This window comes from Hevea brasiliensis, chromosome 9 (genome assembly GCF_030052815.1).
Source record: "Hevea brasiliensis isolate MT/VB/25A 57/8 chromosome 9, ASM3005281v1, whole genome shotgun sequence".
NCBI classification, from domain to species: Eukaryota; Viridiplantae; Streptophyta; class Magnoliopsida; order Malpighiales; family Euphorbiaceae; genus Hevea; species Hevea brasiliensis.
The window spans coordinates 11073463-11143955 of NC_079501.1; the positions used below are offsets into that span (position 1 = coordinate 11073463).

The window sequence follows — 70493 nt, forward strand, 5'->3', positions numbered from 1 at the left end:
CCAAACAAAGGAAACAAAAGCTTCACAGTGGAAACTCAGGAATCCGAGTTTTAAATACCTGTATGAAATAATTGATTAGAGAATAAGCCGATCAACAGCAACGAGCTAAGCGAAGAGGCGGGACTTGTCCTTCTGGTCCGTTCCGTAGCACCAAGTTGAACAGTGACGGTAAAGCTCAAATCTGAAATCCGGTGTGGGTAGGATTTTTTGGGCTCGTTAACCTTTCCCGACACGTAAAAAAATAATAACAATAAAAAAATATAATTAAAAATTTAAAGCAGGCAAAAAAGCCTTTTAAACCCTAAAATTACTTTTAAAATTAAATAAATTATTATCAATTTAATTAATTTATTAAAATTCTTATAAATAAAAAATTTACTTTTACAAGCCTTTACATAGGGTTTATTTAACATTATTATTAAAAATATTATAAAAAATTATTTTTTCTAAATTTATTAATTAAAAAGTATTAAAAAATAATTAAAAAATAAATTTAATCAGTTTTAGTCATAAAAAAATTAAAATAACAAAATTTTCAAACTGTTTTTCACAAGAATATTTAAAATTATACTTTTATTTAGAAAAACAATTTCAGGCTCTGAAATTTAATGTCAAATAGGACTTTAATATTATATGTGAGTTAAATATGCTTAATATTATTAGGTCATGCAGTACTTGAAACTTTTCTTATACAATCAGCACAGAACATGTAAAAATGTATTAAATTTAATACTAAATATGTTGAATAGTAATAATAGTTTACAATTTTTAATTATTTATCTTTTATTAACAAAGCTAAATCATAGAGGAAATGAGAGAGCAGAGAGTTTAACTCTTATATTATATAATAAAAATAAATATCAATTAAACGTCTGTCCATGCATATGTCACATGGTAGAGATTATGTTTTTTTATCAAAATTTTTAAACATTTTGACTCAAGAGTAATTTTTAGGAGAATTAAATGGATTAATTAAATTAATAAGAGTTTATTTGATTATAATAATAATAATTGTTATGGGCTTAAATGAATTAATAAGAGTTTATTAACTTTAAAAATAATTATTAGAAGCTCAAATAAATCATCTAAATTGATAAGAGTTTTTTTAATTTTACGTGTAATTGACAGGGCTTAAAAATTTTTTTTAGCCTTTAAATTAAAATGATTTCATTTTTAAAATTAAATTATTTAATATAAATTTTACTTTATGAAAAAATTTCATTATTCTCTTATAAATTTAACTTTATAAAAATAAATTTAACAATGTCCAATATAAATATTGAATTCCAAAGTCATTATTCTCATTTTCATTTAAAATTAACTTTATAAGAATTATATTAATTAAAAAGTAAATAATAACAACTGAAATTAATAATTAATTATTTCAAAAATATTTTAATTGCTATTTACAGCTGGTTGTGGATAGGGGTGTGCAGTTTTTTTTTTAACGAAAAAAAAACCGACCGATTTTTTTCAATCATTCGGTTTTTTATTTTTAAAATTAATTTTTTTTTTTTTTTTTTTTTTTTTTTTTTTTAATCGGTTTTTTCGGTTTTTTTTTTCAAAAAAAAAAAAAAAAATAAAAAAATATTATATATATATATATAAAAAAAAAAAAAAAAAAAAAATAAAAAAAAAAAAAAAAAAAAAAAAAAAAAAAAAAAAAAAATTTTTTTTTTTTTTTTTTTTTTTTTTTTTTTTTTTTTTTTTTTTTTTATTTTTTATTTTATTAAAAAAAAAAAAATTTTAAATTTTTTTTTTTTTTTTTTTTTAAAATTACCGAAAAAAAACCGATTTTTTTTCGGTTCGGTTTCTCGTTTTTCTCTTATTCATCAATTTTTATTTTTTTTTTTTTATTTTTCTATTTTTTTGTTTTTTTTTTTTTTCGGGTTTTTTTTCGGAACCGACCACCCGACACCTAGTTGTGGATCGATGGTTTTAAAAATAGAAAAGAACAAACAGTGCTCTCCTAGTCCTAGTATTGTTACCGAGGTATTCCTTGTTTCTGTATGTTTAGGTACACGTATTGTCTCATTATGTCTGCCCCTGAATCTTATATTTATTATGAAAATTAATGTCCCTATACTTTACGATAAATGCATTTTACTCATCAAACATTAAAATTTTTTTTTCTTATAATTTGAAAATAATCAGATTTCATAATTTGCTCTGCCATTGTATACAAGTTAAATTTATAATCATTAGCAAGTAATATACATTATGGATTTGTCAAGGTGTTTCCAACCACAAACTTAGTCATAATCGGTGGAAGAATGTTTTATTTGTCCTAATTACCTCGCATGAAAATGAAAATTCCCAAGAAGCATACATAGACCATTTCACCACATCATTTACTAGGAGGGCTCATATCATTTCAATTCTTTTTTTTTTTTTAATTTATATAAATTTTTATCAATGTCTCTCTTCCTAAGGTTTCTGTGTCTTTTCTTTCTTGAGTTTTGATCATTTTGGGTGGCAAATGGGAAATTGTCTCAGGAGACATGCTCACGACCCCAACCAACCGATTGATGACATTCCTCAGCGTCCCAGTGCAGGTTTGTCTTCTTCTACGTGAATCAAAAATTAAATTAATTCTTTCCGTGTTTAAGTTCGTTTCACGTTTGGTTTTCCATTACAGGAGTTGATGGAATCCAATATTCTCGTGGCAAGAAGAATTCTATGTCACTTCAGAGAAACACTTCTTCAAATACTCTGAAAGGTACATGCTTGTATTTCTCCTTTTCATTTCAGGAAGTACTATATTTCCATTGTTGGTTCAATTAATATAAGCTACTGCCTACTTGTATTTCTAGTTGTAACAAATCAATGCAAAAATGAAGCATGCCATCACCCACTCCAGGAGAGGAATACGCCAGTTTCCGCATCAAGTTCACACAAAGGTTAGAGTTATCTAGTGGAGATTTCTTCTCATTTAAATGGGAAGCTGTAAGGATTTGTATTCAAATTAAATTCCATCCACTAGCTGAACGGCGACTTTATAATTTTTGCGTTTCTTGGTGCAGAAAGGCACAGTCAGGCTGGAAAGGATGGTACCCTGGTCAGCCCAAAAGATTGGTCGGTTTCAACGGTGAATAAGAAAGGCGAAGTTTTTTATTCCCATAAGCTGAACTGTTTTTGCTATAGTGTCTTGAAGTCTGCAACCCAAAAATTCAGTGCAAAGAATTTAATCGGCCAGGGAGGGTTTGGTGATGTTTACAAGGGATATATCAACCTATGCACCATGGACGCTGCTAAACCAAGTGATGGTGGTATTGCAGTTGCAGTCAAGAGACTCAGAAGCAATAGAACACAAGGCCACAGTGAATGGGAGGTCTGGATTTCTTGCCTCTCTCGCTATTCCTTCCCCTTTCGTCCCTCTTTCTGTTCCTGAGAATTATTTTCTGTATGCAGAATGAAATGAAATTTTTGAGCTTATTGAACCATCCAAACATAGTGAAATTAATAGGGCACTGCTGCGAGGGTGAGCATAGAATGTTGGTATACGAGTACATGACTAGAGGAAGCTTGGAGGCTCATCTTTTAAGAAGTAAAACACAGGACTGCAAATTATGTTCTTGCTACTTGTATTTGCAAATACGAACCCAGTTGAGGCAAAAATGTAGCAGTGAATTTTTTTTTTGTTGAAACAGAGAATGATACGGAGCTTAACTGGAAGAGACGAATCAATATAGCTCTGGGGGTTGCCAGAGGTCTAGAATATCTTCACACTCGGGGGAAACCAGTCATACATCGTGATCTCAAAGCCTCCAATGTGCTTCTTGGCAAGGTCAGTCGTTAGCCCTTGCTTCTATTCTATGATCCATTTGCAGAGTTCGACAAATATCCTGATTCTCCAGTAATTCAGTGTTCAAGTACCTATCTGGCAGTGCATATATCCTTATCATTTGACATAAAACCTTACAAATTAATAAATAAACAAATAATTAAAAATAAATAAAAAAAAGGATGGTTAAGTTTGTTCATTTTGTACTATAATGCACATAAAGGGTAACATTGCAGGACTTCAATGCCAAGCTCTCAGACTTTGGCCTGGCTAAGTTTGGACCACAAGATGATGAGACCCACATTATTACCAGAGTAGTTGGCACCAGAGGCTACTTCGCTCCTGAATATTTCGCAACGGGTAATAAATTTATATCATGCTCTTGTACTTGAAGCTCTCCTGGAGGCTGAGGCTAATAACATTTCTATAATTTTCAATTGCAGGGCATTTGACCCTAAAAACTGATGTATTCAGCTTCGGAGTTGTACTACTAGAGATATTATCAGGCTGCGAAGCAATCAAGAAACATTCAGATGGGGTGGCGACGGATCTTGCACAGTGGAGTAAACCACATCTTAGCAACAAGGTGGAACTACACCGTGTTGTTGACAAGAAACTCGGGAGCATACCAATGGAAGAAGCTCAGGATTTTGCCGAAGTAATTCTTCGATGCCTCGGTTCCAACCCTAGGACCCGACCAACAATGACTGAGGTTGTAGCTGATTTGGAGAAACTACAACAAAGAATGGATTGCTACAATTCAACCCAGTTGCGTTATCTACATACAAGAAAATGAATCTTTCAATAACTTCCTTGAAGGCTTCAACAACGATATCACATCCTGTAAGTAAATTTGTGAATTTTCTTTTTTTTGCCACAGGAGATTAACTCACTCTGCAGTCTGCATAAATTCTTCCTGCTCTTCTTCTGCTTCACATGTTTAGCAGAAGTAGAATTTCCAGATGGCAAACATTCAAACAGTCCCCCAAAAAATGCATTTTGTTCAGTGGATTTTATCTGCTCTCTGTAAAAGGGGGTGCCATGAACATTCAATAGTTTTCCAAAGTAAACAAATTGTCATCTGGAATTAACTGGGTGAAAGAATTAAGAATGCATGTATCTAGCAAAAAAGCTATTGACACTGGATATATAATTACATAACTGAAGTGCAGATTACCCCGAAAATAAAGCTACAACTTCAGCAATACAGGTGATGATAATCTGTTTTAGTTGGAATCAAAATTGCTGCGAGATACACGCCCAAATTAGATTTTACAACAAGAGAATTTGCAAGTGTATGTGGAGAATGTAAAATACACAGACATGGTCTACTCAGCGTACTCGTGGAGATGGCCGGTGGGATGCCAATGGGGATGCACTTGGTGTTAGATTAAGAGGAGAATGATGATGTCTCATTGGCGACTTCCGGGAGGGTATCTGAACAGTCTGAAGTTCTGATTGGGAATGTTTGGCTACAGTTTTTGGGGAATCAATTTGCTCCAATGCTGCTAACACCTCCGACATTCGAGGCCTAACTTTGGCTTCAGTGCTCAGACACTGTAAGGCGAGGTTAGCAGCCATACAGGCTCCTTTCTGGGAATACTGCCCACCCAACTTGGTGTCCATTATCCGGAATAATTTTCTCCTGTCACCAAGATAGGGTTTTGCCCACTCTACCAGATTCTGCTCCACACCAACCTTTGTTTTATCGACAGCACATCTTCCAGACAGTAGTTCAAGCAATACAACCCCAAAGCTGTATACATCACTCTTGGCTGTCAACCTACCTATAAAACAATGGAAGCATTGTTACATTATAGTTGGGGAAGTTCCATGGCCAAGATTGAGAGATGAAGATGGTGAATCAAATTAGAATATGAACCCTAAATTTTTAGATGTGTTGATAGAAGAAAAAAACTATATTGTAATAGGCTTCTAATATTGACAAGTCCATTGTAACAACACAAGTGACTTGATAATAGGATAATTCAATTTTTAAAATGTTAATATAACAGAAAAGGCTTGGTCCCATGAAGCTAAGAAAACTGGCAAGACACCAGCTTGGTCATCAGAGATGAGATTGGCCACATAAGTTTGTACAAAAAAACTAACAAAATAAACCAGATACCGATATCTCATCACAAGTGCAATGCAACATGATCAATTGGCATAAATAAATTATTTCCTTGTTTATGGCAGCACTTAGGACAAGTACTTGACAGACCTGTAGCAACATATTCAGGTGCTGCATAGCCATGAGTACCCATGACTTGAGTTGAAACATGAGTTCTATCACCAGTGGGGCCTGCCTTGGCCAAACCAAAATCAGAAAGTTTTGCATTGAATTCCTGCATGCACAAATCCCGGATTAACACCAGAAATTTATTAGATCGAATATCATTTTTATGGGAAAAAAAAGTCCATCATTCATCACCCTTAAAGTAAATAAATTCCATCCCCCTCTTTATTCAGCATACCGCATCCAGTAGGATATTAGAAGCCTTAAAATCACGGTATATGACTTGGGATTTTGCATCATGAAGGAAAGATAGCCCTCTGGCAGCACCTATGGCCACCTTCATTCGCACTGCCCATGATAGCGGCTGTGGTCCTCCTACAAACGAAAAAAAGGGAACAAAATTATTCAAAGTTCACCAGTTATGCACAAGCAGTTTCATGATTTCCAGTTACTTCATTTGCAAGCCTGCTTATAACCACATGAGAAGCCATAAATAAAAACCCATGAATTATACATTCTATTCATCTTGAAACACTTGTTTTAGGAAACAATAGACTTGGAGCTTTGGGACAAAATTAAAGATACCAAACAATTAATAGAAATCAACATCACAACAAAATTTGAACAAAACAATAATCTTTCACTCTTAGGACTTTTACGAAGTCCCTCCAAAATTCTGCATTTGACACTTTAGTATCTATTGTTTAAAATCACCAAGATAATTAACATTCATCTAAGACACAAATAAGGATATTTGGAAATAAAAATGATTGAGACTCGAGAAAAGATGTCCTCCTGGCAGCTTTGAAAATTATAGGCCTTGATTCATCCTTTTGCTAACAAAGTAACTACTCCCTAGGCACAATTGGCTACTTCTTCTATCTAAGAACACATTAGACAACCGAAAAAGAAGCACAACAACAGTAGATATAAGATAAAAATGGTGGGAAGAGCAAAAGAATAAGTTTTGTAATGAAGAATGAGCACTCTTATATCTTAAAGAGGCTGTCACAGTAAAGTGTGGCATCATCACCAAAATGCAAAAGACCTATCTACATAGAAAAGAAGCAAGGATGTGACCAACATTATATTTATTGAGAAAGGAAAGCATACAAAGCCAAATTTGTTGCTATTAAACGATAAAAAAGGCAGCATAGGAAGGACATTGAATTTCTCTGATTTATATAAGGATTTTAAATCTCCTAGAATTATGAATGTAGCATTGGATAAAGCATTGACCAAAATGATTGTCAAATCATATCATTCGAATGCATTACTTACTTCTGAAAAGATGATTCTCTAAGCTCCCTTTTGGCATAAACTCGTAGACCAAAAGCCGGTTCTCACCCTCCAAGCAGTAACCAACCAGTTTGACCAGATTTGGGTGATGAAGTTGGCCAAGATAATTAACTTCGGTCTGAAACCAGCAAGCTCTCAGTAAATAAGCAAAGATCAATTTTGCACAAATATATAACACTAACTTTCACAGAGGAAGAAACATACCAACCACTCCTTGTGACCCTGGAAACCTTCAGGTTTAAGCTTCTTGACAGCTACAACCATTCCAGATCCAGGCTTTGCAGGAGTCATTGTGTTTTCATCAATCCATCCTTTGAAAACACAACCAAAACCACCTTCACCCAGAAGACTGTCAGGACGAAAGTTTCTGGTGGCATTCTTTAGTTCATTGAATGAGAAGGCCTTTAAATTTGGGGATGACAATATTTCACCTTCAGTCCTTGGAGTAGGAAGGCATTCAGAATTGCTCCTTCCACTGTAAGATGGGATGGTTAGAGTAGATGGAACTGAAGAACGGCTGGTTTTGCTGGAAATTCTTGAGGCTCCTGATGCAAGCAAGAGAAAAAATAAATGCGGAATTTCAGTATTGACAAAAGTAGTAACCCAAATTCTGCAGCCTTTCAAAAGACCACCGTTATCAAGGTCAGGCATGAGATACACAAAAATAATATTTGAATATCAACATTTGCATTCCATCCACCAAATGATTACAAGTTAACCAAACAAGCTCTTACAATTTAAGCTCGTAGTTCTCACTACGGAGATTGATTTCTACTTGGTTAATTGAAATGCAAATTATAAAAAATAGGAACATGGGAGTAAGCATATTATCAAAACCTAATCAATCTCGTAATAACAGAGCGTATAGATCTACCACCAAACGCAAACTTTAAGAATCAATTAATCTAAGGACAGTTCCTACCATCAACCTTTGAAAAATAACTCAAATACATAATCGACTTCAAAGAAAAAATACCAAGTAAAGAAGCTATATTTAGTAAAAACTAAAAGAGAGCGTTATCATGTAAACAAGTTCACTAGAGTTTTGCTAAAGTAAAAAATTGAATGCAATAAGATATCTAAGCTCAGCCGCCCCCCTCCTTCCAAAACAAAAAAAGGAAAAAAACTAGCTCACAATTCAGCAACAGTAAAGGCATTAAAAACTTTACATCTCAAGAAATAACAAAGGAACCCATCAAAATTCGATAAAATCCCATTTAAAAGAATCATGGAAGAGGCAAAGATAGCACGGCTTAAAGTCAAAATTGAAGCAATAATTACCAGAAGGAGTATGTGAGCTTTGCGTAGTATCTACTTTAGCTGCAGAAGAATGTATACAGTTTCCCATTTTGGCTCACCTCTTCAACCCACAAAAACGCAATGTTTTATCTTTCTTCCAATATCCTGTACGTTTCTCTAACGATTAAGAAGTAACCATACCATTAGCTTGAGCTTCCAATCCAAAGACGAAAAGGAAAACAAAACAGGTAAATGACCCGTGGGTATTCCTGTAGAGAGTCTGGTTTGATAGAAAACAAAGGAGGGAGGAAAAGACAGAAGCAGGAAAGAAGGAAGAAAGAAGGAAGAAGTTGGAAGAAACCGAGTCTTATGACGCCGTGAGGGAAGGACAGAGGAAAGAAGAGAGAGATAGAGAGATCACAGTGGAGAAAGGTTCCTTTCTGGAGTTTTGTATTGCTGTGTAAAGAGAGAGAGAGAGAGTGTGTGTATGTAGACACGACCAACGCGTGGGGACTTTGCCTCGCACAACGACGTGAACCAGCTCTGCCATTTTTTGGTTTTCTTTTTTTTTTTTTTTGGTTTGCTCCAGTGAATTCACATGAATGCCCCCATTTTATTCTGCTTAAAAATATCATAATGCCATAATTACCTAATTATCCTTTTCTTTTTTCAGCTTTTTATTTTTTTAATTAATTGCTTCAAATAAATATTAATTATGACGCTACTATTCTAATATTATTTATTTATAATAAAAAATAAATTTTAAAATTCAGTGTAAAAATACCCCAGTGTAATCCATTTTACAGTCTATCTCTTCGAACAAGTTTAAATAAAAATTATTTTCATTTAACGTGTATTTCTCAAGTACGTTTGGTATGATGTATACATAAAATGAAAGAAGAAATTTTTATTTGATTTTGCTTTTAACTAAGTGTTATAAAATGAAAATATAGTTAGTACATTTCTTTCATCAAAATGTGGGTGCACGTGACGTAAGTTGAGAAAACAATACTCAGAAGCACAACCCATGTTTGGCTCGTGCTCCTTTTTCCATTGGATTTGCTTTGCTTCCCTTCCAATTTACTCTTATTTCAGAATTTTTAGTTATAATATTAAATATATGATATTTTAATAAAATTATAAAAGTATAGAAAATAATTTATTCTTTTAAAAATATGAAGCATCTTTTATAAAAAAAAAATTAATTTTCCTTTTTTATCATGAAAAATATTTTTTTAACTTTTTTTAAATATTTTAAATACTAAAAAATATAAATAATATTTTTTCAAAAAAAAATATTTTTTCAAGGAGTTTATGTTATTTTTGTATTCTTGTACGAACAAAAACTAAATATTATTAGTTGATTGATAATAGCATAATTAAATAATCATTATAATTTTATTATTATTATGATCCAATTAATCTCTAAAACCTTTTATTTCACATTATTCATGTACAATAATTATCATTTTATGATTCAATATTTAAAATTTACCTTCATAAGATAGCCTAATTAATTATAAAATAAATTTATTCCACATTAATTACTAAAATTTTAATTTTAAATTATGTCTTTTTTTAAGAAGTTAAATTCTACTTCTCTCAAAATCTTTTTTTTTTTTTTCTAGCGTTTGCGTATAGAAATACAATTTTATTTGTTGTCTTAACGGGGATAATTTGGGAATTGAAAAAGGCAACGTCATAGATCGTAAGCAACATGCGTCAAATGGGTCCCACTCCAATTTGTTTTGCAGATAAGTCCTCCCGTTCGTTACTAGGAAAACACACCCACATGATTAGTCTCTTTTTTTTTTCTTTTTTGAACATGACATAACAGTTGATTAGTTGAGAAGGCATCTATTGCCTTTTAATTTTCTTATGAATAAATCAATCCACATTCCTAGAATATTTGATGATTCCCTTGACTCAAATTTTCTCCATTCACATTCGACCTAACAATGCATCCATTTGCAGAATATATATAGTTGTTCTGCATTAACATTAATTATATTTATGTACTCAAGTTTTTTTTTTCTATTTTTCCTTATTTAAAATTAATAATTCAAATTCTAATTTTCTTTTATCAAAAATAGTGTTAAAAAAATACCCTTCAAGCTCTTACTATGATTCTTTATTGAATTGATATCTTATTTATTATTATAAGAATTATACTAAAATTATAATAAATATTTTGTAAGCAGAGTAATAATAATAATAATAATATTTAAATAAGTGATTATGGTCTGGGATTATGAATATAATAAAGTGTGAACAAATTCTGTCAACGAATGTTGAAGGAATGTTAAGTTTACGGCTGACATGACAGTCGTGAGTGTGAGAGCATTCAAATGAAGAGAGCTTAGAGGTGGACCTTATAATATTTGTTGAGTGTCTGTATCCCTTTGATTTTACTCTTTTCTTAATAATTTCAGTAAGAAAAATACTAAGGTGGATTGACGGCATTGTAAAATGGCAGCAATAACCTTTTTAACTTACATAAATGCTTAAATATTTACTTGCATAAAAAAATATTTAAATTTAAACAGAATATTTAAAATTTTTAAGGTCAAGATGAGACCTCTGTAATCGAGAAGGCTGAAAATTTGGCAAAAAGGTAAAACACTTTTTGTATTACCCCATTATTTTCTCCATTTTACTGACTGAATACATCTTTGAAAGATGAGGTTCGCCCAACAACAAATGCTTAATTTCAATGGACCTCTTAATTTAGATGAATAAAATAATTATAATTGATTTTTGTTAAATTTCCAATTAATATAATTTTTGAACAAATTAACTCTGCAAATTAATGATGTTAGATCACATAATTTTCAATGTTATTTAAATTAAATTTAGATATTATTACTATTGAATTAGTTTTTCAATTTACAATTTATAATTTCTTTTTTAATTAATTTTAAAATGTTAGTTTTAAAAATATAAATTATATATAAAAAAAATAAATTAATTAAAAATATATATAAAAAATACCAAAAACAATTATTCTAGTGACGTTTTGATGTTCACACGTTGTGATAATTAACGGCTAAAGAAAATAGGTGGCTCTTGGGTCTCTTTCAGAGATGACGAGTTGACTAATTGAGGTCCTCTTTCACGGCAAGAAACTTTTGTTAAGCCCACCTTTATTCTTTCCGATGGATTTAAGAAATTGCTACGAGATTTCCCATTTGAATCATTCTTAATATACTTGATTTATGACTGATTCAAAAATAATTTTAATTTCGATTTATTTTAATTTTTAAGATGATTAAGTGATTGAAATGTATAATTTCAAACTCTCAGACATCTCTATATTATAAGTTATCATTAAGAGTGGACACGGTCAAAGCTATGTTTTAAGGGTAGAAATTGCCACTGGTGGCCCAAGTCCATTTCCCACCATTTTCATACGGAAAAGGAATAAATAAACACTTACGTCAACAGCATGTAGACAACATTTTGTGGTTGGCATCAATTCCACTACTCCTACAATGTCTAGAGATTCAAAACCTGTAAATAGCCAAAGAGCCTCATCAAAAGTTAGTAAATAAAAAGTTAATAATTAAAATTAATATAAAAAAAACTATCGATAGCATTATATTTGTAATTTTAGATCATTATTATTGATAATTAATTTTTTTTTTATCAAATATCATGTTTATTAATACTTCAATTAAGGGTTCTCTGCCTCTTCTAAATATAAGTTACATTTTATAAAGAAATATGTTATATTAATATGACAAACATTATAAAGAAGGGCATTTTTGTAAAACAATTAAAGATAAAAAGAAGTACAAATATATATGTTGCATGCAAAGCCAAGTAATTAAGCCATGCGAACACAGTACACAACTCATGCAAGCCTCAAACCTACAAAAATATTAAACTGCAGAAAGGGACTTTTGGGAATTTCGTATAGGAAGTCGTCGTCTTGATTAAAAAAAAAAAAAAAATTCCTTTCTTTTATTGGCTTTCAAGGGCTGCAGGCTATTCTTTAGCCGACAATGGTCCTTTCTGTTTCTTTTTCTTATCATTTTAGTTATTTTCTTAATTAATAAATATAATTTTATCAAATTCGTTGATGTGTTTCCTTTTATATTTATTTGATGGAGTTTAGGACTTTATAAGAATTTTGTTTTTGTCTTATTTGTCTTCCTTGTCCCTTTAGTTACTCTCTTAGTTAATAAAAAATAGTTTTATCAGATTCATAGATTTATTTCTTTTTATCTTTGTAGTTTAGTACTTTATATGAATTTTGTTTTTGTCTTATTGTGGGATGTTTCAATTTCTTTATAATTTATTTAAAAAAAAAATACTTCAATTTATTTGATATATAAAATGATTTTCAATCAATATATCTATTAAGATTATTAAATATTTTTATCTCGAGTTATTTTATAAAAGGTTGATTTTCATGCAATCATAAATATTAAATTTTGCTTCTATATAATCATGCAAATTACTTTTATTCTACTTGAATATTATCCGATTTTTATCCGTCTATTATATCTACAAAAAGTAGATGAAAAAATCTATATAATATATTTGTATTTTATAAGAAGTTTACTTAAGATTGTGTCTCTTATATATATATATATATATATTCATTTATCAAAGTTTAGATCAAAGAGTATGTTTATGTTATTCGATTTTTAGGTTTTATATTATCTATACTCTAATTATATTAATAAAATTACGTTATCTTAAAAAAATAAAAAAAGGGACTTTTAAGATGAGATGAGGGATTTCTTCTCTCATGTCAACGTGTTGTGATTTTCTGGCTTTTCAGGAATTTGGGATCGATATTAGATGAGGGTGGGACTATGGCTTATTAATCTGTTATGCAAAAAACGCATCGTTTTATTATTTATTTATTTATTTTACTTCCATTAGGGTTTTCTTGTTCCTCCTAAGTTAAAATTGAATGGTTTTGTTTTGGGCCTTTTTCCTGTGGGCTTCAGTAAGTTGCATTATCCTGCCCAGTCAAAACGCACCGTTTTGTTTATACAAATATAAAGGTTTTTCTTGCATTTTTTTTCCTCACCATTTTATTTTTTCTTTCCTACATGGCACGCTATGTTAGGCCACTCCTTCCATCAAGGCACCTTTCACGCCGCTTATAATTCACGCGCCTAACTTCTGTGACAAAGTCCTCAATATAAAAGTCTTCTAGAAATCTAACGTCACTAATAAAATTAAGGAAATTCAATAAAAATTAAAAATTTACAGATTTAAATGTGTATTTTTTCAAGGAAAAAAAAAAAAAGACTCCTTGAGAACTTGCAAATTGTTATTTTATTAAAATTAAAATATATTTTATTTCTCTTCAAAAAAAAATGTATATTTTATTTTTTAATATTTATTTTTAAATAATAAAAATAATTTTATCATATGGATAGTAAAATAAATTAAAAATAAAATATTAAAAATTAAAATATCCAAAAGACAGAACTTCTGAAAGTGAAAGATTCAATATAGTTTTAAGAGAAATTATATTATAAAAAAGTTGATATAAAATAATAAGTTAATAATAAATTGATATTTAAATAATTATAATTATGAAAATTTTATAAAATTTTGAATAATTGTAATTTTAAGGAATTTATTTGTATATATTTATTTTTTTATTAATTCGTTATTCTATATAAATTATTTTTTATAAAATTACTGATATATTATATAATTTATCCGGTTTGGAGATTAAAAAAAAGCCCGGAAGAAGTTTTGGCGTTTCAACAGCCAATTAGAAACGAGAGGTAAAGTCAATGATCCAATAAGAAACGTCCACGTGGAAAACCACGTTACTTCGCGCTTGAACCATTTTTTCCCTCCCCATAACAAGAAGAAAATCGTAGCTTCGCCGTTAAAATTTCAAAACACTACTACTTTCCAAGTTCCCATTTCTTCGTTTTCTGCTCTCTGCTCTTTCTCCTTTCAAAATTCAATCCATTGCTTTTTCTGTTTTTGTTGTTTCCGTAATTTAAAAAAAAAAAATTTTTGAGAAAAGCCCGCCAAAAATTTGCTATCGGCCATTCCGGCGGCTAAATGGCAGCTCACGGCGCCGGGCTCCGGCGAGTGTTAGTGCTGGCCTTTTGCGTTGCCGGAATCTGGTCGGCTTACATTTACCAAGGCGTTCTCCAAGAAACGCTGTATGTACCTCGCTCTCTCTCTCTCTTCGTGATCTGAATATCTTTTTCGATGATGCTTTTTTTAAGCTATTGGTTTCGGTTTGATTACATATTTTGGAAATAAAGCTGCATTTGTGAATGTATGGATCTGATTAGATTTTAGGCTAGAATTTGAACTCGGAGGAAAAATTTAGGGTATGTAAAATGAGCATTGTAGGTTTATTTTAGGAGTTAGGGCTCAGGATTGAAATTCATAGTTTATTAGCCCTCTAATTTTAGGATTTCCGTTTTGCATTTTGATGGCAAATGGGCACTTGGTTTTCAATTTTAATCGAGTACGTGGAGAGATGAATCTTGCAATTGAAATGAAGACCATGAACATCATAGGCATTTGATTCCACTCCAAACTCCGTTGCCTTTGAGTAATCACTTTTCTTTAAACTAGTGTACTTTGTGACGTTGGACATTGCTTTAATGGATGGCCATTTTTCTCTTTAGATCAACAAAGCGATTTGGTCCGGACGGGAAGAGATTTGAACATCTGGCATTCCTAAATCTGGCACAAAATGTGGTCTGCTTAGTCTGGTCTTATATAAGTGAGTTTGTTTTTACCTTCTCTTAGATATTTTTTACTTTCTCTTCGATAATTTTTACTGTAGGTAAAATATATGCGTATGTATGTGTGTGTGTGCAATTTATGGTAAAATTACATTTTATTATACAGTGATAAAGATTTGGTCCAGAGGCAGTGCTGGTGGCGCTCCCTGGTCGACATACTGGAGCGCAGGCATTACAAATACAATTGGCCCTGCCATGGGGATAGAAGCATTAAAGTATATTAGTTACCCTGCCCAGGCATGTTGAACTTTTCTCCGTACATCATGAATATTATTTGTTGTCACCTGTGTTATTAAGTACAACAATGAAGAGTAAGTTCATAATGATATTATCTTAAAAATGCTGTACTGTTTGTGCTGAGTTGCATTACTGAGTGTATAGCTTTGATAACTATGGCTTAGATCATTCTCTTCCAATCCCACTGTTTTAGTCCATTTCATTTTATAGGTTATGCAACTCATTTGTCATAAATGTATTTAGTTCCAGGTAGCTTCTGGCAATGTTTCTTACTGATTTCATCATTGTTATTGTTCAGCTATTGATAGTAATGATGTTATTGGTGCTTGCAGGTCCTGGCAAAATCCTCAAAAATGATTCCAGGTATAATTTATATGATTTTGTAGTTTCTTACTTATCTAAAAGAATTTTACTTTCTATTGTGCATGATTGATTAATCTTCTGAATCTTTGTCCACATTGACGTTAAATCAGTAATCGTTTTTGCATATTATGTGGCGTTTAATGCCTTTTCAATATTATGAGATAGACAAATTCTTAGCCCTTAATTGTTTTTGTTGGACTATATTTTGCTGGTGGCACCGTGGAAGTGCTTTCTGATGCTAGAAGTTTCTTTATAATATTCTAGTGGTGTTGCTTTGATATTTTTGCCTGCTGCTTCTCTTCATGACTTTTTTTTTTTTTTTTTTTTTGGGGGGGGGGAGTGGGGGCGGGGGCGGGGGCGGTGATATCTCCTTAGTCCTTACATGGTGATTCTCTTTTCCAGATGTAGTTTATTGAATGCAACATCTTTATAGCCCTAGAAATGTCTAAATCCAAAATGCTTCATTCAGTCTATGGCCTTAGATGTATGGTTATTATTATTGTTTTGGACTCCAATGCTTAATTAAGACAATGCCCTTTTAGCTGCTAGTTTGAAATTTGTCATTGTCATAGTGTCATTTCCCTCTTTTTTATTTTTTACTTTACTCAATTTTTTTTTTGTACGAGAATAAATATAGGGAAATACTTGCAGAGAAATTGTAAGGAAATTATTGCTGGTTGTCCATTATTAACTGTTTGGAGTGTGTTGCATGTCTTAGAGAACCTGTGCAGGTTATGGTATTTTGTCATAGTGGACTTTGTGCCTTTTTACTGCAAAAAGACAAATGGAATGACCAATCAAATGGAAATTTGGTGATGGTTAATGTGGAGATATCATTAGAGGAATTTTGTCATGTTAAATGTTTCATAGTTAAGAAATAATAGTGCAAAAAGTCCATAACAATTAGAAATTTGAGTTTGTTATGATGGCTGGTAAACTTAATAATGACGAAGTCAGAAGATCTAAACATGTGGGGTAATGGTAGATTTGTTGCAGGGAGGTGTGTGCACTCATTTTAAATATACGGGAATTGCTAGATTAAGCATCTGTCTATTCTAATGGATTTTGTTAATAACTAATGGACTGTTTTACCTTCTGCAGTCATGTTGATGGGCACTTTAGTTTATGGTATCAGATACACCTTTCCGGAGTATGTATGTACTTTCCTTGTTGCCGGAGGGGTATCTACTTTTGCACTATTGAAGGTCAGGAATGCATTTAGAGAATTTATCTGAAAACTAATTTTGAATCAATGAAATTTCAGTACTGATTTTTGGTTTTATATCTCCATGCTGACTGATTTCAGACTAGCTCAAAGACCATCAGCAAGCTGGCACATCCAAATGCACCCCTTGGATATGGCCTTTGCTTTTTGAACCTTGCATTTGATGGATTTACAAATGCAACTCAGGATTCACTGACTGCAAGGTCTGACCACTTGAAATTTTTTTTTCCTGTTTGCATTTATTTCTGTTTTAATTCAAAGCTGACTGTATGACATCATGATGTCATAGCATTTTTCTCTTCTTGGTTTTATGGTGAATGGTATATTCAGTTTTTTTTTAATTATTATTGTTATTATTATTATTATTATCATTATTATTATTATTATTTTGTCAGAGACCAATGCACTTCTACTCTCTTCAATCTGCATCTTCATTTCTCATTCATATCAGTTTTGTCTTTTTCAGGTATCCAAAGACAACTGCCTGGGATATAATGCTGGGAATGAATTTATGGGGTACCATATATAACATGCTCTACATGTTTGGGTGGCCACAGGGCATTGGATTTGATGCAGTTCAATTCTGTAAACAGCACCCTGAGGCAGCTTGGGACATTTTTCTCTATTGCCTCTGTGGTGCAGTGGGGCAGAATTTTATATTTTTAACCATAAGCCGGTTTGGCTCTCTTGCTAACACCACAATCACCACAACCCGCAAATTTGTCAGCATTGTGGTGTCTTCATTGTTAAGTGGCAATCCCTTGTCAACAAAACAATGGGGCTGTATAGTCATGGTCTTCTCTGGGTTGTCATACCAAATTTATCTCAAGTGGAAGAAATTGCAGAAACTGCAGAAGAAGAGAAAGGCTACATGAAGAGGAATGATTTCAAATTTAGAAAACAGCTAGGAATTGGTAAATGTATGAGAAATAGATCCTATATTGAAATAGCAAGCTCCAAATTGGTAAACATATCCTTTCCATCATCTGCGTGATGCATGGATGGTTTACAAAATTTGTAAATGGATTTTTGGTTTCTAGTTTTCCTCCAATTGTCTTCGGTCATGGTGTTAATAAGCTTGGAGGCTTCAATGAATTCGTACGCATGTAAGTTGTGAAAGCACTCTATTATCTCTGTGAAACATCAAGCGTTTGATAATATGTACTACACGATGAGGCAGTCTCACAATCACATGGACGACTCACGTGTAAGCTAAGATCCCTGAGAGAGGTCGGACCTAATAATTTTCACCCTCTGTTGTTTACTTAGCTGGGCACCACACCAATACAGTTAGGATATCTAATCTAATCAATTGCCACCTTGCCTATCAATTAAGTTATTGTGGTCTAGTTGGTGATGAAACAATGATGCCAAGTATCTGGCATATGAAGGTGATTATTATAGTTTCATTGAAGAGTAGCCCTTGTCTTTAATTAATGGCGACAAGTAGTTTCCTTCATTCATTATAAGAATGAATTCTATAATATAACAGTGATTTGTGAGCCAAAGACAACATTCTTTCATCCCATTCAATAATTTTTTTAATATTTCTCACGACTTAACAAGCCCTATGGGTTAAGTTGGGATAGTGGAATAATCGGAAGCTTCATTTGCAGCATATCTTGAAATCAAATTGTCTTGCATTTGAATTTAGATGGTCAAAAATAGTAAATTATAACTTCTCTCGAGAAAGTTATGTCCAATGAGTGCACTTTATTTTGTATGAGGTTCCCTCTCCTTCTTTTACCCTTAACTTTTGCTTTGGTCATTATTAAGCCTGTCCACCACTAGGAATCTAGTAATACGAGTCCACCATCCTAAGTAACAGAGAATTCCCAGGACCCTTCTCCCCCACAACATTGGCCGCAGAAGTTGGCAAACTCTGAAAGAGGGAGCAAAGAGATTTGGATGGTTTCTTGGATGCCACATCAAGACAAAGTAGTAGTTTTCCCCTTCTGTTGGTAAGTACATTTCTAACTCATTTTGTTTTCATACAATTTTTTTACAGCTAAAGAAGCAGAATTCTGGTTCTTGAAAGCAAGGAGACATAAGGGAAGAAAATGCAGCAATCTGGTCACAATGGGTTTCCTGATTCCCATCCCAACCATCCTTGGTGTCATTTTCTTTTCATTTTCCGTCTTGTTTCCAAGAACCACAAAGCAAGTATGAACGATGAATTTCATTTTCAAGCTTTTGTCTCTGCATCTCCACTGTTGAACTTCTGCTGCAGAATTCTCATGCTTTGTTTGGTAATATAAATATACATGAGGTTAATGCAGGAGCTACAATAGATAAATAAAGTATAACACACCAAATCCAAAACGCATTTCATTCCAATCACATGAACTTTTATTACATTAGAAATCTGAAAAGGAAAAGGGTAGTAGAAACTTATTCTATATCCTATGCACGCTCAAAAACAACAAAAAGGAATCCAATCAGCTGGTTAATCAATCTTTTCTTTTTTCCTCTGTTTCTTTAATTATATATAGGCGAGTTGCCAATTTATAATTACACTTAGGTTCTGTACAGATGATGAATCAAAGGCCAAAAACTGGATCGGAAGATGAAACACCCGAAACCAAATCAAGAAAAACAAAAGAATGACACACATTAACAAGCACACTGGTTTTAAATGTGAGTATTAGGGCCTAACTCTTCTAGTAAGGGAAAAGAAAAATGAACTCAGATCACGTTGTTAGATGTGTCTGAGATGCTAGAATGCACCGTTGCATTCTACACAAGGAGTCTTCGAATGCAGAAATATTATGCCTCCTAATAAAACTTTGGGCCATGATGGCTGCAATCCTAGGAAACTGATCTTAAAAAAGAAGAAGAAGAAGAAGAAGAAGAAGAAGAAGAAGAAAAACAAGAAGAACTCAACAAATAAAGGGCTGGACCTTTTTCTGTATGTGAGATGGTTCAGAGAGGTTTGTTATAGACTTTGTAAGAGGGCTCTTCTGCAAGGCGGTGGTTGAGAAGGATTGGTGCTTGGATTGGGACAAGGAGACTCCACTCCAAGAGTTTTTAGTAGGAAGTTCCTTTCCTGAAAAAAGGCCAAAAGAGAGAGAGAGAGGTTAGTCAGGCATCAAAGTTTCAGAAATTTTATGTACATGTAAGTTTGTATGTATATAAGATGCTAGCACAGGGACGCCAATGCTAGCAACTTATGAAAGACAACTATAATTGCAGTTGGCCTTTAGCATCATGTGATCAGTATTTTGATTGTAGAACTGAAAAATGCGAGACAGTGTATCGAGAAGGGCAGCACATGCAGATACCTTAACATGATTTGAAACAGGATATTTTTATCCTTTAACAAATTTTGTTCAATCTAAATTCACTGGCCGGAGGAACTAAGAGTAAACAATCATGTAACCTTTAGTATCCATCATTAACAATTTGATAGGCAAACCATAGAACCATACTTGATTTCTGAGAAGGTTTACATAAAGTTAGACAAATCTAGTGAATGGTGATAGCAGTTATGACAAATGAGAACTAATTCTTATATTGTTTTGCTGGTTATTCACATAGAAAACCTTGAGCAGTTTAGTGAAGTTTTGGGTTTTTTTGATCTACTTCTTATAAGCCATGCTATACACTTACGCTATGCGGACAAGTGTTTGTTTAATTGCTTGGTTAATCAAAAGAATTGGATGATTGGGCCGACAGAAAGGTAAAATTGAATGTAAGATCCAAAAAAATGAGTTAATGGCCACAAATAGACCCACGTTATGTAATAATCTAAAAATTGCGTCAGGTATGATTGTTCTTTGTCTCCTACTTGTTCTCTATGGAATACTGAAATTTGGATTGTATGATTATTTGGATTCTTAAGTTGAATATTTGCATATATAGATATTAAGCATAATTCTCAGCTTCTTTCGTCCTTGACTCTGATAACATTTCTAGCCACTTTGATTTATGTTAACCTTCGCAAGTTTACAGGGGATGACAGATGTAGACATGGAACACAAATTTACCCTGTAACTTATTAGACTTTGACTTCAGGCTTAAAATTAAATTAGGTGACTCCAGGAGTGGAATGGATCACCATATACATATTTTAGGTTAGTAATGTCTAGGATAAAGTTCCTAGATTGCAATGTAACTAGAATTTAATTATTTTAGACTGAAATGGTCGTAAGAGCAGCAGCTAATGCTGTTATGTTTCATCTACACAATCAAACATTACCTGCAGACATGTGGTCCTACTAACACAATTCCTAGTGGCTTAATTACAACTAATTTCAAAGTCATGATGATGGCTTGATTATCAGTATAAAAAGCCCATCTAATGGTTGACAGATAGCATACTTAACTGTTATTTCATTGTCCCATATGCTGCATCATCTATACCACTCATCAATGGAGAAAATTCAGAAGTTTGACAATAGAGTTGATTTTTAACGTTCTTATCTACTTCTTAGTGAGACAATTATTAAGCTCATAAAGGCCTGATAATACACCAGCAACAACTGCTGCTGATGACTTGACAATCAATGGTTCACTTCCTGGTACTGTAATCACTACAGTCATGAGTCATGACCCAGGTATGAGCAAGCAGTAGCACTTCTATCATCTATGATTATCTGCTGCTGGTACACTTATAGTTAATAAGCTCAGCACTACTATTTATCTCAATGATCTGGAAAGTCCAGAAATCCTACTAGTGTGAATTAAGTACTTTACTACTATTTGTTGCTAATACCACCACTGCTACTATTACTATTACTAGTCTACTACTGCCACCACTAATAGTAACAAGGTGAAAGTTCACAAGCCTTGTTAACTATGGCCAATTTTAATCTGGTAAGATCAATGGTTTGAGTTAACTTACACTTTCTGAAAATTTTGGGCTGGGAATCCCTGCTGCTAAGGATCTGAAAAGTGGGGTAACTTGAACGGGTGAGCTGAACTCTGCACTTAATGAGGCAGAAACAGCTAAATCTTTGTTTGCTTGCTCATCAAGAGATGGAAATATCTCCCCTGCAATGCATTTTGATTCATCAACCAAGGTAATTTTGTGGGTTTATCCTCTACATAAATAAGAAAAACTGTACATCTTAGGCCATTTTATGAGATAAGAAAATTTATTACCTCGAGTTATGTTTGCACAGGAAATAATTTCTTTCTCACACTCATCCACATTACTTTGCTCTTTACTATGAACTGAATGTAATTCATTTGGAATGTCCTCTTGCAGTGCACCAATCTCAGCCTGAGTTTGCTCTGTTTTATCAGCAGCTGTATAAGGTATTAGAGTTGATCCTGTACTGTATTCAGAGCTGGCTGGAGACTCCTCATATAGATCAGATTGCCTACAATGTTAACCAGAAATTAGACACTCTGTGATGTGCAGAACTTGCTTAAAACAAAATTCCAGACTACACAGCTTTTATCACCTCCAAGATGGTCGACTTCCATCATTACTACTCCTTAAATCCTCTATCAAGTCTTTAAAGTCTTTGGGTTGAAAATCAGTGTCAGCAAATCTATATCTGAGGGTATCATTTTCTTTCTGACTGAGAAAATCTTGAAGGACCTGAAAATCACATTTACTGAAAAATATGAGTACACGTTAAATTTGTATGCATCACATCACTTCCTCTCAAAGAAGAAGCTTAGGGTCCTCTTGTCACTAAGTTTGTTAAAAATTATGTAATCAATTAGTCCTTTTTTTAACGCCTGAGCATATTCTTGGCCTGAAAAGAAGGCAAAACTAATTTAGAAGATGATTACATCTATTATCTTTAAGAATAATCAAGTTGAAACGCCATTTGCACTATCCATGGTGTTATGCTTATGTCTGGTCCCCATAACTATCAATGACCATGCGCATTCCAAACACCCTGCGACCTCCTCCTTAAAATGTCTGTTCCCCAAGGTAGAGATTCTAGTTCCACAACTAAATATGCTAGTTAAAGACTGTTCCTATACAATTGCATTAGATGAGCTCACCTTCCATGCATTTTCCAGACTCTTGTCTGTATTCTCTGTATCAACTTTCAATGCAAGTGAACTGAGAAGCTGTGCTTGTTGCATCAGAGCAGTTATCTTTGGATCATCCTTTCTGAGAAATGTTCCTTGAATCTTACTGTTTTGAGATGCTAAACAAACAGGAAGAAAGAGACATTAAATTTTGAAGAGGTTAGATTTAGATCAAAACAAAATAAATTATTCAAGATGAAAAATTGCAGAACTTGTTTTTTTCTTTTGTGACTCTTAATGTGCTTCCCAGTTTTGCATGGCAATCTAATCACATCATAATTCAAAAAATCTTTGTACCATGAATGGAGACCTCCTTGGCATTGATGGCATGATGCTGGTCATCCACTTTAACATTGTGGAAATTTTGAGCCAACACTGCAAATGGAGGCCTAGGCTGCTGATTTCCACATTTCAGGTGTGATCTATCTGCCAATTTGCAATGTTCTGAATGATCAGGGATGTGCGACCTCCTGAATAACACCAAACATGAGTTTTACTAGTTGAAGTCCGTTTGGAATTGACTACTGTTAAAGTATGCAGATATTTAAACCGTTGTACCTCATCTTTTTAGCCGGTGCTGTATTTGCTGGTGTTCCATCTTCATTAAACCCAATATGGAATAGGATTCTTTTGTCGTTGGAGTTGATATACGTATTTTTATTCTCTTTCGCTAAAGCCTCATATTTAGCTCTCTTTTTACATAGAGTAGAGAACCGATTCTTCACAGCATTATCCGTTCTGCATGAGCAGCACATTTAGACAAAGATGGAAGTACATAATCATAGGGAAATTTCTGATTATATTGGGGCAAAGATAGTTTATACCTGCCAGAAACAACTTTTGCTATTTCTGTCCATCTGTTACCAAATATTTTCTGGGCCTGCAGATCATCTCAAGTTATCAGATATTGCAACCACAACCCATGAAGGGATAACCCCAATCTAGATTGAAGGTAATAGCTGTTTCTGCTCAACCTTTTAAACTGGTAGAACAGCAAGCATTTCCCAGTCCTGCCCAATTTGAAATAGTTTTTGCTATTTCATGAACTTAAGATCTAATTGTACTAGCAAGAGATACAGGAACCAGATACATAACCCAAAAAATAAGAGACAATATTTGCTCAAAGGAGCACGGTCAGGCATAGACAGGGTATACAAGTTAATAAAAGCTTAAACTTCTATAGAATGAACCTTGTGGCATCATCACTTGCCCATTAGAGAACAAAACTAGCTGTACGTGTTTATAGAGACTACCAAATGCATAAATGGAGTATTAAATACCTCACACAAAAGCATGTCTTCCTCTGGCGACCATCCGCCCTTCTTGAAATCAGAATTCAAATATGTGTACCATCTACAGTAATAATACCAACATTTCAACTCAAACGATGCTGGTAAATAAAAATAAAACAAATCAAAGCTCTTTTCTTTCTTTCACTGGAAAAATAAGCATCTGCATGATTCAATGAATGATTTTGATTTGAACACCACTATTATCATTAACTAACCTTCTTCTACACTGTCTTGTTGTTTTGTCCTTGAATTTAGATGCAATGATCGCCCAACTGCAGTGAAAAAGTTAACGAACAAACCGCTCGATCATATCGTGCCAAACTCTTAATAATACCAGTAAAACCCAGATAACCAGAAAAGAAAAGAAATCAAAACTAAATAATATTCTCACTTTTCAGTTCCATGTAAGCTTATTTGCTGGCGGAGAATATCATCCTCCTGCACACACGCGATTCCGGTCGAAAAAGAAGAAGGAAAACTTCAACTCTCTCGATACTAGAAGAAACAGAACGAAAACAGAGAAGAAAACCCAGAAGAGAAAGGGAGAGAACCTGTTGAGTCCAGGTAACTATATGTCTTTCCTTCTTCTTGGAATCTGCATTGCCACCATCGTTTTTCTTCTTCATTTCTTGCATTTTTTATTCACTCGCTCACTTACTATGTCCCCTCTCCTTTCCTCTCTCTCTCTCTCTCTCTCTCTCTCTCTCTCTCTCTCTCTCTCTCTCTTTCCCTTTGACGCTCCCTCCTTTGTCAAAACCAACTCGCATGCTATAAAGCCAACCCTTTATCAAACCCAACAAGAACAACCCCCGCCTGCGCGCGCCGCCCCCCCCAACAAAAAAAAAAAAGGCAAAAAAATGTAGCCTCCCCAAAAAGTACCCAACTCTTCCCTCTCTCTTTTTCAATCTTTACACATATACTGTTGCGTTCAAACGGAGCTCTCCCAATCAATAACCTTTCCACCTCCCTTTGGAGTTATATTACACCAGGTAGATCACGTACGAATTTGCCTCGGATTCTAACTTTCTGCTCCTGTAATCCAATACCTAATAGCAGCAAAATGGAATGGAGTTGGTGGTGCTTTGCTTAAGTGGTGTGCTCGGTAATCGAGGATTGAGATATTGATATTATGTGTATGTATGTATGTGTTAGATCAAAAAGGATATAGATCTTTTTAAAAAAAAAGAATTGGAAACCAAGCAAAGAATGAGAGTGGATACGGAGAGAAAGGAAAAAAAAGGAAGGAGAGGAATTGCGGAGATTGGAACTTGTGGAGATAGTGAGTGAATAATGATCCCTCTGATTATTTTCATTGCCTCTCTCTCTCCACAACCTTTTTTTTAAATGTATTCTCTCTCTTCCTCTGGCAAGAGAGTAGGGAGATTTTTTTTAAAAGAAAAAAAATTAAATTGATATTCAAAAATGGAGAGAAAATATATTAATTAAGATCAACGGATTCTTGCTTTAGCGCGCGGGCATGAGAGGAGACGAGGGTGAGTTTGAAATAAATAAATAAAAACGCTGAAATCCACGAGATTTGGACATCAATGAGGGTATAGACTATTCCCACGTTATGCTATTTCAATTCAATGTACAATCAATTTCTCCCATTGCCCCATGCCTTACTGTATTCTCACATATTTTTCTATATTAATGCATATATTTTTCATTAAAAAATTATTAATAGAATATATTAAATGAATCTTAATAATTGTAAATTAAAAAAACTGTATTAAGTTTTTTCTTTGAATTTATTAAATTTAAATCATTAAAATTATATTTAATTTAATGACTATGAAACTCATTCTCATTTGTGATTGAACTTATATTAAATGTACTTGATTATGAATTCATAAAAAAGATAATTTATTTATTTGTGATTCAATTTAAATAAGATACTATTATTATAAGATCGACTTCTTAAATAAATAATTTTTGTATTTAGATTCGTGTATTTATTATATATTTTTTATTAATTATATATAAATTTTGATATAAATATTTGATTTAACTATTATAAAATTTATTTTCATATAAGATCCACTTCATATATGAATAATTTTTTATATTTACATTCGTACACTCATTATATATTTTTTAATTAATTGTATATAAATTTTAATATAAATATTTAATTTAACTAGTATAAAATTCATTTTTCATATAAAATTGAGCTTATATTATATGTAATATAGTGGAAATCAAATTTATTGGCTAATGGAGATAATATTTCTAAAAGAAGGGCCAATAGAGTTAAACATATAATTTATACAAAATAATAATTACTCTTTCCATCCCACAAAGGTAGGTTTAATTTCTTTTTTTATGTAGACTAAATTATTGGTATTTTTTTAAATATTTTATTTGTCCACTTTTATTTTTCTTTTAAAATTTTTACCCAGTGATTAATAAAATAATTAAGTCACCTAAATTATAATAAAATACTTCTTAATTTAACTAAATTAATCTAACAAATAAATTTAGACAACAATTTAAAAAAATGATAGATAAAACTAAACAGAAATAATCATAGTTTATTTATTACATCAGTAATAAATCTCTTTAATATGTTTAAAAAAGTAAAATTTATTAGTTTAAAAAATAATTTAATAATATAAATTATTTAATTTTTGATAAAGTAATATGAATGCTTATTTTTCTTCTATTTTCTTTGAATTTTCATTTTTTTTTCATTATTTTCCTCTCCAATCATGGAAATTGAGCTGCTTCCTCTTTTCCACAATGTTAATGGTTTTCCACGAGCCTTTTCAATCGTGGTTAGAACGCTGAACTCCATTTGGATGGAAAGTTGGGTACTCGTTATATCTCGTTGGATCCTGTAATGAACGGTTGAGTTTAGAGGTACTTAGGGTACAAGAGTCCTGACAATTCTAACTACTTCACTGTTGGTAGTAGCACGGTTGCCTGGATTTTTATTTTTTATTTTTGGTTTATAGAGTAGGAGATAGAAATTGATTTCTATTGCTCGTTTAGAAGTGGATGGAGTGGTATCTGACTCACGTCTTATCGACTGCCCTGCCCGTTTGCTCAAAAATCAAATTCATCTTCTAATAACGTTGATTACTTCCCCAGCTTCTAAAATAAACCATAATTAATAATATATAATATGTCGAGTGAGATTTAAACTTGAATTTATTTATTAAATAAATGATACATACATGTAGTGTATAATAAAGGGGTAATTGATGATGCTCAAAACAAATATTTTTCTTTAGAAAACCGTGTTGAATTTCGTAAAGGTGGTGAACGTCTGTTCACAGAAACTCAAAATCAATCCTCTTCTGGAAGTCAATTTTTCTGGCTAACAAAATTCGTTGACAGAAAAATTACAGCCTTTTATATAAATTGAGTGTAAACCAAATTAATTAAGGAGAAATATTAGTTTTTTTTTTTTAATTTGGGATTGATTGGTCAGTCTACTAATGTATTTGCGAATTTGATCAATTACATCAGTTGATTTGAATAAAAATAGTAAAATAAAATTTAAAAAAGAAAATTTATATGTGATTTTAAGATAAATAGTTCAATTAAAAATTAAATTGATATGGACATTGGTCTAATTTTTATTTTAACTGCCTGATTTTTTAAACATTGAAATAAAATAGCAGTTAGAGATTCTTATAATTAAATATGAATTTCTTGCTATGACTATGATTTTATTTATAGGAAATTATTATTTCTCATAACTTTTTATTATGAAGAAAAATAATAAAAATGAATTTCATTTATTTTTAATTTTTAAAATCAATTTTTTTTTTAATTTTTCATCTAAAAAAAATTAATAGATATAAATACTAAACTTATTTTATAAAAAAAACTACCTGCATTTCTACAAATAACCAAAACTCCTTCAATTTTCAATGCATGGAATGACCCAAACCTACTCACTAATGTCAATTATGTTCGATTTGAACTTTAGTTTAATTGAATTTATAAATTCATGTGGACCTCAATTAGCCGGCCACCCAAAGTTATAGTTTTAAAATTGAAACCAATCTGTAAAATTAATTAAAGTAAAATAATTAAATAGTTTTTCTTCACCTTAACATTTATGTCATTATCCTATAAAATAAAATGTTAAATTTATGTATTCAATAAATAAGTTTTATTATAATTTTATGTGTTGAGTTTATAGTAAATTAGATATAAATAAATAATATTTTATTTATTAAATTTTAATTCTACGTGGACAAAACAATTGTTTGCCACGTGGATGGAGAAAAAGAGAAATGGGGTTTTCTCCTTTCCTCTAATTTAAAATTGGCAATGGTGGAGTCCTACCAAGGATACAAAACTACAAATGATCACCTCATGCATTGGTCTCTTTCTTGACAATGAAATCTCCCGCCAAAAAGAAAAGGAGTAGAAGTTGATTCTTGATTGATGATGATGAAACAAAGAAATTACAATAACTCACATTACATATGGAAGCGTCCAAGAAATTGAAGCGATCATAAAATGGGAAATGGAGAATATGGGAATTGAGATGTACAAAGACACGCTTTTTTGGAGAGAAGGGAAAATGTTCACGTAAAGGTGGGAAATGGCAAGGACACACTAGCTAGTAGCTAATAGAGGGTTCGGTGGATATTTGTCCCACAAGCAGCGCAGCCATTAAAGAGCAAGAAAAACACCAAAAAGACCGACTCGGTGGAACCCAAAGCATCCATCTTTCAAAATAACCACACTCACTAATCATAATCTTAAACAAATTAAAACCTTAGTTTTCGAAAAGAAAAAAAAAAAAAAAATCCTCCCATTTGTCATGTTTCGGCTTTGATTGATGGTAAACATTATTTAACCTAGCTATGGGGTCATTTTCTCTTTGTCTTGGCTTGACCCTAGCTATTGGCAGGCACTACCTCATCAACTTTTTTTTTACGCTGTTGCAGAGAGTGATATATGTATATATTTTGCAAAGGATAATGCTGATCTCCAAGATCTGATTCTTTTTTATCATAATCTTTGATAAAATGGCATATATGAAACACGGTAGGCCTTAGGCTCCCATACTTGAAATGGGTACGATTTTTGACTGGGTAGAGAATACCGTCATGATGAACTCTTGAAGATAGATCGTGGATATGGTCCTATATTGTATTTATACAGCATCGCTACAGACAGCTTATAATTTTTGTTCATGGCAACATATGGGCTTTTCGAGAGGTGATAGATGATATATGATTATGGTTTGGTACTTATTACGGATCAAAACTGGTTGCAACTGTAACTCAAAAGGAAACTTTGAGAGGGTTTCATAATATGGCACATTGATTTGACTAGAATGATAAGAGAGAAACTTAGCCAGGAGGAAACTATTATGAGAGCTTTCAAGATATTGCCCACCCAAACCCACAACACAAGGGGTCCCTAACAATTTAAGGAGAGATTGCCTAATATCTTGATATAATATCCACATTAAAATTCAAAACAAATAAGGAAAACCCACCATTAATTAGTTCTCACTAATTAATTAATTAATATACTAATTAATTGCTATTGGTATAATTAAAATGTAGAAGCATGGCCAGTACTAGTTGACTGATTTGGTGAGAAAAGGTGGTGGGCATCCAGCCAAACCATGCAAATTATTAGGTCTATGACCATTACTCCATTAGCAATAATGAAAAATAATCGAAACTAAATAATACAAAAAAAAAAATACCAGGTATATGTTATTATGTTAGTAGAGGCTTGGCAAAGGGAGGCCCAAGTTCCCAAAGAGATTGACATTTGATTGGATGGGTGGGGCTTCTTGCTATGCATCACACTTTTTTGTGAACTCCTCATCATAACAGGCAGAGCGGCCAACTCTCCAATCACATCACGCCAAGTGTGTCCACTCTCTCAGGCTTTATTTCCTGTCAAAAAAAAAGTGAAAATTACAAAGGAATTGAAGAAAATAACACGTTGGCCTTTGCAGGCTCCTATTCTCTGCAAAAAGAAAAATGGGAGTCATTAATTAGTACTAAATATTCAATGAGCTTATCATAACTCACCTTAACTTTGTGGTGAGATTGGACAGCTTAAAACGGGGCTCTAGGCTATTTTAATCCATGCTTATTAAGCTTTTCCTGTAATTAGGCTCCGTTTAGTAATCCAGAAATTAATTATTGCTTTTTGTTTTTAAATTATCTTCGAATGATTATGTCTTGGTCATTATCATGTACAATCCTTATTATGCTCCTATAAGTATCTTGACCAAAAGATTGAATAGCTTAATTTGTGAACGCTCTAATTAAAAAAAAAAATTAATCGTAATTGATTGAATTCTCTAATTAATTATTCTTTTTGTGGGTGAAAGAGTTTTATTTTTTGTAAGAATTTCCATTGCCTTGTTCTTGTAAAGGGCCCTTGATGGATCCCTTTAGTCACTAACTTTCAAAGAGCCAACAAGGAAAGAAGTAATATATGTAAAGAAAAGAAAAAGAAAAAGAGTGTAAAAAAAGTATACCCTAAAAATTTTCAAGAAAAGAAAGAAAAAGATTGTGTAGATAGAGAATTAAATTGAATTTCTCATCTTTAATCTTTGAATTAGAAAAAAAAAAAAGCATTCTTTAAATATGCAATACACATTTGATTCCACGTTCATATATTTTCTTGAATCAAACCATAGGCAAAGGTATATATTCAAACTTTCTCTCTATATTTCTCACTATTTTTGGAAAAGGCAAAACAATTTGTCCGAGACAACTTTATCTGGTGAACTGCCTTTTCAATAGAATACAATGCAAATCTCTCGTAAGTACGTGTTAAATTGTCTTGTTGTTTGTGCTTTATCACGTAATATTCCAATTGATAAGTTGTTTAGCAAAGATTACACTTACTTTTCTTTCTAAGGGCCCCAGTTTGAGATTTGTTTAGGCTCTTCCTAATTATTTTCTTTTACGCTAAATCAAGTTGGACTTGTCACACAAGAAAGTCGAAAAAAGAAGGCTGAAAAACATCAGGGTGTTTCGCCCTACAAATAAAGCTTCATTATTTTCTCTGGACATGAATAAATTTTTATTATTTTATTATTATCATCTGGCAAGACATGTAGATTATATATATATAGCTAGGTATAATCACTGTTAGCAGGAGCCAAGTAAAATGGGACAAATTAAGAAAGAGGTACAATGTTGTTGTTTCTTGTTAACTTTATATTCGAAATGATAAAGCTTGTTCTCATTTGATTATTACAAATTCACGAGAAGCAAAAATATTATTCCTTGATCCAATGTAAGAAAGAGAAGAATAGTGGAGCAGTAAAGGACCCACGTGTGGAACCAAAAATTTGTTGCAAATATGCAAAATTTTATTACTAATAATAATATTATTTATTTTAATCCATATTTAGCTTTTATGTGAATGTGAGTGTTGCTTGGGATTCCTATGTCTATGGTGGGCACCGTCTTTTGATATTAGAGCCACCTTTTCATGGGCTGGGGTTTGGATCTTCTTTCTCTCCCCTATCTTTTCTACAAAGCACGCTCTTGTTAAAAAGAGAGATGTTTTGAGAATCCTATGCCCCTCTTCATATTAAGTATACGTACATACATATATATATATATATTCCAATAACTTGGTTCTTAGTTAGAGCACATTTTATAGTTTGAGTTTCAAAACCCTAGTGTTGGTGATGATGCTTTGAGTGTATAATTTAATTAAAAGTATAGAAGCTTCTCCTTGGCTTAGTAATGGGGTGGCATCTTTCCTTAGACTAAGGGTGGTCAAATATACCCATTGACTTAATTATGGAAAAATAATAATTGAATTTAAATTTTTTATTTTTTGCATTATCTAATAAAATTTAAATTATTTTAATTAACATATTTTAAATGAAATTATTGTTTATAATTGTTAAAAGACCTCGAATCCCTTATATATAATGCAAAATAAATTTTATTCTATCATTGATTAAAAATTTCTCTATGAAAAATACGAACATCATTTTATTTGCATATTAAAATACACTCTAATTACACTTGGTGGGTTTTATTTATTATAAATCGGAGAGTTTTTTGAGATAAGAGGTCATTAACCAAAAAATTTTGAAATACAATTGTTGTATTTACTATTGACGTCTCATGTGGGTTTGTATATCTGTTTTTTATTTAAATAAGTAAAAATCCTTTTTTTTTTTGAGAAATTAAAAAAGGGCCTTAAAGATCGACAAATCAATTTAAATGAGAAAATAAATTTTAAAAATGTAATAAATGATGATAAATTGATATTTTAATTAAAAAAATAAAAATTGATAATTGAAAATTTGAGATTAAAGATGTCAATATTTTGGAAAATAGAATGTAATTGATGAAAATACAAAAGTTTTTAATATTGATTTTCTGAGTTTATAAGAAAAAACCAATATCCTTAAAAATCATTGTATATATTGGATACTTGGGAGTACTGTCACATTCATGTATTGGCAAGTGGCAGTATTAATTGCTGATAAAGGAGGGGGGGTGGGCGGTGGTGGTGGTAAAGCAGTAGAGGCCTTTTAAAGCAGAATCTGCAAAGTGGCATCTGGCAAAAGGGGTTGTGTTGTTGAGGATGAATTTACATTCTAGCATTCTAAAATTGGTTCAACTCTTTACCATCTTTCAACAAAGATGCGTTCATAGAAGACCTCACACGCATACACGTACACTCTCACGTAAGGCACTCAGTCTCCGCCAAAAACCATGACTTGACACCACCACCACCCCTTCCTCCTCCTTATCCTCTGTATTCCCCTGCTTTTTCAGTGAAACAGGTAAGCATATATATAAAGAAACAATTACTAACTGGATAAAGAAGAGAATTACTGAACATGGGTCAAAAGTTTTGGCGGATTTGTGTAACACCAGCTTCAGTTTTTTAGGTTGGTCCAGTTTTCCCCTTTTCTTTTTTGCACTGCCCAAGCTCTTAGAGATGATGACATTTGATTAGTGGGAACGGGATTTGGTATGGGACATAGAGAATGTGTCAGCTCCTCTGTAGACTATATCCTTACCATACGAAGCAGTAGCACCCATTCCAACAAATACGTCCTCTACTATCTATCTCATACTTCCAACCAATCATATTCTCTTTTGTCTTATCAATATTATTCCTACTACTTTGTCACATCATCTACCGTTGATTTCACATTTCTGGTCTTCTTTGATTAGGATAATTAAAAAGTGAAAAATATTTCTTAACATGTAAATTTTTGAAAGTTTATTTTTCTGAAAATATACTTTCTAAGAAGTAAAGCATTTTGATCTAAACATGATCTAAGGAAGATGAATATTATTTTTATATTTAATCCAAACTAATTTGTAATTAATGTTTAGTTGAGTTGAGTCGATCTTCAAGATCAATATGAAAGCACATATTAATCATATCTTAAATTTAAATTATTAATAAATGAAATCGTGTCTTATATTCATTATAATTGCAAATTGAAAACAGTGTGTAGTTTAATAGTAAATTAAGAACAATCAATTACTACTCGACAGGGTCAATTTTCATGTTATTATCATGTCCAAACTCCTGTACAAATATATAAAAAATTTATAAAGGGTATTGAGAACCTTCTATGAAGGTCCCCCAAGCACAAGGTGATGAAAATTGAGAGACCCCACTGGAGGTAAATCCAAACATACTTTAATCCCACCAGAGGGCAAAAACAAACATGTCAGCCATGTAGGAGGATATGATCATCAGAGGAGCTAGCTAGTAGAGGGAATGTGAATGTGAGAGTGAAATAATAATTTGAATTGAATTACAGAGGTGCAGTGCAGTCTAGTGCAGGCATGCTAGAAATTGATGAAACTTCACAAGCAAGAGAAACTTAGCTGTGTTAAAATGATTGCTTACTTTTTTGGTTTTTACTTTTATTCACATTTTTTTGTCAGATTCAATCCATACACTTGTATATCATTTAAGCAGCAGGTTGGTTTTGATTGGCCTTTTCTTTTCAGAGGTGGTTTTTCTTTTATTTATTTATTTATTTATTTTAATAAAAAACCGAAGTTTATGTGTGTCAAATAAATGATTCCATTTCAAAGCTTCATGGGACCCTATAAATGCAACAATCAATGGCAGAACCAAGCTGGGATGGGAGCTCATGTTGCTGTACTTTTTGGGTTTCTGCAAAAATTAACTTATTGAAAGCTTTTTATGTAAAAATTTGTCATTTGGCTTCTAGGCGATAACTGCAATGAGCCAAGGCTTTGTCACTTGGTCATCATACTGTCCCAAGCCGCTTGACATTGAACTCTTTCTTCTTTATACATATGTATATATTGTGAAGAGCTTAATTACTAAATTCTCCCAGAACAAGCTAAGAGAAAAGAAATATAATTTTCCCTTTTTTCTTTTAATTTTATCCTCTGAACTAAAACATTAAGCTATTTAATCTCGATAGTGTCCTGGCATCTAATTCCTAACAGTCAATGGCAAAGTTGAGGTGACCAACCACTCTATAAACCTTATGGTCTTTATTGTTATTATTTTAAAAAGGAAAAAGCTTTGAAGCAACCGTGTGGCTCCTATTTAGCGCATGGTCAGGACGATTGTAGGGTAGTTCGTATAAAAAACAACAGCTAATAGGCAGCAAATTGGGTGGCCCAGAATAGCAAATTTGCTTTGTTTCTCGTACTGGGCAACTAAGCCTTTAAAATGTCTGGGGAGTTTGCTATGTAAGTGTAAGGATGCCTCAGTGCTTTTCTAGAAATGAATTCAATACATTATGTTCAAAAATTAAAAGAAAAGAGGGTAGGTAATAGATATTTATGCCTAGTACAAATAGTCTAAGCTTAGAATTGCTTATAAAGCAACTTGCTGTCTGAAGGTTCCTTACGGGTCACAGGTGAGGCCCAAAAATGTCAAGGACCATACACATGGTGAAGAGTGAGGATATCATACACCTTGATATGACAATCTTTGATAAAGATTGACAATTTGTCATTGACCCTACAAAATTTGAATGCTTGGAATAGAGATCATGGACACTGCTATTACTGCTCATGGGTCATGAGTCAGGACAGGCTAAAATCAAATAGCTGAGAAGGACTGAAAATAACCCTTCTATTTGAATTAACAACGGATTAGCAATGTATAAAGATCAACAGCTCAAAATCAAAGATAAGCGAATGCTGTGTGCCCAAATTTCACATGGTTCAATTTTTCTCATGAAAAAAAAAGAGGGCAAAACTTTACTTTTCAGGGAGAACTTTGTGGTCATGTTGTATAATTGGACTCAAAGTGAATGTAGGTTGTGACCCCAGCCAGCAAGGAAGCAGCGAACAAAATGGGCTATGGTCTTGTGGGGAAAAAATTACCAAACGGCATGTGCTGTAGTCAAGATGCCAGGTGGATAGTCTCTGGGTGAGCATTAAGGGCTCTGGCATTGGTTGTTGCCTTTTCTTCCTGCTGGTGCGATATGGGGTCACATACATTCCAGAAATCACTTACAGTGTCAGCGTGTGAGGTGAGCCTTATTAATTGGGCCATTCCTGAAAGGAAAAGCCCTTTAACTAAAGACTCCTCCATCTTCTTCTGAACCTTGTTTGAGCCACATTCATCATGGCTGGAAACCTGGAATATAATTTATGTTCTTTTATGAACTCTATATTTAGCCCATAGACATGTGAGTTGTAGTTCAATTCAATTTTTTATTTATTTCGATTTGATTTAATTTAAAAAAAAAATAATTTAATTTTCATAATTTAATTTGATTCGGTTAATACTCACTTCTAACAAGTACAGATCTTCGGGCCATAAAAAATGTGGTTCAGAATAACCGTTCCCTCTTCTAGATGAGGTACTAATAGGATTGTCGATTGTGTATGTCATAACTCATACGGCAAAAGGAAATAGCCCCAAAGTTACAAGGCTGTGAGAAGTCATATGCAGGCAGAATGGTAATGTATCTATCAAGGAAAAATAGATCCTAGTTGTTCGTGATTGCCACAATAATACACATTAGCAAGCAATTGATTTTTTTTTTCAAAAAAAAAAAAAAAAAAACAACCTAACCAAATTTACTCTCCAATTGTCTTCACAATGAGTGCTATGTATAATTTGTAATTGCAACATTCAACAACATTAGATATCATCCATTGGAAAGAGTTAAAAACCTCGTAAAACTTAAAAGCCTAGTGAGGCCCAGTCTCCTTCAAAACCACAAGCTTTTCAGCCGTAGAAACTGGGAAGACAATATTTAGCAATCTCTCTCGATTTAGGCACACTCCTAAGATCAACCTTAGTACCATCTTTCAAGGTAATCACAATACCACCCCATTTGCCTAGAAAACCCGGCACAACTTACACATCCTTAATCACTTTTTGTAAGAGAAATCGGTCCTGTCCTCAACTGTCATCCCTGAAATTACAGTCACTCGCATGTTGGTGAACCTTTATCTCAGATAAAAGGTCCTTGACACTGCAGCTAATGTCAATGGGAGCCAGAGAAGAGTGAAACCCAAAAGAAGATTCGTTATGAGGCCCCCATAGTGAGCTCCACCATCGAAAAAGATGATTTCTTCTGCAGGTTTTATTGAGGGAATGGCGGTGACCGTTTTGTTGGTTGGGGCGGAGACGTGGTGCTTAGCGATTTGCCTGTGAATTTTAGAGGGAAAAGGATATTGGAAGAGAGGCAGAGATATTGGTGGCTAACGGAGGGGGTGGCGGCGGTTGTGGTGGTGGTGGCCGTGACGAGAGGAACCGAGGCCATGGGGATTATCCGTTTCGAAAATGGTCGTCTGTTAGCGAAATTAATTGTGGCTAAAAAATTGCACGTGGCATATCAGTGTTGTCCTTTTTTCCGTGGGCTTGAAAACCACAACCAAAGGCCCAGAATGTTTAGTCCAATACGCCATCATTTTTTTTTTTTTTTTTTGCTCCAATACGCCATTATTTGAGTCATTAATCTAAATGCTCAATCATTTTAAATGCACATCTATCCAAATAGATTTATTTTATATGTGGACAGAATTATCTCACGAAATATTCTTATTTTAAATTAATTAATTTGGTGAGCTTATGAAAATTAAAGAAATAAACTTGTGTTTAATAATAATAATAATAATAAATTCTAATTTTCAAATTTAACATACTTACATTTTTATTATTTTTTGCAATAGAGATGTTCGTCAATTATTTATCACAAAAACAAGAAAAATCCGAGGTCTTGGAGATTAGCACTCAAAAAAAGCGGAGAAAGTGGAAATAAAAAAAAAAAATCATCATACATGATGAGCGTATGTGATCGTAAATTATTTCACTGTTTGTTTAGAAATTAAAAATTTATAAAATTTTAATTTTGTAAATTTTTTTTATCAATTTTTATATTTTACAATATAATAAGTGAATTCAATTTAACAATATTTATTTCAAAATAAATAAAAATTAAAAAATATATATGTAAGTAATATAACTTTTGAGAATTCAATTTAATTGTTTTATTATGTATAATTTATTTCGAAGGAACTCTCTCATGATTCTTCAAATTAAATTGTACCAAATCAGTTTTTATTTTTAATGTTTTAGCACATAATATGAAAAAGAATAAAATTGCAATTGAAAATAAGGTGTATAAAAATGATAAAAATGCAAGTAAAAAAAATATGATAGGACGAAATAAAGCTATAAAATGCGATATTGAAAATGCATAGAAAGCAGATAAATAAAACTTAAAATAAAAATAAAAATAGCATTTTCTATAGTTCTATATATTCCCTCCTCTTCTTATATTTATAGCCCAAAGATCTCCTTTCGATCTCTTTAAGCAACGATGATAAGTCACAGATGTCTTTCATCGGTCATTGATCATTTCATGCAATTTTGCTCTTGTTTATGACTTTCTCTCTTAAATATCTCCGTGATAATATATATATTTAGTGATACATATAATTTTTAGAATTAATTATTAAAATTCTTGAAATTAAATTTTAATTTTCAATAAATAATACCAAGTTAGCCAAAATTTTCTATATAATATATATTATCTAATAATCTAATTTATAATTGTTAAAAAAATAGAGTTATCAAATGACAAATTCAAAAGGAGTTAATTATAGTTCCATGGTGCTTTGAGCAATTTAATTTGTATTTCTAGCCTGCTTTTTGTAATGTCTCTAATTTTTAAATAATTATTTTATATATATATATATATATATATATATATTTTTTATTCTAACCCTAGATATAATGATGATGAGATATGGGTTGAGTTTAGAAGTGTTATTTAAACCATTTTGCAGGTTGGGTAGGTCATAGGTACAGGAGAAATTCTGTCAGATTTTCAACACAACTTAGGGTGTCTTTGGTCTTTTCTAAACTTGTATCGAGTCAAATATATTAAATAATTGCAATGAAATTGTCAGGTGAGTCGGGACAGCCTTTTTCTTCCGTTCAGCCACCGCAGTGACCTCGGTTCAAGTTTGTGAGTAAAATATTAATTTTAATTGTAATTTCGATATTATTATATATTCAAACTTGCCCATGCATCACTTATAAATATGTATCTATGTAGTTAAATACTAGGCACTTTTTATATTGCATTCATAATTGTTGAAGTGCCATAGATATTGTTTGTGGTAATTTAGAGCAGTGTGCGTGCGTGGTATGCGTGTGGTATGGTATTGGATATAGACAGGACGGGTAGACATGGCTTGAGAGACACTCCTTGGGACCCCGCATTTGGTTTATTAAGCGAAAGTCAGGCTTGAGAGATACTCGCTGGCAGAGGTTGGATTAAGAGGGCTGTACAGGGGATCAGCTCCAATATATGTATTGCTTGACAGTGTTGGGGGTGTGAGTGCTCCAAATTGCCTTTTTGCTGTTATGATATGAAAATTATGACGATATTACATTTCACTACATATGGTGCATTAGTTTTAGATAGTTATAGAGATTATGATTAAGATTGGTATTTTACTCTCTGAATTGAACGCTCACTACTGTTTATTTATTTTTTCAGGCTACAAGAGGATTATTTGTTGTGGCTAACCTGCTCTTCTTCTTTGCAGGTCCATTAATAGTATTTTAAACTCTTCATGTGTTAGAAGCACTTATTTTTATTTTGAGCCTATATTATAAAAGTTATGTTGGACCTGTAAAATTATTAACTGTATGCATGATGAGATTGGATGAGAGAGCTGAACTCCTATTTGAGTTATGACATTTTGATCATATGGAGGGTGAGCTGAACTCCCCAATTTATTATATATTATGTTTACAGGTCAGACGAGTCAAAAACTCTTCATTATATGGTCCATTTTTTAGTCGGACTCTTTCCAGTTGAATTCTTAAAATTGGGCCCAAATGGGCCTTAGAGTTGGATTGAGGAATAGTTAGACTTACTACGGGCCTCGGAAACTTTAGGCTGGCCCAAGTTCTAGTGCCAGTCCGGCCCATAGGTTGGGTCGTGACACTTTTGAACTTCTAGCTAGCTTAATTGGATGCTTTGAGTTATTTCCAACGCATAAAAGATGGATACCAGCTTGCCGCTAAACATGGAACAAATTGGATTAGTGACATATATAGAAAAGTATTTTATCCATGTCAACCTCCAACTTAGATTAAAGGACAATTAAAAGTAAAAAAAAAAAAAAAAAAAAAATATATATATATATATATATATATATATATATATATATATAGTAAGACGCCTTTTCTCAATCTTAGTGTATGCCAAGTAAAACTCAAAAGCTAGCATGATCCAATTTCAATAATATGTTAGCCGTTGACGGAATCTGCAATAATTAAAAAATAAAAATAAAAATAAAAATAAAAATAAAAACCCAATAATGCAAACATGATTAGCTATAGGGTTATTGCTCGTCACATGATCTATTAATATTTTTTGGTTGTAATAACAGCAAACATGCTGGGATTGGGATATCTCTGATTTTTTAGCATTATCATAATCCAAATCGTAGTCTGCTAATTAAGTACTGCTGGATTAAGGAATTAATTAAAACCTACCATTCACGTGGCCACTTAAATCTGCTCTTCTTAATTAAGCAATTTTTTGTTTTGGCCATTTGAAATCTGTCATCAAATGACAAAGTTTCCAGCGATATTTCCAAAGATTTAACTGATCACCCCATCACATGATCCCATAAAGATTTTTTTTTTATATATATTATTCTTATTAATTTGTGTGCTTGATCTTGTTTATCAAGATTTTGCAGATTTTATGGCATGCTTAAATTTCTTTTTATCTAATTGGGTAATAGAATCTAAGTTAATTCTGTTATGATAGTTGGCTCCAAGCAGCCTCAAAATCTACAGAATATGCTCTAGAGCCAAATTCTGCATTTTTTTATTTTTTGAAAAAAAAATGACAGGAAAAATAATTGAATCCAATATGTCAATGGGTGATTATTGATTAATTATTGTATTGTTGAATAGTGTAAATATGTATTATGGATCTTGTTTGACGAATAGAGTAGTGAAAAATTAAGATGGGGAGGACAAATTGATTCGACTTGAGGGTGACATGTAATGTGACAAATAAAAGGAATTCCCATGCATGTGTATACAAGATTATACATAGAGACTACAGAAATGTATAAATATTGGATAGGTACAGTAGTGGTAGTGACAATCGTTGCATTAGATGAGCATCTTAATCAAATGGGGGGGTTCCATGACAAAAAAAAAAATAAAAAATCAAATGGGGTTGGGGACCTACAACACCTGATTAACATGCATACCAGCTGTGTATATGCATGTACTCTAGATAACTTTTGAACTGAAATATATCTTTCAAGAAGTTTTGTTTATGTCTCTCACAGAAGGAAAGTGTTAAAGAAGCAGCAGGTACAATGTGTGGAAAAGAAGATCACATTCAAAGAAAATAGAGATTGTGAAAAGGAGATGTGCATGGAAGTGGGGGTAGAGAAAAGAGGAGTGTGTTGGATGCTAGGGAGTGGGTGACAGTGAGTCACATGATGGATGAATGCTTCAATCAAAGAACCATCGGGGAATGCATACATATGTTAGTGTGTGTGTTCTTTTTTTTCATTTATGTATATAGAGACTATTGTTACAGGGTCAGTGCCAAAAGTTGGGTTTTTTTACAATAGCTTTTTTTATGTCATTCCCCTTCTTTGTCAGCGTAACATTGCAAACGTCCCCTTCACCAGAATGACCATTTCCAACTCTCCTTGTTTTCTTCTCCTCTTCCATCTGTTTGTCCTTTTTCTTTATTGGAACGTGTGCTTGATACTCTCTCTCTCTCTCTCTCTCTCTCTCCACATATATCTTTCTACGTTTTATCCTTCAATGAAATTGAGTTTATATAAGCTGCGATCCAATGTATATCTTACAATCTGATTAAAAAGCTTAATATATCATCTTCTCGCCCTTCATGGAATGTTAATAAAATTTTTAATATTTATAAGTTAATATGCACCACTTTTAAATTATATAGAGTAAATGTTGTTTATGATCATCGAGTTAATTACCTACCTATTGTGTAGAAAGATGAAATGGGCAAGAAACATCATTGCAAAGAGTCAAAGACTTTGAAGAAAACACCTGCAAGCTTTTTTTTTTTTTTCTTTAGTAGTACAATGATTCCAAAGCAAGAAAAACTAAAAATATGTAAGGAAGGAATCCCTTTTTTATTTCATGGCCCATGCTAATGCTAGCTCCAACCGGTCACTAACAAATATATATTTCATCACTTGGATTCCATGATCCAACCTAGCAAACATCTCTCTAACTCTCCAGGAAAAACATGGTATGTAACCCAAAGACAAACTCCTTTATTCCTCATAAAAGATGATGTTCAGCTCCCCCACTCCACCCCCACCAACCTGAAATTTCAACTTGATATGAGTCCTACTTTATACACCAACCTAAGTACCAACACATGGATTTATAAAATAAGGTAGCTGCCCTCTCGATGATTTGAAAAACATTGCCAAACTGCATATAGTGGCGTATATTAATTTCATTATGGCAGTAGCAGAAGTATCGATTGCAGTGAGTCAATTGAAGTGTTGCTGCTCAAGCCATGGCCAAAACGCAGATTGCTCATCAATGCCACAGAACATGTTGCTAAGGCTTTCTTCCTTGACCATTTGATCAATATTCTTCTGGCAATGGATGTGATCAGGCCTTGAAGAGCTGTTTTGGAATAGCTGTGCCACACCTGTAGGCCTTATAGATGAAGATGGAAAAAGGGTCCTGCTTGTTGGATGATTAGATAGGGGGCTATCAATAGCTGGTGTCCTTGAGATATCCAGTTTGATTTCAGAGCTGTTTTCACTTCTATTACTGCAAGAACCCTCGGTTTCTTTATTGAGGTTAATAGACTCAGTTGGTTCCCTGCTTTTCAGTGCCAATATCTGCAACCATTAACAAACCAATCAACATCATTGCTCTTGTATGCAGAGCACAAAATATTCCAATCTGTTAATTCCAAAAATTTAAATAAAAAAAAAGCTATTTAGAAAAGAATGAGAGGTAGCCTGGCTAAAGGAAAATTGTTATAGATATATATATGCAGGAGAGATCTATCTTTCAGGGTCATGATTACTTTTTTTTTTTAATAAGCATACCAAAATTGTATCGAATTAGAAAGAGGAAAAGAAAACCTAGTAACAAATGAGTCACCTTTAGTTTCAGAATATCAAGATTTAATCAATCGATTAAAAAGTTTCCATTTTCTTCTTTTTATTTTATTTTTTGGGGTTCAAGCAACCTCTCAAAAAGGTTGCACTAATGATAAGAAAAGAACCTTTGCCAAAAAGCCATGATTGGTTCGAGAAGTTAACAGAAATAAAGTTGATAAAAATCATTATAGAAGAAAAGTCAAAAAGGAAAAACCACAGAAAAATGATCATGATCTCTAACCCTAAATAGATACTTCAAAATTATTGCAGTTCCATGCAGAGTATCTATTCTAATCTCCTAAAAGCTATAATTCCCTTGAAGAACAATACAGGAAAAAAGGGTGTAGAAAGAAGAGGGAAAGAATTTTGTAAAGTTCAATTAGATCACTTAATAGTGGATATCCAATTGAAAGTTGAAACTAACCTCTGCATGAAGCTTCTGGTTCTGAGCTTGGAGTGCATCGTTCTCAGCTTTGATAGCTTCAAACTGTCTCTTGAGGAGGTCATAGTCTTTCTCAAGCTGTTTAGTCTTCCATCTAGCCCTCCTGTTTTGGAACCATATAGCAATCTGTCTTGGTTGCAGACCGAGAGCCCTAGCCAGCTGCATTTTTCTCTCAGGTTCAAGCTTGTTACCCAATTCAAAGTTCTTCTCAAGGGTCTTCACTTGTTCCATATTAAGCCTTCTCTTCTTCTCTCCTGCTTGTGAGCCATCATCGGACAACTCATCCTCTCCATTAGCTTCTTCATGACACGAGGCATCAATCCCTGAAAATGACATTGACCTCTTCCCTAGAAATGATGCCACCCCTGCACCCAAAACAACCAAAAGGAGAAAAAGAAACTAAAACATTCAAAACCCCAGCAGTTCTCACAGACAGAGAGAGGGAGAGGTAGAGAGGAGGTACCATGGAATTCTTGGGGTGTGCATGAGGGTAGAATTGGGTTGAGAGAAGTGGGAGGTTGATGATGATCTTCTTCATGGGGAGTTTGAAGCATGAAATTAGCTGGGAAGAAAGCCATCCCATTGCAAGTCATGACCTATGCTTGTGAGACCAATCTTAAAAATTGTGGTGATAATCTGGCTGTCATGTTGGAAGACAGAAAAGAAAGAAAGATGCGCAGATGCGGATGCTCAGAGTGGGCAGAGGTGGGAGAAGGAAAAGGAAGACTTGATCTAATATCAAAGCACAAAAAGAAAGAGGGAAAAAAAGACTTTGCCAAAATAATAAAAGAAAATTAGAAAAAAAATTTCAAACTGAAGGATATGCAAAATTTGGTTTGATGAATCGCTTATATACCTTATCAGTTACTAGGAAGAATTATTTCTCTCTTATAGTTTATATTTCAGAAGTAGAGATGAGGAAGGGGGAGAGAGTGAGAGATAGAGAGAGAGAGAGGCGAATGATGATTATTCTATAGTTCTACTTCTCTTTATATGAAGAGAGGGAATTCTCCTTTTTTTTATGCGAGTTTCACGGGTAAAGGAAAAAAAAAATGATCCACTCACTTTGGCGATAAAAATATATGGGGTAATTCTCATAGGAATGGATTAATTTTTTTTTTATAAAAAAAAGAAAAACATGACAGTGATATCCTCTCTATTAAAAGGTAAAGAAAGTGATGATGATGAGATATGAAATAAAAAGGCAACTTGCTGAACTATGTTTTCTGTAATTCTCAGAAAAATTTTCATGGAAGAGTGAGTAAGCCCTCTTCCCATGATCTAGTTTGATAATTATGAGTCATTTTCACAGGTATTAATCTCTTTCCATACTTAAGGGGCAAATAATTTAATGTTTAGTCATAAAACAGACAGTTGTCTTCGAATATAAACTAAAAATGTGGGAAGAGAAGAAAACAGTACTTTTCAAGCTAGCTTTTTTATTCCATATAGTGAAATTAGCATAGGAGAGAGGAAATGGGTTTCAATTTCATATGATTTATAAATTACTAACCAACACAAAAGGAAAGAAATGGGTGATTTGAGAAGGAAAAAGAAGGAGAGGGGTAGGGGTGGAGGGGGTCTCGTTGTGATCCCTTTAAACTAGACCCTTCAAATGGGGGTGGATGTTTTTTAATTAGAGAGGAATAGTATAGAGAGATACTTAGAGAAAGAGGCTTTCCAAGAGTGATTTATGTTGTTTGCTGTCTTAAGTCTATTGAAGAAAGAGGGTTACTTGAGAGAAAAGAGAGAGAAGGGGCAGGAATCTAGGGATGGGTCCAAGAAGGGGGCAGGGGTTGCTACCTAACCCACCAACAGGTATCGTGCATTAGGCCGAAGCTCTTTCCCATCCATTATCTTTTTCTCTCTGTGCAATGACTGTGTGTGTATTTGAGTGAAAGAGAGAGAGAGAGAGATGAAGTTTGAAAAGCCCGAGCAAAAATCCCTGTGGTCATAACCCTACAAGAGCTGGTCTTTTTTTGTCTGTGTGCCCCCACTTCTGTCCACGCATCTCTATCCCACTACTTTACTTCTCTTCTCCTCTTCTATCTCTTCCTCTTCTTCTATCCTCAGTCCTCACCTCTTACACCTTTCTTTTTCCTCTTCTTTACAAAAGAAGTTTATTTAATTAGCTTAATTTGATCTATCATTATTCATGTGCATTTAATTATATAAATCCGCATGTACTAAAGCCATCTTGTGTCTTAATTTCAGTACCAAAAAACAACAAATTTACTATGAATCATGAATGGACTGGACTTAATTACTAATGAGTGCCAATTATGCAGAGATGGGTTTTACATTACATTTCACCTTGTTTAATGTTTTCTTTTAAATTTTTCCTCCAACATTAGAGGCTCTGAAACCCTTCCATGCCCCTATGATCCCTTCATGATTTTCATATATATATAGAGCCCTTCTGCATGCTTCGATGTCCACTATGCACTTCTCAAACCATTGAAATCAATCACCTTAAAATAATGAACCAACATTACAATACTGTATTGCTACACGTAATATATTAATTAGGAGGTTAAAATGTTAATTAATAAATATGTATTTGTTTTCCGATTCTCTAATTTTGGTGTGTATAATTTATCTTTGACATGAATAAAAAATAAAGATATAATTAATATGATGCATGCAAATGATCTTATAACGTTATTTCATCGCAATAAAAACAATTAATAGAATAAAATAATTATTAGTCGAATAATTATTTTTATTTCGAATATCATATAAAAATTTTTACATACATAGACTTAAAACAATATATCATTAAGCCACATTAAAGTACTTCTTTGACAACGTAAAAAATTAAAATTTTAATTCACTCTCTTAATAAATTTTTGATGTACCAAAAGAATAATAATAATAATAATAATAATAATAATAATAATAATAATTAATGGTAATTAATGTTAGCATGTTGATATAAATGCAAATTAGTTTTCATTCAGCCCAATTAATAAATAAATATTAGCCTCTCACATATGGAGATAAAAAAACATATTAATGTGCGTGCACGCTTGTGTTTGTGGGAAAGAGACATTCACAAAGAAATAAATGGAGTCATATATTAGTACATGAAGTTAATTGTTTCTTCTAGCAGACAGAAAATGTGTAACACCCCTGATTTTTTATATATTATTATTGGGCTTCGTGTAGGTATCCTCAATTCGCAGAAATTCGACAGTTGTCCGGATCTGTGAATTTCCGGCCAGACAGACCAGCTACCGGAAAAGTCTCCGAATTGGATCGAGGTTTTGGCTACCCCACCATTGTCAGGCATCCCGAGCGCGTTCTCGAAGTCGGAATCGGCAAAAGTAAACCCGAACCTTGCTTTTTCATAATTTTCTAGTGCTTAAATAGGATTAAAAATCCATAAAATATTCATGGTGGCTTAGAAAATTACGATTCTTTTTGCAATAGCTTAGTAATATTTCTAAGGACCGCGGGGCAGAGTTTTATAATTTTTAGGGCTTATTTGAGCAGTTTTTGCAAAAATGATCAATTATAAGGACTAAATTGAAATTTTACATATTGTGATGGATGATTGATTTGATGGGCCCAGGAGGGGCTGTGTGACGTGATTGAGTTGTGGATATGTGGATTGTGGATATAAAAGTGTGTTTTAAGCCCTTTTGCAGGTTGGGTAGGTCCTAGGTATAGGGGAGACTCTGCCGGATTTTCGGCACGACTTAGGACGTATTTGGTCTTTTTCCTTGTTTGTATGGAGTTAAATTTATTAAATGATTGTAATAAAATTGTCAGGTGAGCCGGGACAGCCTTCTTCCTCTGCCCAGCCGCCTCAGTGACCACCGTCAAGTCTGTGAGTAAAATATTAATTTTAATTGTAATTTCGATATTATTATATGTTCAAGCATGCCCATGCATCACTTATATGCAAATATTTATGTAGTTAAACTCTAGGCACGATTTATGTTGCATTCATAACTGTTAGCGTGCCATGGATGTTGTTGTGGTAATTTGGAGCAGTGTGCGTGCGTTGGCGTGCGTGTGATGTGGTGTGGACTATGGATAGGACGGGTAGACACGGCTTGAGATCTTCGCTGGGACCCGGTCCTTCGGGGTAGACACGGCTTGAGTTCTTCGCTGGGACCCCGATTTGGTTATTAAGTGGAAGTCCGAGCTGAGTTCTTCATGGCACGAGTTAGATTTAAGAGAGTCAGATAGGATCAGCTCCCATATATTATGATTGATGTTACAGGGTGCGTGAGTGCTCCAAATTACTTTTTTGTTGTTATGATGTGAAAATATGGTTGCTGTTGCATTTCACTCCACAGGTTGCATTAGTTCTAGATAGTTATAGAGATTATGGTTAAAATTGATATTTTACTCTCTGAGTCGAACGCTCACTCCTGTTCAATATTTTTCCAGGCCACAGGAGGATATTTTTGAGGTTAACCTGCTTTCTTCCTCGCAGGTCGATTATTAATGTTTGTATAAACTTGTTAAATCTTAGAATTTCCGCATGTGTTAGAAATATTCAAATGATTCGGGTCTGTAATATAAATTGTCATGTGAACCTGTAAAATTATTATATGCATGTTTGATGGATTGGATGAGGGAGCTGAGCTCCTATTTATTTTTATGCTAATATGAGTATGTGGAGGGTGAGCTGAGCTCCCCAAATGATGATATATTTTGTTTACAGGTCGGGTGAGTCAAAAACTCCCCGTTGAAAGGTCCACTTTATGACCGGACTCTGTCCGGTTGATTTCTTGAAATTGGGCCCAAATGGGCCTTAGAGTTGGGTTAATGAACAGTTAGGCTTACTACGGGCCTCGGGGGCTTTAGGCTGGCCCAGGTCCTAGTGCCGGTCCGGCCCATAGGTTGGGTCGTGACAAATGTGGTATCAGAGCTTAGGCTCTAGATTCATAGGGAAAAATTATCTAAGTGTTGGGAAGAGTCTACTAGGAGTCACATGCGGAGTATGGGATTCTGTTTCGTCTTTTCCTGTAATTCTTTGTTTCTAGATTCTACGTTATACCTTGGGAAATATAAGATTACCTCAGTTAGTGTCTTGATTTTCGTGTAGTACACAGAAATGTGAAATGGAGTTAGTAGACATGTGAGGTCTATCATGAGGATACGTACTCCAAGAAATGTTATATTTTTGTCAGTATGGGTTTAAATGGTGTGCCCATTTCGTGTAAGGCACGAGTACATAAAAGTGAGTCTTAAAAGTACAGTTGCCCTAGATAAGGATGAGGATACCACTACTGGCAGTCATCAGTAGATGACCCAGTCAGAATAAGTTTGTGATAATAGAAGATTCAGGAGAGATAAGAAATTAGGAGACCTAGTCTGTCAGGACGTATCGTAGTAACTATACAATGTTCTCGATGTCTGCTCTGTAAGCTGCAGATTACAGTACCGACATGAGATTATTGTGTAGAGCTGCGTGCATCCCCGTGGTGCTCCATAATGAGGGTGTTTGAGATGGCTTCTGTTTTGGTACAGTTATGCCAGAACAGAGTTCTATATTTGCAGAGGAGTTGGGAACTCCTGGTTAAGAGTCTAGAGTTAGAATATTGAAAGGTCACAGTTGGGTGATAACTAGAGTCAGTGACTCAGTTACCCCAGCATGAGCTAGAGTTACATCAAGAGTTGCCATCAGACCAGAGGTTTCGGACTAGTTGCAAAGTAAAGGTGACACTTATAGAGTGAGAATAGTATACCTTGTGTGTATCAGTATTGAATAAAGTACAACTCTACTACCTAGAGAAGGTCGAAACTATGAATTGATGATTTATAGAGCTATGATATGATAAAAGAGTCATTAACTTGACATGGTTCTGGCAAGGTGGTAGATGTAGTACCTTTGTTGCAGCAAGTTAGGATATAGTCCTATCTTTTCAGAATGGATCAAAGGTTATTATTGATAATGATGACTTATGGAATAGTGTCCCAGATGGGACTGTAGAGTGTGGTAGAGAGTAGTTGGCTCGGGTATCCTGGAGAGGATACAAGTTCCATTATAGGAATCATATATAATCAGATCATGATGGATGTAAATCCTTTGAATTGGATGACAGGTTTGGGTGCCCGGAATCTTAAGTTTTGGCTAGTTGAGTAAACATGGAAAATAATAATAATAATAATAATAATAATAATAATAATAATAATAATAATAATAATAATAATAATAATAATAATAATAATAATAAAATTACTGCAAAATTAGTTCTCGAGGTAGTAAGGGTATTATGTAAGCTAAAGGATAAGAATAGAGATCATATAATAAAAGTATGACTGTAATTTGCTGAGTTCCTTTCTAATTTAAAATTATTCAAAACAATAGTATAATCTAATTATAATAGTGTTAAGAGTAATAAATTAGCGAAGATAAATCACAGAAGGCCAATGGATAAAGAAAGTGCAGAATGAAAGTTTGGACAATTGATTGCAGATGCAATATAATCTAAATGCTAGTGGAAGTACTAGCTAGAGTGGTCGAAGGACCAAATCAGTAGCAGGACATATGATAACGCGATAGAGACTCTGAAGATATAGTTAGCAAATGCAAATATTATGTTAGGAAGAAGAATGGAACCAGGGATAGAATAGTCAAGTTCTATTTTGGGTAAGACAAAGGAAATAAATGAAAGGACAACCTAAAGAGCACATAATAAAAGGGACAAAGTTAAGATATAGGATAGGCTAAGTGTTATTCTTGGCAAGGAGAATGACAAGGATGGAAAACCCAAAATGGGACCACATTAGTGAGAAAAGTGATGGAGGTATGGAATACAATAATAATGAGTAAATGTTAGAAGGTGTGCGATGGTATTGCGGACTACCTAAATAGGTATAGAAAGAGAAGTTAGTAAGCAGTAAGTTGAATAAAAGTCAGTCTAAGGGATCAAATAGGTATGATGAGAGGAAAAGAATGATAGATAATGACACATAGGTTTTAGGTTAGACTTTTGAGATAGTGAGAAGGTAGTTAGAGGTTCGTTATGAATGTCAGGCAAACATTTTTAGTGTGATCAACAGAATCACTTTGTAGTGAAGCAATAACGACAGAACAATAGTAGGGGTAGAACGAAAAGTGACAAGTCTGGATGGTTATAAATCACTAGAAAGTTCAAGGATCAAATTAATGACCCTAGATAAGGGTGGAATTAGTGTTGGAAGAATTTATTAGTGAGAGAAATCTTTCAGGAATCAACAAAAGTTAAGGGCACAATAAAAACGATGATAGATATGAATCATAGGTCGAGTATAAGTAAAGTTAATAAATTATAAAATATTATGTCAAGAAGGAAAATGGTACGGTAAAGGGTTCATGCAGATGATACCTTATAGGTAGAGCATAATTATGCTAGGAGATGATGAAATTTGGAGAGAAAGACCAAGAAACTTAGGTGAAACGTTATAATATGACAATCGGGTGTAGTTGAATATAAGAGGATACTTTCTTTCTTTTCAAGTTTAGCTTGTGCTTTTGGTTCTAGAAGGTTATATAAGGAATAGAAACTGAGTCAATGAGACCTAGTTATTGAGAGTTTGGTAGGCACAAATTCATATACAATTTCCTGATATGAGAATGACAGTAAGTGCATACCTAGTGTTAAGTATGAAAGGACGATCAGAGTAATGACAGGGGTTAAATTGAGTTAGATACTAAGGCTTGCGACTGTTTTAAATTATGAGCTAGATGAAGTATTATTTATGGATGAGTTTCAATAGATGAAATTGTTGCTGATGGGTAATTTGAGGTTGAAGTTTAGAAACTATGGGCAGTATATATGATTATATTAAGGAGAATGAACACGTGAAGTATCTTGTTTGGAATTAAGGCATGACACATATTTCCTACAGCCATGTTAGTTCAGATGGAACTTATAGTTTATGGGGCTTATATTCATCCAGGATAAGCAATTTCCTACTAAAGCTGGTAGGGAATGATAATGTTCTGATAGTTAAGTTGGAAAAAAGGGGATACAAGAAAAATTTTCTATGGGTAATTATAAGTGTTACATAAGGTGAAGAATGTGCTGGTAGGAGTAAATCATAGGGTTAGAATTCTCGAAGTAATGAAACTAGTAATCAAGATAAGACTAAGAAATAAAAAGAAAGTTAAAGTTGATGATGGGATAGACATCTTTGAAGGAAAAGGTGTAAGGATGAGATAGGACTAAAATTAAGGAATAAGTACAGCAGGTTGAAAAGATACCAACAATACCAAAAATAGGAAAAGGGAAGAGGATAAGATGCAAAGGACAGGAAGAGAGCTAGATAGAGTCAGTTATAATGATGAGGATAAGGAATGTCTAACCACTGCCCCTGTGTTAACACTACCTATGAGCGGTGAAGGATACACCGTGTACTGTGACGCCTTCAGAGTTGGCCTAGGGTGTGTTTTGATGCAGAATGGAAAAGTAGTGGCTTATGCTTCAAGGCAGCTGAAGAGGCATGAGCAGAACTATCCCACCCATGATTTGGAAATGGCGGCTGTAGTCTTTGCACTAAAAATCTGGAGACACTACTTGTATGGTGAAGTGTGCGAGATATACACCGACCATAAGAGTTTGAAGTACATCTTCCAACAGAGGGATTTAAACTTGAGACAGAGGAGATGGATGGAGCTTCTGGAAGACTATGATTGCACCATCCAGTACCACCCTGGGAAGGCCAATGTAGTAGCAGATGCTTTAAGCAGAAAATCTTCTGGCAGTTTGGCGCACATTTCAGCAGAGAAGAGACCGTTGATTCAGGAAGTACATGAGTTGATGGATCAAGGTTTAATCCTAGATCTTTCAGATGAGGGGGTCTTGTTGGCTCATTTTTCAGTGAGGCCAGACTTGCGAGATAGAGTTAGAGTTTCCCAACACAGAGACCAACAATTAATGAAGATCATAGAAAGAGTACAGCAAGGTGAATGTGGTGAGTTTGGATTTGCCAATGATGGCGCCCTAGTGCAAGGTTCTAGGATATGTGTGCCCAATGTGGACAACCTCAGGAATGAAATCATGCGAGAGGCACACTATACACTGTACAATGTCCACCCAGGTTCCACCAAAATGTACCATGATGTGAAAGATAGCTACCGGTGGAATGGCATGAAGAGAGACATAGCAGACTTTGTGTCCAAGTGCTTGACTTGTCAGAAGGTGAAGTTTGAACACCAGAGACCGTCAGGAAAGCTGCAAGAGCTCCCTATCCCAGAATGGAAGTGGGAAATGATTACTATGGATTTTGTGACTAGGTTGCCTCGTACCATGCGAGGATATGATTCGATATGGGTAATTGTAGACCACTTAACTAAATCAGCTCACTTCTTGCCAGTGAAGATCACATATTCTGTTGCACAGTATGCCCGACTCTACATTCGAGAAATAGTCAGATTGCATGGAGTTCCTACTTCCATAATATCTGACAGAGGGCCCCAGTTCACTTCTCGGTTTTGGAGGAAGTTACAGGAGGCACTTGGCACACAGTTGAACTTCAGTACGGCTTTCCACCCTCAGACAGACGGACAGTCCGAAAGGACAATCCAAACACTGGAAGACATGCTTCGCATGAGTGTTTTGGATTTTGGAGGTCAATGGGATGAGCAGCTAGCTTTGGTGGAGTTTGCCTACAACAACAGTTACCATTCCAGCATAGGGATGGCACCCTATGAGGCACTATATGGAAGGAAGTGTAGGTCTCCTCTGTGTTGGACGGAAATGGGGGAAGCGAAGGTGCATGATGTAGACCTAGTGCAGTACACTTCAGAGGTAGTTCCTTTAATCAGGGAACGACTGAAAACAGCTTTCAGTAGGCAGAAGAGTTATGCAGACCCCAGACGGAGGGATGTGGAGTTTGCAGTGGGCGACTATGTATTCCTGAAGGTTTCTCCAATGAAGGGAGTCATGAGATTTGGAAAGAAGGGCAAGTTGGCACCTCGGTATATTGGACCTTTTGAGGTTACAGATAGAGTTGGAGCAGTTGCCTACCGGTTGGAGCTACCACCCAACCTTTCTCACGTTCATCCCGTGTTTCACATCTCCATGCTCAGGAAATACATTCCAGATCCTTCTCATGTACTACAACCAGATGTAATAGAGCTAAAAGAGAACTTGACATTTGAGGAGCAACCTGTAGCCATAGTGGACTACCAAGTGAGACAGCTAAGATCAAAACAGATCCCTATGATGAAGGTTTTGTGAAGGAGCCAATCAGTGGAAGAGTGCACCTGGGAGTCAGAACGGGACATGCGTAGCAAGTACCCTTATCTGTTCAATGTGTAATCATGTACTTTATTCTGCCTTGTGTAAAATTTGAGGACGAATTTTCTGTAAGGAGGGAAGAATGTAACACCCCTGATTTTTTATATATTATTATTGGGCTTCGTGTAGGTATCCTCAATTCGCAGAAATTCGACAGTTGTCCGGATCTGTGAATTTCCGGCGAACACCGGCTACGAAAAAGTCTCCGAATTGGATCGAGGTTTTGGCTACCCCACCATTGTCAGGCATCCCGAGCGCGTTCTCGAAGTCGGAATCGGCAAAGGTAAACCCGAACCTTGCTTTTTCGTAATTTTCTAGTGCTTAAATACGATTAAAAATCCATAAAATATTCGTGGTGGCTTAGAAAATTACGATTCTTTTTGCAATAGCTTAGTAATATTTCTAAGGACCATGCAGTAGTTTTATAATTTTTAGGGCTTATTTGAGCAGTTTTTGCAAAAATGATCAATTATAAGGACTAAATTGAAATTTTACATATTGTGATGGATGATTGATTTGATGGGCCCAGGAGGGGCTGTGTGACGTGATTGAGTTGTGGATATGTGGATTGTGGATATAGAAGTGTGTTTTAAGCCCTTTTGCAGGTTGGGTAGGTCCTAGGTATAGGGAGACTGTAGGATTTTCGGCACGACTTAGGACGTATTTGGTCTTTTTCCTTGTTTGTATGGAGTCAAATTTATTAAATGATTGTAATAAAATTGTCAGGTGAGCCGGGACAGCCTTCTTCCTCGGGACAGCCTTCTTCCTCCGCCCAGCCGCCTCAGTGACCACCTTCAAGTCTGTGAGTAAAATATTAATTTTAATTGTAATTTCGATATTATTATATGTTCAAGCATGCCCATGCATCACTTATATGCAAATATTTATGTAGTTAAACTCTAGGCACGATTTATGTTGCATTCATAACTGTTAGCGTGCCATGGATGTTGTTGTGGTAATTTGGAGCAGTGTGCGTGCGTTGGCGTGCGTGTGATGTGGTGTGGACTATGGATAGGACGGGTAGACACGGCTTGAGATCTTCGCTGGGACCCGGTCCTTCGGGGTAGACACGGCTTGACATCTGCGATGGGACCACGATTTGGTTATTAAGTGGAAGTCCGAGCTCAGTTCTTCGCTGGCACCATGTTGGATTTAAGAGAGCTGTATAGGGGATCAGCTCCCATATATTATGATTGATGTTACAGGGTGCGTGAGTGCTCCAAATTACTTTTTTGTTGTTATGATGTGAAAATATGGTTGCTGTTGCATTTCACTCCACAGGTTGCATTAGTTCTAGATAGTTATAGAGATTATGGTTAAAATTGATATTTTACTCTCTGAGTCGAATGCTCACTCCTGTTCAATATTTTTCCAGGCCACAGGAGGATATTTTTGAGGTTAACCTGCTTTCTTCCTCGCAGGTCGATTATTAATGTTTGTATAAACTTGTTAAATCTTAGAATTTCCGCATGTGTTAGAAATATTCAAATGATTCGGGTCTGTAATATAAATTGTCATGTGGACCTGTAAAATTATTATATGCATGTTTGATGGATTGGATGAGGGAGCTGAGCTCCTATTTATTTTTATGCTGATATGAGTATGTGGAGGGTGAGCTGAGCTCCCCAAATGATGATATATTTTGTTTAAAGGTCGGGTGAGTCAAAAACTCCCCGTTAAAAGGTCCACTTTATGACCGGACTCTGTCCGGTTGATTTCTTGAAATTGGGCCCAAATAGGCCTTAGAGTTGGGTTAATGAATAGTTAGGCTTACTACGGGCCTCGGGGGCTTTAGGCTGGCTCAGGTCCTAGTGCCGGTCCGGCCCATAGGTTGGGTCGTGACAAAATGGATTCTGTACAGGGGATAAATTAAGCTACAATTTTTCACTGGCTGAGGACCTAAATAATAAAGACAGGGAACACCAATTTTTTTTTTCCTGCTTGGAAGTTTATTGAAAGGGGTAAAAATCTTTCACCAATCAACTAAAGGATTTGTACAATGATAGAAATTTGTATATAAGAATTTATTTCATTTCACTATTATTTTTCATTATTCTACAATTCTCCCTTTTTCCCATTTATCATATGTCATGGCGTGCAAAGCGTAGAAACACATTGGACCCATGAAAAGAATTTAGGATCCAATATGGACCCAAAATAGTTAATTTAGCCACAAACATACAATACCCACAAATTCGTAGATAGTGTAAGTAATTGGAGGATCGCCCAATTTCTTTTCTGATTAGTCTTTCAAGTGATTGAATGTTAGTGAAGATTGAGATTTTGACATTGGGGTATCATTTAATTCAATTTACATGAATTTAGTTAGTTTTTTGAAATTAATATATCGTGTATGCACGAGCTTTCACATCATATCTTATCGATACACGGATTATAAATTAAAGATTTCGATACAATGGAATAAAAAAATTGTATCCTTACGTTAAAAAGTTTCTCATCAATGAATTGTAGCAACCCATAACTAGTTCAGAGCATCTCTTAGGCAGCAGATACGTCACATTTCTGTGTACATTTGGGTGGATACCAAAATAAGATGAAGAAATAGAGATTTTTTTTTTTATGCATTATATGTGCCTTTTGATTTGAAAAACATTAGCCAATTGAGGGGATAAATTTTAACAACTGTCATGAACTTATATAATTATAATACTATAATCTTTTAACTTTAAAATATAATATAAAATCTCCTAAATTTTTAAATTTTATACAATAAATCTCTCTAATTTTTAATTACAGATTTTTTAGTTAAAAATTAATGTAAATAATTTTTACATGGTGCTTAATCAATATTTCTCTCTGTTCTTTTATATAAAGTGTAAAATTATTTTTTTTATGTATAAAAAATTATTTTATCTATAGAGAAAAAAAAAATTCAATTTATACTTACGCATGAAAAATTATTCTGTCTATAGAGAGAAAAAGAATTTAATTTACATATTATTTGAGAAAGAAAAGAGAAATGTTTAAGTCAACGTCTATTTGAAAAATTAATAATTTAATATTAAAAAAATTTTATTAGATAAAATTTAAAAATCAATAAAATTTTATGTTATATTTTTAAGTTAAAAAATTATAATATTATAATCAGAGAAATTGAAAGATAATTATTAAAATTTATGTTAATTTGATTATTATTTTTACTGCGTTTAAAAGGAGAGTGCAGGGCCCACCAATCTCTGGGTATTTGCGTTGGGAAGGGACCCACAAAATACTTGTTTAAAAAATAGGAAGAAGACAAGATACTCTCATGCCATCACATGACTTTATTAGTTGGAAGCTGTAGGGTTCCCCATTGGAATGGGGTGGATCCATGTTCTCAGCCAGCCCTATTTCATTTTCCTCCTTTTTTATTTATTAATTAAATTAAATATTATAAATTCTTTTTAAATGAAAATAAGTAAAAAGAAGTTTATTAAAAATATTAAATTCTATTTTTTTAATAAAATAAAATTAAAAGAAGAGGAGAGACTTGAAATCAATCTTCCTCTCCACATGCCCTTGTGCCCGTGGAGTGCCACTGATCCCATGTTCCCTCTTCGCTTGACGTCACCCTCCTTCTCGCTCAATATTTATTTTATTAAAAAAAAAATGGGGCCATGGAAATGCATTGATGGTGATTTGTCAACTACTGGATCTGTTATGTTTTTATTATTTTAAATTTTGCTTGTGGCTATGTTTAACTTTTCCCAAAGAGAGGTGGCCCATTAATCACATTTCTTGGATTTGCTACAACTGGAAAATTTATTTTATTTTTTGTTTATAAATAAGGGCACACACACCCTATATTTCATTTAAATTTGGATGCTAATTTAGTGCATTTTTGTTCGCATGCCCATACAAATTGCACTAATTGTTGTTTGGACTTATATATCCAGATGATGAGATTCATCAGTCAGTGCAGTTATGCATGATTATCATTTTTTTTTTTAATTTTTATGTTATTTTCATTAATTATTTTGGAATTGAGTTAAGTATGAAAGAATAGTGAAAGGGCTTGACATAAAATTTGAAGAAAAAAAAATGTTATTTTTAATTTATATTCAATATATTTTATTTATAAAAATTCTAAAGTTCAATAATTTCTTAAACTGTGTTGATAGCTAAATGAAGTACTAATTGATGTAAAAGGGCATTTATTTCTAGTAAGTGGTGGAAGTATAATATAGCATCCTTCATATGTTGTCATGAAGAAAACGGTTTATTTTAGTAGGAATTTATAATTAAAACATACGAATGGTTCTAATTAGCAATTTTAAAGGAGTTATGTGTGATTATAGTAATATTATTAACATCACTATAGCTTAAAATTTTTATATTTCTGTCCATCATCTCAACTCATTAATAAATTATTCTTTTAATAAAAAAATTTACCTAAATTTAATTGATTGGAGACTCAAAATATAAACATAAAAATCCTACATATCTTATGGACAAAGTTTCTTCCTTACGACATAGTCATATCATATAACAAAATTCTTGTTTACAAAACTGCTGTAAATGCTACTTAACAAGTTAAATGAAGAGATGAGTTACATCGTCCAAAAGAGAGGGTAAAGGCTAGGTAATAGAATAGTTGTAGTAATAAAGGGAAATGGATGAGCAAAGCACTACCTTCCAAATGCCTTTACAAGGAAAGAAGGCGCATACAGGTGAGGCTTTCCAGAAGAAGTATAGGCCTTAGGGTCACCTCCTCGACTAGACTAGTACAACCCGACTAACTTCTACAAGTATTGATAAAGATATTATATCTTTTTGTTTCCCCTAATCATATAAGAAAAATAGAAATAAGAAATGAGATAAATTTTTACTTCTTTAAACCTTGCTGACTGATATGCCATCTTCACTCTTCAACTCCTTTTCATCTTGTCATAAATATTATTTTAAGATGAAGCTAATTTCTTATATATATATAAACAATTAATACAAACACATCTTCAATTTTAAATGTAAATTACCTTCCTAACCCAATATAAAATTTAACCAATTTTGTCTTAAGGAAATGACTTTACATTCCGAACGTAAATGAAACTTGAACCTCCTAATAAACATTTTGAGATTTAATTGATGAATTGTAGAATGTCGAAAAACACCAATATAAATGCTTTTGCCAGATGATGTCGAGGGGAAGCTCGGAAACCAAAACTTCGCAATGGAAGAAAAGGGAACGACTTTCTTTTCTTCATTGGGAAAGAGTCCTTGATTGGTTGCTAAAATAAATCCTTTTGGGTTAAGTCTTAACCATTTAAATGTTATTTAGGGAAGCTTAATTTAATTACTTGATTTTTTTTTTTTTTCAGTTTGATAAGTTAAATCTAATTTTAGATTAAGACTTACCTTCATGTTGATAATTTGAATCTAATTATTAACAACTTCAATTTTATAGAACTTCTTAATAGAGAACTTTCCCAATTTGTGCAAAGCTATTTACAATCTAATTTATTGTATTCACAGGTTACTTAGAATTCCAAATCTGACCATGAAAGATGGAGTCAAAGGAAAATGTGCATCAGTATTTCCAAACTACTGAAAAAATAGATGGCGAGTTCTTTCACGTTACTTTCCAGTCGTTGAACGTATCAAATTGAAGCTCAAATACGTAAATATCACATTTTCACAAAAGAAAAAGAAAGAAAGGCATGTCAAGGATAGATAAATAACATGGGCATCTGTCAAACTGTACAAGGAAGAATCTAGCTCACCTTATTTGCAGCCCTGGATACAACATTGCAGGATCAGTTATATTCATTCATACGTTCTCAGCCAGGCCCCAAAAAGAGCTGTGCACAGTGCACTACACCTTCCCAAGCTATAACCTACACCTAAGCTCCATTTATAACAAATGGCTCACAAGATGAGTTAATAAAACAATATTATTTATCATCATTATTATTCATAAAGAGATGCGTGTTTACGAGCACTGGACAATCAGGAAACTGAATAGTGTATTCGAGCAAGAACTAGACACAAGTCTTAAATCAACATCTCCATGTTACTTTTTTATAAACTAAATGAATTAATGCTGTTACATCTCTAGCATTGAATTTGCAAACATAAAGCTGCAGAACACAAAAATACGATGATTGGACTTCTAAACTAAGATGGCCTGATAAAGCACTCATCTTTTTACACATGTATAGGCTTTTCAACTCAAATGACAATTTACTCCAAGTAAAATACAGAGACCCATAATGTGGGGGAAAAAATGAATGAATTGGAATATATATTTCAGTCCTTTTAAAATTGAAATCATACATATGCATGATGGAAGAACCATCTCTCCGAACGTAGATGAATGAGTGTATGTGGTGCTCAAGGGTCGTATGCAGGTTCAATGTAAACTCAATTGAAGTGTTTCAGTCGTTAGCCAAAATGAAAACCAGACGACTTGAAAGAAGAGCTCGAAAGATTTGGCAGCTTAAGAGTTGCAATGACACCAGCTGCAAGAGCACATATAGAAGCCAGGGCAAAGGCAGGTATATTTCCTCCACCAAACAGAGCATCCCATGGACCCGCACCAAGGGATATAATCATCTGAACAGACCAAGAATACACATGAAATCAACTTTCATTGAATTATCTAGAACAAAGGGGAAAAGACAAATAATAAGAAGCAAATGAGTCCAACTATCACCAAGAATTTAAGATGTACGAGAACCCTAAACTGTATAAGATGCAGCATAAAAATTTCCAACAAAAATGACGGGGCTATTTCAAAAAAAAAGAATCACTACACCATAACATTTCTAAAAGGAATGCCTTCATTCCATATATTAATCGATTGCAAAAAAGGCTAAAAAAAGGCACGCAAAAGGATCATTAAGTAATCGTGTACCTGTGGAATAACTATTGCAAGATTTAGAACTCCTATCGCCAATCCTGTATAGTAAAACAAATATGAGGATTGATCTGCTTAATAAAATATCAATGGAAAGATATCCTAAATAAGTTTACTGCCACACAAACCTTGGCCACCACCTGAATCGGCAGTCAACTCTGCTGTGACAGAAAATGGAACGCTATACGTAATCTGCAACTCACAACTATTAGTGCATGCTTTCAAGGGAAGAACTAGTAAAATATTGCAGTTATTTTGATAAAACTTTTACATACAGCAAGAGGAAAGCCAAGAAGAGCAAATACAATCAAGGCAGCTATCTTGATAAATGCACTGCCTCCAATTACATGTTCAATTCCTTCAGAATATTCACCAACGGATATCAAACTAATGATAGCAGTGACTGCCATGGAGGCAAATACAATAAAATTGCTCATTGCCCATACAAGTCTTGGCCCCATCCTCTGACACATTGGTTCAATCAAGAAGGAACTAATGCCAAGAACAACCTACGGCAAAATGAAGCAGAAAATAAATAATTATAGGAAAGAAATATCTGAAGAACGAAATAATATCCTCAATTTAATTTGAACAACCCCTTAAATAGACCCTTAAATAGATGCTACACATTTTAATATGCTTTATTTTATGTCCCCCACCTTTTCTTATCCCTTTTCTTTTAACTTTCTAAAATTCTCCATTATTTAGTTGCATTTTCTTTTACTCTCTCTATTCAAATTAAAATTTTCAAATTTTAGAATTACTAATAACAGATTTTTTTTTTCATCCCATTTTTTTGCAATGATTATGTCCATTTTCAAATTTGCAACTGAGTCAGTATCCCCAGTGGAGACTAAATCAAAGCATCACTTACAGAATAGAATAGCCAAGGATGATAGTATCTAAGAAAAATCGAACAATTGATGCACAATTTTAAGTTCTTACTGAATTCAATAGCAAACCAAATGCACCTTCTCTGACGCCTTGATCATACAACTTCACTTCATCAGAATTTCCTTTTGGATCTCCATGATAAACTTCTCTACCCATCCAATCCGTATCAAATAGAAAGAAAGGGAACCAGGACAACTGCATGACATAGCAGAATTGCAAGGAAATTAAGAAACAGATAAATAAATTTGAAGTAGAAAACGTTAATGGCATTGACCTTTAGGCTATTTTTGGGAGGGTGGGAAATGGGAGGACAGAAAGCGGAGGGAAAGGATATAGGGAAATTTGGCAGATGAAAGAAAACAGGGGAGAGAAAATATGAACTGAAAAGGTATGTGGGACCTACAAAAAATTCTCCAAATTATGTAGAGAAAGTGAGAGGGAAAGCTAAAATTTACTAACATACCCCTATAATAACTTTTCCTCAAAAGAAATATGGAAGGAAAAACATATAATTGCACCTTCCAAAAATAATTTTCTTTTCTTCTCTTTTCTCCTTTTATCTAAACAAGATGTAAAGTAGTTACTTTCTCATCCTCTAATTTTCTTTCCATTTTCTTTCCTTGCTCAATTTTATTTTGCAAACAAAGCCGTAAAGAACATTGATGATATGCATTATCAATAAACAAGTGATCACCCTAGGGCTAGTCAGGGACCATAGAATTCTGGAAATAATAGTAGAGTCAGTGAAATGCTTACCCAGGTAAGAGCCATAACAGCAAGCACAGAATGCATTCCAGGGGGTAAATGCCTTAAACTAGTCAACAAATTAACCAATACTGCTCCAGGTTCATCATCTAAACTTTCATTTTGATCCTCAATGGAGTTGGCAATGCCATGCTTTGGACTCGCATTCTGTTCAATGCCCTTGTTAATGTTGTTCTTGTTAGAATTACTGAGAATTGACAAGTCAGACTTAGATTTTGAAAGTTCAAGGCCATTTTGTTGAGGATCATCCAATAATGGTGCTGAATCTGATAAACGGTGGGACTGACTTGCGATAATTGGAACCTCCTTTGCAAAATATAGAGTTACAAGAGTGCACAGAGTGAGGAATACCTGCACATATGGCAAACAAATTATCAGATGCATGTAAAAAGTAGAAATATTGGTGCCAGCAGGTAATAAAGCACAAACAAACTATTAAAGATATTATCTCACTTGATATCCAAGTGAGCATGAAACAAAATGAAATGTAATTAAAAGATGAATAAAAGAAGATTCTGGATCCACCTTCACTTTACAAACACATTAAATAAATGCACATACAACCAACTGATGATCATTTATGATAAAGGCAAATAGTACTTTAACATGAAGCATACCTTGGAACATTATAATCCTAATCATGTGTCTCTTAAACAAAAAAAATCCTCCAGCATATGCCCCTTGAATTTTAGATGGATTGTCTGTTTTTTCATGCGTAGTTTTTAAATTTAATCAAATTTTCCAACTTCGTATATTCTCTCTATAGGTGGCTCATTCTTTCTATCCTCTCGATGAATTTTGTCTTAATTGTTCCTTATTTCCTACTTCCAGCAGCAAGTGTCTCCAACTTCATCATTTTCCTTTTCAGCCAAAATTTGTTATAAATCCAGTTTCAAGCAATCTTTCATATGACCTTCTTATCCTTGTCTAAATTTATTTTATGAAGTTATATCCTTTCACCATGGTTGTGTGAGTAACTCTGCAACCAAGATGTAAAGGGACCAACTTTCAGCATACTAACTCAAAACCTCAAATCAATAATATAATAGATAATTCTTAGGTGGTCTTCAGGTAACCCAAGACCTTGGCAACTTATGCATGAGGAAGTTGCATTTAAATTACAAAGTTTTATTTAAATTACAAAGTTTGATATTCCTTTTCTTCAACAAGAGCTAGTACCAAACTTTATGCATCCAACAATGGGGAGTGATATCCCACTAGAACTGGTTTTAATTCGTTCTTTCTTTTGCCCTAAAAGATTTTGGAAAGAAGTCCCATAGGAGCTCTCTACATTCGGCTCACTGAAATCACTTACACATTTCTTCAAAACAAAACTCAACCAACTTACAGGTCCCCAAAACCCAAGGTACGATGTCTAAACCAAGGAAGCCGATCTTAAGCCACAACATTGCAAATTAAAATAAGAAATAATAGTCAATGAGAGCATTTAACCAAACTAAAAGTGCAATGGAACTCGCCACTGCAACAAGAAATGCAGCTTTCAGATTTCCACAAGCTTCACAACAGGCTCTGCTCATCAAGGAAGGAAACCACCTGCTTAGAAGTAGTAACATCAGCTGAAGAAATCAACCAATTATATTTGTGTAGAAATTAAATAGTGACAACATTAGAATGATAGCATGTTTTAATTGAAAAGCAGTGCTAAGTCATGCAAGATATGATAATGATGTGAAACAGTTCAGAGCAAGTAAATGACATAAAAAGTTGAGCCCAAGCATGTCTCAGAAAGCATTCATTACCACAAAAATTTTTCAAAAATTTCACCTGTTCCAACTCCCGCTAGCACCAGCAGAAAATCCTAAAATATTTCCAACAGCCATCCATGAGCAAAATACAGCATTTGCAGAATTACGTTGATCAGGACCTACAATACAGTAATAATACACATAATCATGTAATTAAGAGATAATATCAAAATGTTGCTAATTCTGTTATAAGTTGGATGAAAACAATGTAAAACAAAAAGACACCTGATAAATCAGCCAGAAGGGCACGTGCTGGTCCCTGCAAATATTAAAAGCCTCGTTATTTGCTGAAAAATACAGGTAATCTCATTGCAATTACTATCACTGCTTTCCAGACAACATATTAAAATAAAAAAATTAGATATTACAACATGCTTACCTGCACTGTATTGTTAGCAAGATCTAGCAACCAGAACCCAATGACAAAAACAACAGCTGCCCTTGTTCGAGTGCCTTTGAATGTACTGCATTTACATAGAAAAGTCAGTAAGTAAACCCATGTTTGTGGACTGAAAAACAATGCATTCGATAAGGAACACCAACCTACAATGCTCCTCTGTATCCCCTAACATATATCCAATGTCTGCAGAAAATCCGATTATTATCACCTAAATTAAAACACTTAGTTTAGCTCAAATAAAGCATAGTATGTAAAGATAGATCCTAAAGTCAAATTTAAGGCTCATCAATACTTACAGCAACTGAGATCATTAGAGATCCAGCAAGAATAAATGGCCGTCTTCTTCCAAATTTTGAAGAGCACTTATCACTCCAAATACCAACACAAGGTTGAATCTAAAAGTTCATTCTAATTAATAAGTAATGCAATTCCAACTTTAAGTCAAGAAATAATAAAAGAGGGAGAAGAAAATAATTCAATCAATTGGTGTTAAAGTCATTTAAAACTATATTGAACGCTCACATCCATCACCAGCCAAAACTTCATTAGAAAAAGAACATGTTTTCTCATGAGTAGGGTATAATGTCATGTGAAATGCAAGAAAACTTCAATGAGATTACAGCACAAAAAGTATGAAAACTTCAATGAGATTACAGCACAAAAAGTATGACTATCTTAATTCTCTTAAAATTCCAAGCATGCTGAACTGCCTGCTTATTGCAGCTGGAGGCCAAAAGTGCATTTGCAGCGAAGTTGCACAATCATTACAGTAACCAGTTGATTTCTCATTGTAAATGAAAGCACAAATAACATAGTTTAGTTCTGAAAATGAAGGACCAAGCACCTAATCAAATTGGCATTTTATTCTACAGTAATCATTAAGGACCATTACAAGTACAGTGTAATAATAAATGTCTTGGGCTTGCAAGCAAGAGGTTGGAAGCTGAAGGTGAAATTGATTATTTCACTCAACGATATGAAAGGGTTCCTTTCCAAGAACTTGCCTCTACCGTAACTGGTAATAGCTTCTTTGTTTTATGATGGTGATAAAATAAAAATGAATGTTCATGTGTATCAGCTCCTGACCCAATTTATAACTTACATCAGTAAAGGCATATAACAGTAGCCCAGCAACAAAGTTCATCCAATTAAAGCAACCAACAATCATACTATGTTTTCACACCATAGAAATTCCAAGATGACAAAACTTAGTACAAAGAAAGATAGGTACTCTGCTCAATGCATCACTGTAGATCTCAATTTCATGAGGAAACTTAAAATATTAAAATTCAGCAAAACTAGCAAAAAAGTATAGAAACAAATAACTATTTGCCATCACCTACCACAAGGCCTGTTATTGGTCCACAAAGCCAAATAAATGAGGAAAAGGCATGTTTGATGCCAAGTGTCTGAAACAATCAGTCAAAGTGAAGAAGATTAATGAAATGAAAAGAGTATAAACACATGAAAAACTCAAAACATTACATAGATGACAAAGATAGATAACACTAAAGTAAAATAAAAAATGATGAAAGTTACTTGCATCTGCATAAACTTATCAAAATTAAAGAAACTTTACCACAGCTTCTTCAATTGAAAAAGAAAATCTGTAAAACATTCCTTAGAAATATGTCTATTTACAATAAAAAGTTCATTATCATTTTCCCGCCTTTCCCTTCTCAGAGTTGCAGTTCATTGTTAGCTCAAATAAATAAATAAAAAAGAGACTACACAACATCCAATTGAGGTGTGCTTAGAGCAGAACAATCAACAAATAACTACTAGCCAGATTTAAAGACAACACCAAACACATCACACACTTAGAGAATATTTGTCTTAACTCATAAGCTAATCAAATCAGCTTATAAACTCTAAAATAAATTTATCTGTTTGTTTACATAAGCCAAAAAATAAGCTACAGATTTGCTTTTCATTTTTTTGCTTATAAGTTATTTTAACTAAGTATTTTAGTATTTTACCCTCGTTTACTTTTTAAAATTTCACTACAAATCTAATTTAATATTTGTTTAGTCATGTTATAATAAATATGACTATAAGCTTTTATTTTTGTTTACCAAATTCATCAACATTTTTCAGTAACTCGTAAACACTTTAGCCTCACACTTAAATGTTTAAAATTTTAAATACTTGGAAACTCAAATTATAAATACCATAAGCTAAGCCAAATTCCTCTTCAACAAGGCTATAACATTTCTACTTTTATCGCTGATGAAGATATAACTCACATAAAAGTAATTTACGGTTATTAGAAAGAAAATCATGAAACATTCTCAGAAGTACAATTCCTCAATTGCAATATCACGCCGGATCAACCAGTTCTCACGTACATATAATTCAGCTTTTTCAGAAATCAATTCACAAAATCCATCTCGAAGCCTAATTTACCAAATCAAAATTATGCAAGCATGTTCATCACTTGAATCGGTAATATTTTTAAGCGACTCACGGTTTATCAAATAAAAAGACCTCTGATAAACGGTTTATATACGATTGGACGAAAAATTTCACTTGCCTGTATATAAGGAGTTAGAAGAGAGAGCTGCAAGGCCCAACCGAATTGAACGCCGGCGGCGACCGTACAACTGAGAATGAGAGTGATCAAGCTAAAATATTTGGTCGTTTTAGATCTGGCCGAGAAACTAGAGTCACCATTGGGGATCTGCGAAGGAGAATTCGGAGAAGAAGAAGAAGAAGAATTATCCAATTGGATCGGATGGAGATGCTGCTCCTCCACACCCACCATTTCCACCTCTACTTCCTTTTTCAGGTTCCTGTACGGAACCCGAATCGAAACTGAGTCCATCCTCCAAGCAAATGCCTGAGAAGTCGCACAAACAACGATCTCAACAATTGCCGTTTCACATTTAAAAGTGAAGATGTCAAGCGGAGAGAGAGGCAAGGGTTTTTTTTTTTTTTTCTTCAGGGAAAATGAAACCAGGTTAGATTTGCTCCTGTGTGAGATGTGAGTCTAACGATGAGACTCCGGCGTAGCAAAATAGCGTTATTCGGTGCGCTGCAGGTGCATCTGCATCGTGAGTCTTTGTTACGTATTTTTTGAGGGACCTAATTGACTGATCTACTTTCCTCTTTTTTATTAAAAAACTTAAAAAGTGACTTACGAATTGGGTAATCAGGACCGTTTATGATAGATCATTCAAATCGCGCAGATGTAAAGCCTCCATTTATTACTTTTCCACCAAGGGATGGTGATGTTGTGCCCACCGACACACGGATTGGAAGTATGGTCAAGCGTACGTATCGTTTAGAGAATTAGACTGGACTATACTTTTATAAAACAAAGATAGCACTCGTTATGCTGAACCACCGAGTATACCTGGAAACTGCTTCGCCGCCTCTATCTTCACTGATTGCACCGCTGAACATTTTTGTATTTATACAGCACAATGGTCACCCATTTACTAGGATCTTCATTCGCAGGGGCAACCTGATGCACATTTGCCCTTGCATTTAATTCAAACTGTACATAAGATGTCATCGTAAGGTCAAGCAATGACCCAACGTGGCTAAAACAGCACATAAAATGATGATAGAAAAATAAAAGGGCAACTAAAAAATGAATGATCCGCATGGTCATAGAAACATCAGATAACATCCATGCGCACAGATGAATTGCTTGACCAATGACTACTTAATGAACATGGCTAGAATTGAAAAACAAGTCCACACAGACTCTCTCTAGTATTGTGTAATTGCTAAATCTTGACTCGAAAATAAAAATTAATCTGAAAATGGACAACATAGTGCACACGAACCTTAAAGCGAGAAGTTCAAAAGGGCTACAACCTAAGGTTTCAGGGTCATAATTTTAAATTCAAGATGCAATGCAAAAGCTTAAAAGCAGCTCCAGAGTTGACATTCAGACATAGAGCTGAGAACACGTCTTCGGAACAATGATGCCATAAGGCCTTCACTCGTATAGGAAGAAATCACATTACCACAAAGGGCTGTCAAAGCACACAGAATTATGGTGTGAACTATTTTTTATTTCCCCTCTTTGATTAACCAGCAAATACTATACAAAAGTAAAAAACTATCAACTAGTTACACACTACATACGATATACAGTATCAAAAGCTGCACCTAAGTTGGACACCAAAGCCTCATTGCTGAACACCCCGACTACCCAAATCAGCAGCAACTTTGGCTGCCCGATTCAAAGCATCCGACATCCAAAGAGCTCCCTTAGAGAAGTAGCTACTGTTTACCACAGTGTCTGCTGCTGCAGCAGCTGTTCTTCCTGTTGCTGATACAGCTGATTTGGTCATTTCAGAGACATGGTACTTCTGATCCACAGCTTTAACAGCTTCCATGCCAGCAAAAATTTTATCAGCAAGGCCAATTCTCTCAGTCAGCTCGGCAACCTTAGCTGCTGCAGTAGCAGTAACTTGATGAGATTCATCATAAGCTTTTGCCTTGCTTAATGCATCTTTTCCCAACACATATCCCTTGGCCAGCATAGTTTTGACCACTTCCTGTGCCGCTGTTACTGCTTCTCCAGCACTAGGAACACTTCTTTGTGGGGGCTGCTTTAGAATGAAAGATTAATTTACTTAAGAATGATATACAATAACAAATCTACTTGTTCATGTGGATCATAGAAAAATAACATGTATACTTAGAAGCATACAGTTGATTCAGTTTCATCTTCTGCCCTTGATGAGGGCCTGTTCCAAAGATCAAATTCATCTACATAGTGCCCCCAGCGGGTTATGCATACCCGTTGATCCATGATTGTAGCACCCTAAGATAATAAGAATAGGAAGAGAACACGTAGGCAAACAAATCTTTAGTTAGTCACAACTATCAATGAAGAGGCAAAATAAAATTAAGGACTGCTTGGTTATCTAATACAGTCATCACAATCATAAACAGGACAAATGAAAGTTGAACTAGAATTGGACCTGAATGAAAAAAAAAAATCTAGAAAAACCAACGTGATAGTAAATCCATATTTGATGACAACACATACTACAGGAAAAAACCAAGAAAATTCTGATGCTTTAACCAAATGACCTATTAGGATGCTGACAAGTGATGAGAGCAAGTGCTAGATAGAAATATCCATACCTGGAACAACAACTGCATTTGATTAGTTATGTTGCTAAAAATTAATTGATAGCGCTAAATTCTGATAAATTGGAGATAACAACAATGCTAAAATGTTTATACCATTAACAAAAAGATATCACTGGTGTTACCAACATCATTAGAGGCTAATAATTATTTACTATCAAAATCAGCAGACTAAATTCTTGGGACTGATATTTTCTAGAGTTGTTCACCACATTAAAGATGAGCCAAAGGAAATTAGGGTTAACTTCAAAACTTGTTGAAGAGAAAAAGAAAATTCTTGCCAAAAGATGATCTCCATCATTCCATCTTTTTTAATCATTGCTTCATAATTGAAAACATGTTTTGCAATGTCTGTACAAGTGAGATAGACAGCATGAACACATGTACTTATTCTTATGGGTATATTCAGGAAACATTTAACCAAAACACACTTGCTGGAAATGCAGATAACACTAATCTGGTAACCAGCAACTATTACTGGGCCAATACTCACACTGAGTAAGACAGCCGTCTCTTGACCATAGGCATCTTTGAATGTCACGTATCCAGTACAGGCAAATTCACCAGATCTGTTTCATCCACAAAACCAAATTTTCCCATACCAGCATATGCAAGATACTAATTGATTGATTGATTAAAAAAAATGGCATACCTAACAATCTCAACATGTTCAATTGCACCAGAGAAGGAGAAAAAATCATGAAGATCCTTCTCAGTAGCTTTGGGAGAGAGGCCTGTAACTTCTACAGTATACCCACCTTCATTCATGATTATAAAACCTGAAGAAATTAAAATTAAAAATCATGACCTCAATTATAGCTACAGAGATTACCTCCACCGAAGATCTGTACAATTCATGTCAGGCTCATAATAATAATAATAATAATAATAATAATAATAATAATAATAATAATAATAATAATACATGAATGTTACATATTATAGAAGAAAGTATAACAGTAATAGGAAGGGGAATATTGGTGGGAAAGAA

General features: G+C 33.8%; 8 protein-coding genes and 1 long non-coding RNA gene across 13 annotated transcripts in view; 3 read left to right on the top strand and 6 right to left on the bottom strand.

The window, feature by feature from the left end:
• LOC110653547 (vacuolar protein sorting-associated protein 29) overlaps positions 1-269 on the bottom strand; it is a 3212-nt gene extending 2943 nt beyond the window's left edge. Inside the window, exon 1 of one of the 3 annotated variants that reach the window (XM_021809234.2) lies at positions 59-269. The gene's annotated coding sequence lies outside the window, so the exon portion shown is untranslated. The other 2 variants (XM_021809232.2, XM_021809233.2) reach the window with 2 other exon arrangements.
• A 2108-nt stretch (positions 270-2377) lies between these two features.
• LOC110653514 (probable serine/threonine-protein kinase PBL11) lies at positions 2378-4618 on the top strand. The gene is made up of 8 exons (XM_058152850.1): positions 2378-2555; positions 2639-2719; positions 2814-2900; positions 3024-3331; positions 3412-3547; positions 3651-3787; positions 4021-4144; positions 4228-4618. Exons 1-8 carry the CDS (start codon positions 2480-2482, stop codon positions 4578-4580), a joined length of 1302 nt encoding a protein of 433 aa, XP_058008833.1. The 5' UTR covers positions 2378-2479; the 3' UTR covers positions 4581-4618.
• A 283-nt stretch (positions 4619-4901) lies between these two features.
• Positions 4902-9073, bottom strand: LOC110653545 (probable serine/threonine-protein kinase PBL3). Its single transcript, XM_021809230.2, has 6 exons — positions 8604-9073; positions 7527-7867; positions 7305-7440; positions 6262-6398; positions 6009-6132; positions 4902-5571 (listed from the first exon to the last, which is right to left on the bottom strand). Exons 1-6 carry the CDS (start codon positions 8668-8670, stop codon positions 5117-5119), a joined length of 1260 nt encoding a protein of 419 aa, XP_021664922.2. The 5' UTR covers positions 8671-9073; the 3' UTR covers positions 4902-5116.
• A 5342-nt stretch (positions 9074-14415) lies between these two features.
• On the top strand, positions 14416-18254 carry LOC110653546 (UDP-galactose/UDP-glucose transporter 3). The gene is made up of 7 exons (XM_021809231.2): positions 14416-14710; positions 15188-15285; positions 15414-15544; positions 15877-15907; positions 17009-17112; positions 17214-17335; positions 17599-18254. Exons 1-7 carry the CDS (start codon positions 14607-14609, stop codon positions 18005-18007), a joined length of 999 nt encoding a protein of 332 aa, XP_021664923.2. The 5' UTR covers positions 14416-14606; the 3' UTR covers positions 18008-18254.
• A 1184-nt stretch (positions 18255-19438) lies between these two features.
• LOC110653544 (transcription factor MYB124) lies at positions 19439-25899 on the bottom strand. Its single transcript, XM_021809229.2, has 12 exons — positions 24970-25899; positions 24810-24856; positions 24634-24690; positions 24407-24479; positions 23951-24006; positions 23685-23864; positions 23424-23596; positions 23097-23245; positions 22541-22680; positions 22236-22456; positions 21976-22124; positions 19439-20178 (listed from the first exon to the last, which is right to left on the bottom strand). Exons 1-12 carry the CDS (start codon positions 25051-25053, stop codon positions 20068-20070), a joined length of 1440 nt encoding a protein of 479 aa, XP_021664921.2. The 5' UTR covers positions 25054-25899; the 3' UTR covers positions 19439-20067.
• Positions 20172-22615, top strand: LOC131183055 (uncharacterized). Its single transcript, XR_009151216.1, has 2 exons — positions 20172-21688; positions 22342-22615. It is a non-coding gene; the product is annotated as an uncharacterized LOC131183055 (long non-coding RNA).
• A 16104-nt stretch (positions 25900-42003) lies between the features above and the next one.
• Positions 42004-44733, bottom strand: LOC110653543 (homeobox-leucine zipper protein ATHB-13). Its single transcript, XM_021809228.2, has 3 exons — positions 43926-44733; positions 43445-43827; positions 42004-42753 (listed from the first exon to the last, which is right to left on the bottom strand). Exons 1-3 carry the CDS (start codon positions 44053-44055, stop codon positions 42394-42396), a joined length of 873 nt encoding a protein of 290 aa, XP_021664920.1. The 5' UTR covers positions 44056-44733; the 3' UTR covers positions 42004-42393.
• Positions 44734-59697: 14964 nt separating this feature from the next.
• Positions 59698-67560, bottom strand: LOC110653541 (sucrose transport protein SUC3). 2 transcript variants are annotated; one of them, XM_021809223.2, is made up of 14 exons: positions 66921-67554; positions 65731-65796; positions 64684-64782; positions 64531-64595; positions 64367-64451; positions 64213-64246; positions 64007-64106; positions 63700-63775; positions 62213-62572; positions 61508-61651; positions 60838-61071; positions 60691-60754; positions 60560-60603; positions 59698-60258 (listed from the first exon to the last, which is right to left on the bottom strand). In XM_021809223.2, exons 1-14 carry the CDS (start codon positions 67209-67211, stop codon positions 60088-60090), a joined length of 1833 nt encoding a protein of 610 aa, XP_021664915.2. In that variant the 5' UTR covers positions 67212-67554; the 3' UTR covers positions 59698-60087. The 2 variants fall into 2 exon arrangements, with proteins under 2 accessions (XP_021664915.2, XP_021664916.2); XM_021809224.2 differs by lacking the exon at positions 60838-61071 and having other exon boundaries at positions 66921-67560.
• Positions 67561-68391: 831 nt separating this feature from the next.
• The window catches only part of LOC110653542 (binding partner of ACD11 1), a 4123-nt gene continuing 2021 nt past the window's right edge, over positions 68392-70493 (bottom strand). Inside the window, exons 2-5 of one of the 2 annotated variants that reach the window (XM_021809226.2) lie at positions 70155-70281; positions 69996-70071; positions 69057-69170; positions 68392-68952 (exon numbers count right to left, since the gene is read on the bottom strand). In XM_021809226.2, coding sequence (XP_021664918.1) covers positions 68530-68952; positions 69057-69170; positions 69996-70071; positions 70155-70270 — 729 coding nt within the window. In that variant the 5' untranslated portion in view covers positions 70271-70281 and the 3' untranslated portion in view covers positions 68392-68529. Of the gene's footprint in view, positions 68956-69056; positions 69171-69995; positions 70072-70154; positions 70282-70493 lie in introns of both variants that reach the window. The other variant, XM_021809225.2, reaches the window with a different exon arrangement.

Bases quoted from the DNA above. Each gene is read 5' to 3' on its own strand.
- LOC110653545 (XM_021809230.2), bottom strand. From the start codon at position 8,670: ATGGGAAACTGTATACATTCTTCTGCAGCTAAAGTAGATACTACGCAA. The intron at 6,399-7,304 runs GTAAGTAATGCA...TTTCGTTTGTAG, and splicing joins AGAGAATCATCTTTTCAGAA to GAGGACCACAGCCGCTATCA. The intron at 5,572-6,008 runs GTCTGTCAAGTA...ATTGTTTTATAG, and splicing joins ACCTGAATATGTTGCTACAG to GTAGGTTGACAGCCAAGAGT.
- LOC110653543 (XM_021809228.2), bottom strand. From the start codon at position 44,055: ATGACTTGCAATGGGATGGCTTTCTTCCCAGCTAATTTCATGCTTCAA. The intron at 43,828-43,925 runs GTACCTCCTCTC...TTTTGGGTGCAG, and splicing joins CACACCCCAAGAATTCCATG to GGGTGGCATCATTTCTAGGG. The intron at 42,754-43,444 runs GTTAGTTTCAAC...TAATGGTTGCAG, and splicing joins ACCAGAAGCTTCATGCAGAG to ATATTGGCACTGAAAAGCAG.
- LOC110653514 (XM_058152850.1), top strand. From the start codon at position 2,480: ATGGGAAATTGTCTCAGGAGACATGCTCACGACCCCAACCAACCGATT. The intron at 2,556-2,638 runs GTTTGTCTTCTT...TTTCCATTACAG, and splicing joins TCCTCAGCGTCCCAGTGCAG to GAGTTGATGGAATCCAATAT. The intron at 2,901-3,023 runs GTTAGAGTTATC...TTCTTGGTGCAG, and splicing joins CGCATCAAGTTCACACAAAG to AAAGGCACAGTCAGGCTGGA.
- LOC110653541 (XM_021809223.2), bottom strand. From the start codon at position 67,211: ATGGACTCAGTTTCGATTCGGGTTCCGTACAGGAACCTGAAAAAGGAA. The intron at 65,797-66,920 runs GCAAGTGAAATT...TGATTGTTTCAG, and splicing joins TTCTAACTCCTTATATACAG to ACACTTGGCATCAAACATGC. The intron at 64,596-64,683 runs GTAAGTATTGAT...GTTTTAATTTAG, and splicing joins CTCTAATGATCTCAGTTGCT to GTGATAATAATCGGATTTTC.
- LOC110653544 (XM_021809229.2), bottom strand. From the start codon at position 25,053: ATGCAAGAAATGAAGAAGAAAAACGATGGTGGCAATGCAGATTCCAAG. The intron at 24,691-24,809 runs GTGAGAATATTA...TTTTCACTGCAG, and splicing joins AGCTTACATGGAACTGAAAA to TTGGGCGATCATTGCATCTA. The intron at 23,246-23,423 runs GTACAAAGATTT...CTGTTTGTTTAG, and splicing joins CAAGGAGGTCTCCATTCATG to CATCTCAAAACAGTAAGATT.
- LOC110653546 (XM_021809231.2), top strand. From the start codon at position 14,607: ATGGCAGCTCACGGCGCCGGGCTCCGGCGAGTGTTAGTGCTGGCCTTT. The intron at 15,286-15,413 runs GTGAGTTTGTTT...TTTATTATACAG, and splicing joins CTTAGTCTGGTCTTATATAA to TGATAAAGATTTGGTCCAGA. The intron at 15,908-17,008 runs GTATAATTTATA...TACCTTCTGCAG, and splicing joins ATCCTCAAAAATGATTCCAG to TCATGTTGATGGGCACTTTA.